This window comes from Mesocricetus auratus, unplaced genomic scaffold (assembly GCF_017639785.1).
Source record: "Mesocricetus auratus isolate SY011 unplaced genomic scaffold, BCM_Maur_2.0 Super-Scaffold_100033, whole genome shotgun sequence".
Taxonomy (NCBI): Eukaryota; Metazoa; Chordata; class Mammalia; order Rodentia; family Cricetidae; genus Mesocricetus; species Mesocricetus auratus.
In genome coordinates, this window is record NW_024429213.1 from 7,433,776 (window position 1) to 7,505,864 (window position 72,089).

The following is a 72,089-nucleotide window of genomic DNA, read 5'->3' on the forward strand; positions in this document are numbered from 1 at the left end:
CTGAATTATTAAGCAGCTGCCTTATATTTGTACCTCAGCTTTATAAAAAAAATTTTAGGCTGGACATGACTGATTCTTACCTTATAAGACAAAATAGTCTCTTGAATTTAAAGACATTTAGTATCTATGGGATTAAAGTGCAATGTCTGGCCATGTGGCATATTTTAGCAATATTTGTACCAGGTGACTTGTAAAATATACTATTTTCTGAAAATATCCTCATAAAATGATACTTATGCATTTATTCAGAAAATGTTCATTTATCAACTAACTTTACAATCATTATGATAAGCACTGAAAATTCAGTGATTGGCAAAATAGGACTAGCCTTTGTTTTAAGGAGCTTACATACTAATAAGAAAGTGGCAATAATTTTACAAATAACCACAATTACAGCCCTGTTCAATAAATTTTATTAAGGAAATGCATAGATGGTGATGAGAGAAAAGAACTTGCCCAGGTTAGAACCAAGTGTAGAGTATCCAGGCACAAGCTCCATAAAAGTCAAAATATACATAATGAGTAAATTCTGTCTACAACGCTCTTCTTCTTCCGTACATTTACCCTTGCCCTCCTATTCCTCATTTTGTCCCTTGCTAACACCATAGCAGCTGTAAAGTAGGAGTGTGATTCTGAGAGTTGAGAAGTCAAAATGACATTCCTGGAGCTTTTAAGGCTGAGTTTTGTGGAATTAACATGTAAAAATAAGAAAGGAAAGGGGGAGCAGTGAAATATAACCTGCAACGAAATGGCAAGGAAAATCTAATGTAATAGAAGCCAAGTAAGTAGAACATAAGCAATAGACTGCACTGAATACTGTTGAGAGGGCAATTAAGATAGTCTTGAAACCTAATATGTCAGTGCTTAGCAACATGAAGGGCAGTGGTGATGTTATCAAAAGCAAATTTGGTAAATAGACAAAATGTCAGAGGACAATAAATTTAAGAGTGAATTAAATAGTATAAGATAAGCATTACTGTTATAGAAACCTATTTAAAACTTTTAGTTGTTTAATATGCAAATTTTTCTTTCTTGTTTGTATAAGATGTAATATGCATACGATACATGACTTTTCTTGAAACAATGCTAACAAATATCTGCTCATCCCGGGCAGGTCGTGAATGACAGACCAAAGAAATTATCTTACCATCAGTACCCATCCCACGTATACACACGGACTTTGGACTCCCATAGAACAATGTGAGGTGCACTCTCACCCTGAACTCTTGGGGAAGGGTCTAGGCCCTGCCCTATATGAAATGACAAACTATGGACACCCCCATGGAGGGCCCCACCCTCCCTGGGGGAATGAGGGGATAACGGGGGGGTGTTGGGGGGCGGGCACGGGAGGAGGGGAGGGAAAGGGAGAGGGACCTGGAACTGACTTGTGAAGCAACCTTGTTTCTTATCTAAATTTAAACTGGAAAATAAAAAAAAAAAGAAATTATCTTACCAACATTTAACTTGGTAAACCAATGAATATACTGTGAGTAAAGAAAAGGTGGTGTGTTACTTACTCCAGCATTGGTGGCCACTCATGGAATCTGCCACACACAACTTGCAAGCATATCCACAAATACTATCTTCTCTGAAAGCCATTGTTTATTGCTTATATAATCTCAGAGGGAGTACCTATGAGTCTTGGAGCTTTCTTTTGAGCTTCATGAGCACTGCATTTCCATCTAAAAAGGAATGCAACCCATAAGAAATAGCTACTCAAGAGCAGGTCAGCAGAGGTCTCAGTTGAGATAGCATTGATTAAATATGGAGACATATTCCAACATTTTAAAGTTGGGCATTGCATCATTATGGGAAAGAAATCATGAAGACTTGGGCTTTACTCTCTGTCTGAATAGTCACATGGTCTTATACCAAAAAGGAACCAGAAAATGATGAATTGCATCTGCTAAAACAGATATTGGTAACTTCCAATAACATCTATGACAAAAGGTTAAATTGATAAGGAAATAGATGGAAAGTACAGACCACCATTTTAGAAAGCATATTCTAGATAGAGAAAGCTCACTGAGTACAGTGACACATGCCTATAATTCTAATACTTGAAAGTTGGAGGTAGGAGTATAGGGAGTTCAAGATCATCCTTGGATATATACCAAGTTTGAGGCTAGCTGGGGCTACATGAAACTTTATCTCAGAAAGACAAATTAACTAATTGATTGATTGGTTAATTAAATTAAGATATATAAGACAAGGAGTAAACCAGCATATACTGGGAAACAGTAGGCAGTTCATGTCTTTATGCGTGTATCATTTATGTCTGCTAAGCACAAAGATACAAAAAATATTTATAATGAAATGAAGCTCCATTAGAATGCAAGAAATATATAACCTATAAGACAGTGGAAAATGGCTTCAAATATAAGGAGAACTATATTGTCCACTAGAGAGGGAGGTAGAATATAAGTCAGAAATCAAGGTAAAGATAAAATTTTGAAAGTCAACAGCCAGAGGATGAGAGAATTCCTTTTCACCAATGTTTAATTTACATATGAAATAAAAAGTTAAGTCATCCACTAAAACTGAAAAGAGAATTATGTGGAGGCCATAATCAGAAATTCGAAGAAAAGTATCATTAAAGTAAGAAAGTGCATGATTTCAAAGTGTAAAATATAACTGAGCAGGTTTCCCGGCAGTGTTCAAAGCCTGGTTGGGTTTCATACTCATAAATGGTCACAGCTATCACTTTGTCATGGGAAATCCTCTAGCAATTTCAAGTTTCACAACTCATCCATATGGGTATGTCAAATCAGTGGATTCACTGAGGAAGTCATTTAGCCAACTATAGTAAGTAAAGGACATGGAAAAAAGGTAATTAATATCTACCAGGGAATGATTGTGAGGTTAGATGCACCTACTCTGTTAGCTAAAAAGAGGATAACAACAGAAGTGTGATTTACATAAAAGGAATAGCAAGGTCTCAATAGAAAAGATAGTGGAGATATCTCAATGGATTGAGAGGTTCATTGGAAATAAGGAACCATGGATAGTGAATGTATTTGTGCAATAAGAAGAAAATGTAGATAGAGTGAGATTTTGAAACGTAACCATGGAGGTGGCATAGTTTTCAATGACAATGTGTTAAGCTGTGGAATTGGATGGCTAAAAGATGATGGGTGAGAAAGTTATGGAAGATGAATCTAAAGGACTAAGCCACTAGAGTGTGTGGAAGATCTCCCATAAGTACAGTTAATTTATTCCCAGAATAATTGCTATGAAAACTGTCATAGGAGCTAAAGCTTTAATAAATGATGAAGCAAATAAATAACTTGGGGGTAGAGACAATGGAGAGGGGTAGCATTCTGCAGGTGACAAATGAACTGAAAGTGTAAATCCTATTCAATCTGTAAATTGTCAAGACTCATATCAACTTTCTCAAAAATCGATTAATGACCAGCATGTGACCTAGAAATGTATGCAATAATCTGAATAAAGTTGATTAACCTAATTTATTTTACTGTTTTGCTATTCACATCCAAGCCTACATTTTTGTAAAGCTCACAATCTATTTCAATCATTGTTGTTTAATGTTTAAAGATCATGAAGCTTCACCAATGTGGAATACTGATCACAGGGGTATCACATTCCTTGCCTGAACTAGCTGCTCAAGTAACATACAATATTACAGTTGTGTTTTGTCTTTTCAAGTTCATACTAAATAAGTTCCAAACTATCTGTACTTTAATATCAGTAACACATTATTTTCTTCTAGCATTACATTTAAGTGCCTTGACCCAGTATGTGAAGATTCAGAGACATAGCTAGACCCTTTAGGCTATTATGAAACTCCTTTTCAAAGTCATGTAAATGGGCTTAAAGGAGAGTGAAGAATAACAGGACACTAAGCTTCCAAGTTGTCCCAGTGCTTCAGAATCAGTCTATGTATACTGTAACCATTTATGATTAGTATTTCTTTGACCTGTAATAAGGCAGATGGTTAATTTTAAAACTAGTCATTGAACATGATTCCTTTTAAGAAACTGAGTATTACATCTTATTTTGTTGTGTTTTTCAAATGTCAATCATTTGAAACATTGCCATTTAATTTCAGTTTCATGAAAAAGGATGCATTGGCTTTAAAATATGAAGCAGAAGTCTTTGGGCAATAACATCTTGCAGCTATTGATATTCTCTCAGTGTTTCCCCCTCCTTTCTTGGTTCCCTTAACCTCACCTCTGCCTCCATAAACTCCCCATTAACAGCTTACAGCTAAATCCCTGAGAATGCTGATTGCTTTCAGCAGAGGCCTAGACTCTGTCCTTACTAAAGAGTTAGAATTGGCCCTGAGGTGGTGGCATTTAATACCAGCACTTTGGAGGTAGAGGCAGGTGTATCTCAGTGAATTCAAGGCCAGCCTGGTCTACAAAGCACGTTTCAGGGCAGCAAGGACCTTTATGCAGTGAAACCCTGTCTGGAAAGGAAAAGAAAAAAAAGAGTTAGAATTGTAGCCAGCTTTCCACACTCATGGATTCCATATCTGTGGATTCAAGTCACCATATATTAAATTAATTCTTCAAAAATAAAATTCCAGAAAGTTTGAAAATGCAAAATCTTACATTTTCTGGATGCAAATGCTATATAAATATACTCTGCTATATAGCTTTTGTCATTTCACAGGTTCTCAATCTCTGTCTAGTGTTTGATGCTTAAGCTTTGCGCATCTTGTGTATCCCTTGTGTAGTAGGTAGGTAAGCCCATGATGTTTGCATCTATAGTAAACATGTATAGACCTTTTCTTGCCATGATTCCATTAATAATATAGTATTGAATCTTTTTACACTTTATTAGGCATCCTAAGTTGTCTTGAGGTATAGAAGAGTATGTACATACTCTTTGCAAAACCATCTATGGGTTTGGGTATCCACAGGATATTCAGGAACTCAACTGCTACAACTGATAAGGAGTGAGTTATGGTCAGTGTTCTCTAATCTCTATTTACCATGGCAGTTAGGTAGCTTGGGAGGTAGTAATGGGAAGTCAAAAATGTGCTCCAAGAAAACATCTGAGCAGCCCTGCTTTGCTAAATTCCACATTAAACTCATGGGAAACTAAGTAGGTGGACCACCAAATATTGGTGATTCCTACTCATTACCCTACACACAATGGACACGGAACAGATGGGACAACTGTTGTAAAAGGCACAGCCAAATGATGGACCCTGTTGGTAAAGTTTGCCTGACAGTTTTTGCAATCTTTCAGACCCAGCAATTCCACTCTTAGTCATATATCCAAAAGAGGCAAATTCATACAACAAGGGCATCTGCTCCACTATGTTCATAGCAGCATTATTTGTAATAGCCAGAACCTGGAAACAACCTAGATGCCCCTCAACTGAAGAGTGGATAGAGAAAATGTGGTACATTTACACAATGGAGCATTACTCAGCAGAAAAAAACAATGGAATCTTGAAATTCACAGGTAAATGGATAGCACTGGAAGAAAGCATCCTGAGTGAGGTAACCCAGTGACAAAAAGACAAACATGGTATGTACTCACTCATATATGGATTTTAGACATGGATCAGGATAGTGCCAGTCTGCACTTCCACTGAAAGAGAGTCTGGGAAACAGGAAAGAACCTAAGAGATATGCATAGTACCCAAGAGAAGAGGAATGAGGCAAGATCCTCTGAACAGATGGGGAACACGGCTAGGGGTGGGGGGGAGTAGGAGCTGGGAAGAAGAGAGGGGGAGAAGAGGAAGAGAGAGTAGGTCATGGGGGAACAGGAAGGTTGACGGGGGGTTAGAATAGGGGGAAGAGGGAATCATAGGTTAGAAGACAGATCAGGCACCAGTGTGACCTCTAGTGATCTAAAGGGATGACACCAATTGGCAAGCTAAGCAATAGTGGAGAGACCACCTCGAATGCCCATTCTTGATAATGAACTTGATGTCTATAACCATCCTGGAGCCTTCATCCAGTGACTGATGGAAGCAGAGGCAAACACCCACAATTAATCACTGAACTGAACCCAAGGAACCCAGTGACAGAGAGAAAGGAGCGGTGAGCAAATTGGCAAAGAATGGGCTGGCAAAACCAGCAGAGACAGCTGATCTGAACAGGGGAGTGCTCTTGGACCCCAGACTGACAGCTGGGAGGCCAGCATGGGACTGATCAAGACCCCCGATTGTGAGAGTCAGTGAGGAGGCCTGGGCAACCTATGGGGCCCTGAGCAGTGGATCAGTGTCTATCCCTGGAATACAAACAGTCATCGTGTGCCCATAGCTCAGCCTGAACTCTTAGGGGAGTGCCTGGACCCTACCCTGAGTGAAATGACAGACTCTAGATATCCCCTATGTGGAAGGAGTTGGCAATAGGATGGGAGGCTAGGAGGGGGATGGGAGGTGCGGGAGGAGGGGAGGGAGAGGGTACTGGGATTGACATGTAAAACGAGCTATTTAAAATTAAAATAATAAAAAATTAAAGAAAAATCAATATATCTTGGTGCATAAAGGTCTTTGCTCTGTGATCTGCCTTACCAAATCTCTTTTGGAAAAGACAAAATACTCCCTTACCACTAACTGGAACTTGTGTCCTGTAAGAAACTGAGGCAACTTGTATTTTTGCCTCTGTTAGTCTGCTGTCTTTGATCTGCTGGAAGTATAGCCTCTGTGCTTACCAGGGAAAACCTTGACTTTTATAAGACTTCTGTGTCAGAATGTTCATTACCAAAGAGCCTTCAACCCAGTCCTTTGGGAGTTATTTGATCAAATGTTAAAGATTATTAGGTAAAAATAGCTAGACTGGTCAAATATAGCTAGAAAACACTCTGTTAAATTAAAATGAACCTTTTTGTATTTAAAAACTTGGGTTTAATATGCATCATGTATCTCCAAGTATAGTATATGATTCGTAGAGTTTCTGAATCTATATGTAACAGAGAAATCTTTTGTTACCTTATGCGAGCTTAGGCAGCACTTTCCTAAGGTTGGAAACATGGGTATTTAGTGTTTTCCAAGAAGTTCACTCTCTTTCAGTTCACTGGCTCTTGCTGAACCAAACACAAGTCACTCTGAACCTGAAGGAATTGTACATCTTATTGAATTTACTCTGCATACTTCATTTAAAATTTGGCATCAGACCCAACTGTCAGAGGTTTTTAATCTGGTACAAAAGGTTACAGAGGAATTTTCCTAGCCATGCAAGGCTTTTTAATTAACTTGAAAAGGTCTGTGAGAGTCCTGTGCATGACAGGAGATAACACACACACACACACACACACACACACACACACACACACACACGAGAGAGAGAGAGAGACAGAGAGACAGAGACAGAGACAGAGAGACAGAGAGAGACAGAGACAGAGAGAGAAGGCACAGAGTAGAAGAATGAGAGAATCTACTGGAGTTCTTCCAAAGCCACTTTCCTGCCACTTGGGGAAGAATGCATTTCTTGTTTTAAAGTAGAAGTTTACAAGTTAGATTTCAACCAGAAAATAAAGCCTTCCAACATGAACTACAGAGTCAGAGGGACCTACTTGTGTTAATGGTAGTTTTTCCTTTTAGATTAAAATTCAGACCAAGCCTTCCACTACTAAGAAAGACCCTCTCTCTACCCTGTAGGAGGAAGCCTGTATGCCACCATTAACCATGTGACTTACTAGAGGCTCATACAGATGAGGTAATAAAAGAGCAGTTTACTACACAGCTAACCACACCCACTCTAGGCATGACTAAAGATGTATACGGACGGACTTAAAGACATATACATACGTAGGCGGTGAACTAAGTCACTAGCCAGGCCCACTTTTGGACATGGCTAGGGGGCGTTACGGGGGAAGGCATAAAAGACAGCACAAAGGAAGTCTTGGTCTATTTTCCCGGATTTCGGCTTCTGGTTCGGCAGCAGAAAACTACTGGGCTCATCTTTGTTACTTGTTTGGTATCTTTTGAGTAATTTCTACAATAAATACCTAGTTTTACTTTCAGTTAGTGTGCCGTTTATCGTTACAGCGTCATTTGGAGCCTCACTACCCAGTCCCCACTTATAGGCTACATAGAGCAAAGATATTCACACGACATAGTATAAATGACAGAGAAACACTATGATCTTAGAACTTGAAATAGTCTCCTTGAGTAAGATCTTGAATGCAGGATTTCAACTTGAGCGAATTCTGATAAACTTTTGGCAATGTAACATGTATATGGCATGGTGACACTAGGCTTTAAAACTTCCACAGTAACCCCAAGTGGAGCCTGGTTCTCCCCATTGCCATAGATGGGCAGGATTAGGTGGTTGTTTCAAGAATGTTTTCTCTGTTTTGTCCATGTATATTCAACGAACCATGTATTACTGAAGGAGGGCTGTTTGAAGAAGATGAATTGTCCCTAAAAGGCAACCTAAATTTATAATCCTTGGGCTTTGGGTTCATCCAGGAAAGCAGGCAAAAATCCTATGAATGGATCTATATATGGGCTATGAAAATTTCAAATTATTTATAGATACTAAGTATTGAGTAAAACTAAAGGTCTAATATATACTGTATTTAAATGATCATATCTTATATATTTTTTCAATCAGTGTGTACAGAAAGATCAATATTCAGGAACAACTTCCCTAAAAGTTTGGATTTTTAAAAAAGGAGTTCTATATGAGAAAAATAAAAATGGCCCCTTTACTCTTCCCAATATTTTCAGTAAATCTACTTTGAAACCACCTGTATGTGTGCCTTCTTAAATATTCCCCCAAAGGAGAATTCCTCATGGCCAAGGAAATGGCATGTCGTTCCATACTGAATTGTTTACTGTCTATTAGATTGAACCAACACCTGGAACTCAGAAGTTGGAGATCTCACAAGAATACATTTTCATAGGTTTCCTGAAAACTTGTCATCAGAGAGCATCACAGTATGCAGAGGTGGGGTGGGGGTTCTGGAATCATTTGGAGAGAACAACCTTGTCCACTATTGCGAGGCAAGATTGCCTTCTAGATAGTTCCTGGTGCTAGATTGAAATGTTGTCCCTAGGCTTGATGAATTGAATAAATCAACTCTGCCAAACTGCTTAGGAAAGAGTGTGCTGAGCCCTGCTACTTGCAAGCAGGGTTGGGTGATGTTTAACCTGAATCAAGACATTTACTGCTGACACACAAAAAGTCCAACCCTGCATATCATAATCAGGTAAAGTTCTCTGGTGGTTATTACCAGTCTGTCTCTCCAGCCCCAGCTGCCCTTTCCTTGATGGAAAGCATTGCTTGATTTATAGTTAGGGTTAAATTATCCCCCCCAAAGACCCTTACTAATTTTCTTACATAACCTAAAGGAAAGTTTTGTCATAATGGTATCCCATTACAACATTTCCAATGGGTTTGCAACATGAAGCTTTCTGAATCTGCACATTTCAAATCACAAAGGACAAAGAAATGTCAAGGAAACACGGGTGGGCTAGCCTCACTCACCATCTGTCATTTCTCCTGTTAGGCTCAGAGCTGACACTAGCACTACTGAACATTATTTCATGGCACCTTCTATAACCAAGTGTTTGTTACCAAAATAAATGAATTTCATCCTTTTTTATACGTTTTTATTTAAATTAGAAACAATCTTATTTTACATACCAATCCCAGTTCCCTCTCCTTCCCATCATCCTGTGCCCCCCACCAACTCCCCATGCCATTCCTCATTCATTCCCCAGGGAGGGTAAAGCCTTCCATGGAGGAACTTCAAAGTCTGTGACATCATTTTGGGGAGGGCCTAGGGCATCCCCAGTGTATCTAGGCTGAGAGAGCATCCCTCCATAGAGAACGGGCTCACAAAGTCCATTCGTGCACTAGAGATAAATACTGGTTCCACTGCCAGAGGCCCCATAGACTGCCCAGGCCTCCCAACTGACACCCACATTCAGGGTTCAGTACCATGCTGGCTCCCCAGCTGTCAGACTGGTATCTGTGAGCGCCCCCTTGTTCAGGTCAGCTGTTTCTGTGGGTTTCCCCAGCATGGTCTTGACCCCTTTGCTCATCACTCCTCCCTCTCTACAACTGAGCAGTTTGGCTCAGTGCTTAGTTGTGAATCTCTGCTTCTGCTTCCATCAGCTACTGGATGAAGGCTCTAGGATGGCATTTAAGGTAGCCATCAATCTCATTATAGGGAAGGACGTTTATAAGGTAGCCTCTCCACTATTGCTTAGATTCTTGGTTCAGGTCATCCTTGTAGATCTCTGGACATTTCCCCAGTGCCCGATTTCTCTTTAAAACTATAATGCCTCCCTCTATTAAGGTATCTCTTTTCTTACTCTCCTCTATTCTTCCCCTGACTCAATCTTTCTGATCCCTCATGTTCTTCTCCCCCCTCCCCTTCTCTCCTCCTCTTTCTCTTAACTCCCCCCCCCCCCAGTGCTCCCAACTTGCTCAGGAGATCTTGTCCCTTTCCCCTTCTCCTAGAGACCCTGTATGTCTCTTTTAGAGCCCTCCTTGTTTCCTAGCTTCTCTGTGGTTGTAGATTGTAGACTGGTACTCCTTTGTTCTATGTCTAAAATCCATATGTGAATGAGTTCATACCATGTTTGTCTTTCTGTGCCTGGGTTACCCCACTCAGGATAGTTTCTTCTAGTTCCATCCATTTGCCTGAGAACTACACTAGAGGAATTCCATCTTCACTCAGGGTTTCTTGCTGTCTTTATACTATGGCCGCCTTTTATTTATACCTAGATATAATAAAATAAATATATCTATTTATACATATATCACTTTATTTATACCTATATGTAAAATAAGTAAGAGAGATTTATAAGCATTTACTACAGAAATAAGTTCATGGATAAGTATAAAGTCATAAACTCATTCAAATAAGATGGACATCAATTAATTTAAATAAACATTTACTTCTGTGTTTAAAAGGATGGCTGTAGTCCCCTATAAAATTTGGGGCATAGTTTAAGTGTGACTCCCAAAGGTTCACGTGCTGGTAACTTAGTCCTCAATGTAATAGCATTGACAGGTTGTAGTACCTTTACGAGTTGAGGACCAATGACAGGTGTGAAGGTCATAAGTGAAATAACCTCAGAAGATATCAATACAACTTTATAGAAATAGACTCTGTTGCAAGATTAGATGGGTCAGGATGGGAGTGGATTGTTATAAAAAGAAGGTCATTCCACTTATTTGGTTTCTTCTGTGTGCCATGAAATATTAAATTTTCAGGTGAATGGATAGACCTGGAAAAGATTGTACTGAGTGAAGTAAACCAGACCAAGAAAGACAGTGCCACATGTTCGTTCTCATTGGTAGTTCCTAGCTCCAGATCTTCAGATGTGAGTGCATAACATGGAGTAACTGCAGAAACAAGGAAAATATAAAGGGATCCTGGATGGTGGGGAGGGCTAGGAGGGTACTAATAGGATACAGGTAGAAACAGAAAAACAGAGCGGGTGCTCCAGCTTTGAAAGGAGGATAGGATTCAATAGAGAAACAGTGATGCGAGAGAAACAACAAAGTTGTTTGATAAAGTTCTAAGGAATGACATTATTTTATGTTTACTTAAAATTATATACGATGCATGTTGTATATCTTACATATATATCTTAAATGAAGTATTTAATTTGTGCTGACAGTGTTTCCCAGGCGAACCAAGGCCCAACAAAAACTCCAGTATCAGACTCAATAAGCCTCCTTTCAAGTGGCTGTTCAGTAATATCACCTATTACTCTTGCCCTTGGATGCCTCTCAGATATTGTAGATAAGTCTCTACTGCTAAAGACATCATATACTAGTCTAAGCAATCTCCTAGAGGGAAGATAGAAAGAATAGTCCATGAGGAAGTATGTAACACTTCTTAAAGAGTTTTATGAGTTTGCTAATTCATTCAAGCAGAAGTCTGAGGAATATGTGTGAGAATGAATTTTAAGAGTGTGGGATAATAGTTGAAGGAACATAAAACTAGATATGGGCCCACTGAGTAGAGATTCTAGATTAAGTATGGAAAGTTACATAGTTAAAAAAAAAGATGCCAAAAGTTTGTTTGATTGATTGGGAAGAATTTGTCAAAAGTCAGTCTACTGAAAAAGAGTTGGGGTTGCCTGATATTCCTTGGCTTAGAGTTGATGAAGGGATTTTTAAGGCTGGGGAAATTGCGATGTTAGAGTGGGTACACTGTGTGAAACGTAATCCCCCACAATGAGAAGGTCCATAGGACTAATCCTATAAGAAGCAAAATAGTGACGGGGCACCAAAACATCCAAAGAGCTTTATTGGTGCCCCTTTTCTTGTGCCAGATCTTAGGATTGAAGACACTGCTGCTCCACTGGATAAATTAGATGCAATGGATGTAAATGGCCCCTGAAGTAGCAGGGCCCATTTAATTGCCAAAGGCAAGGTAATCATGGTTAACATAATGGGCAGCATAGACAAACCAATGTCCATAAAGCCTGATTCATAATAGGCAGCACAGGAAAAGTGACATGTCTCATATGGACCTTTGACATTACATAATCAACCATGAGGTTTCCATGCATGAAATAGATAAGAAATCGACTGCAATTTTGTTTGATCTGTATAAGCAGAAAAAACCTTAGACAAATAAAAGGATACATTGGATCATGACACAAGGGAATCTCAGCCTGATCTGATGACCTAATTACAAGCCATTTTGTAGACCCAGGACCTCTTAAATGAAAGGGTAGCCAGGTACCCTGAGGAAGGACTCTGACAAAACACATAAAAGTGTTACAATTAGCCTTTCTCTGCCCCTTCCCTAGAGGAACTGATGGACTTTTACAAGGGTAACTGTGTACTGGGGAGAAGGAAACAGTTAGGCTTTCTGGGGTCTATAGGATATTGGTTCTGAATAGACACTGATTCTGGGAGACACAAAGAAACATTGTAGTCTTCCATTTAAGGTAGGGGCTTATGGAGATCAGGTGATTAATAGAGATTTGGCTGAAGTCTGACTCACAGTGGGTCCTGTGGGTCTCCTAACTCATTCTGTATTATTTCCCCAGTTCCAGAATGCACAATTGGGATAGATACATGCTTAGAATTTGGCAGAATTCTCATATTGGTTCCATGACCTGTGGAGTGAAGGCTATTATGGTTGGAAAGGCTAAATGGAAGCCATTAGAGTGGCCTCTGCCAGGAAAAACAGTGAATCAAAGCCAGTATGGCATCCCTGGAGGAACTTCAGAAATTAGCTTCACCACCAAGGACTTGAAAGATGCAGGGGTGGAGGTTCCCACAACATCTCCCTTTAACTCTCCTATCTGGCCAGTGCAAGAATACAGGTGGATCACTGACTACAGAAAACTCAAATAGTGACTCCTATTGCAGCTGCTGTGCTAGATGTTGTGCCCTTACTTGAGCAGATTAACACATCTGATACATGGTATACAGCTATTGATCTAGCAATGTCTTTTTCTCAGTGTGTGTCCTTCAGAATCATCAGGAGCAATTTGTTTTCAGTAGGCAAGGCCAGCAGTACACCTTTACACTTTTACCTCAAGGATATATTAATTCTCCTGTCCTGTGTCATAACATAGTTAGAAGGGCCTTTTTTTCTTTCTTTTTTGCTTTATTTATCTTTTTTAATTTAAATTAGAAACAAGCTTCCTTCACATGTCAATCTGAACTCCCTCTCCCTCCCCTTATCCCCTGCCCCCCACTAACCTCCCCAACCCCTCACCCAATTCCCACTCCTGTCCCCAGGGAGGGTGAGGCCCTACATGGAGCATCTCCAGTGTCTATCATTTTTCCAGGGCAGAGCCTAGGTCCTCCCCGATGTGTTCAGGCTGAGAGAGCATCCCTCTATTCAGATGCCAGGAATAAATACTGATCTAGCACCCACGGCCCCAAAGATTACCAAGACCTCCTCACTGACACCCACATTCAGGGGTTCTGGATCAGTTCCATGCTGGCCTCTGAGCCATCAGTCTGGGGTCCATGAGCTCCCCCTTGTTCAGGTCAGCTGTCTCTGTGGGTTTCACCAGCCTGATCTTGACCCCTTTGCTCATCACTCCTCCCTCTCTGTCACTGGATTCCAAAAGTTCAGTTCAGTGTTTAGCTATGGGGAATCAGCCACTGGATGAAGGTTCTAAGATGACATAAAAGTTAGTCGTCAATCTCATTATCAGGGAAGGGCATTTAAGGTAGTCTCTCCCCTATTGCTTAGTTTGTCAGTTGGTGTCATCCTTGTAGATCTCTGGAAATCTCACTAGTGCCAGATCTCTCCTCAAACTTATAGTGACTCAATCTATTATGGTATCTTTTTTCTTGCTCTCCTCTATTCTTCCCCTGAGTCAACCTTCCTGCTCCCCTCACTTTTTACATTCTAATCCCAGTTCCCCACCCCTCCTTTCCTCTCACTCCCTCCATTCCCCCCTCTTCCCATCTGCTCCACAGACAGGGTAAGGTCTCCCATAGAAAGTCTACTAAGTCTGTCCCGTCATCTAGTTGAGGCAGGACCAAGTCACCTCTCCACCCCTATACCCCTATGTCCAGGCTGGACATGGTATCTCTCCATATAGAATGGGCTCCACATTAGTGTTAGATCTTGGACCCACTGTTAGTGGCCTCATATATTGTCCCAGTCACACCACTGTCACCTATATTAAGGGAGTCTAGTTTGGTCTTATGAAGATTCCCCAATTGTCATTGAGTCAGTGATCTCTCACTAGCTTGGGTCAGCTGATTCTGTGGGTTTCCCCATAATGTCTTGACTCCTTTGTCCATATTTTTGCTCCTCTCTCACTTTGATTGTACTCCAGAAGCTAGGCCCATTGGTTACTTGTGGATTTCTGGATCTGCTTCCATCTGTTTCTGGAAGAGGGTTCAAGTTTCTCTAAAGTTATGGATTGTAGGCTGGGCATATTTTGCTTTATTCTGGTATCCACTTATGAATGAGTACATACTACATTTGTGTTTCTGGTTTTAGGTTACCTCACTTAGCATAGTTTTTCCTTGCCTGTAAATTTTAGGATGTCATCGTTTCTTACCTCTGAGTAGTACTCCATTGTGTAAATATACCACATTTTCTTTATCCATTCCTCAGTTGAGGGGCATCTAGGCTGTTTCCAATATTTGACTATGGCAAATAATGTTTCTGTGAACCTAGTTGAGCAAATATCCTTGTGGTGTGAATGTATATCCTTTGGGTATATCCAAAAATGGTATTGCAGGGTCTTGAGGTAGGTTGATCCCTAATTTGTTAGAAGGAATCTTTTTTATTTTTATTTTTTGGTTGTCGAGACAGTGTTTCTCTGTATTGTTTTTAAGGCTGTTCTGGATCACTCTTGTAGACCAGGCTGGCCTCAAACTCTCAGAGATCCACCTGCCTCTGCTTCTCAGTGTGGGGATGAAAGGCGTGTGCCACCAATGCCCAACAGTTACAAGGGATCTTGATTCTTTGTCTCTTCCACAAAATACCACATTGGTTCACTATATTGATTACATTATCTTATTAGACCAAGTGAGCATGACCTCTTTGGACTTGTTGGTAACACATAAGTACATCGGATGTTGAGAAATAAATCCAACCAAAATTCAAGGGCCTTCTACGTCAGTGAAATTCTCTGAAGTTCAGTAATTGGGGCTTGCAGAGATATTCTTTCTAAAGTGAAGGATACATTATTGTACCTGACCCCTCACCAAGAAAGAAGTATAGCATTTAGTTAACCTATGTGGATTCTGAAGACAGCACATTCCTCACTTGGGTGTGTTACTCTGGCCCATATACCAAGTAACTCAAAAAGCTGCTACCTCTGTATGGGGCCTCGAACATAAGAAGGTTCTTCAACAGTCCCAGGCTACTGTGAAGGCTGCTCTACCTGGATCAGATAATCTAGCAGACCCAATGGTATTTGAGGTGTCACCCCTATAAGTGAATCACAGCACAGAAGGGATTTGGGGATTTTGGAGCAAGACTATCTACCATTATTTCAGATAACTATTCTCCCTTTGAGAAACAGCTCTCAGACTGCTTTTGGCCTGCAATGGATTATTGTAGTTGAAGATATCTTCACAAATAAAGACATGGAAATTAATTATTAAGTATGAGTGCTTGGCCTTAGCTTAAGCGTGTCCCTGTTGTGCCCAGACTCTAACCCCCCAAACCACCAAGAGACCAGATCCAAATGCAAAAGCAGTCTTTTTAATTTGCGAGTTAACTCAGATCCCCCAAACGTCCAACACTGCAGATGGTGTAGGATGGACCCCGAGCAACAGTCAGGCAGGGCATATATTGGGGTAGACCAAGCAGAGTGTCTTGGGGTCTTAGCTGCATAGCAACAGTCTCAGGATTGGTGCACCTTCAGGCTTGGGCAACCTGTCCTGATCTGATTGGTCACCTGCCGCTGCAAACGGGTTGCTGTATCTAGAGGCCCTCCCAGAACAGTTTTTCTATGCACTGCATTCCACTATTATCAGTAAAGCACATCCAGAGCCCACCAGCTAACTTCTGATTGGTTCCTTACCACATGGAGTGTATCTGGCTTCCTAGTGATTAGAGCAAGGTCAGATGTAGAGAGCCGCCAGTGTGTTTGTGGCTACGGTGCTACCATACTTTACAATGATCCAAGGCAAGATCCAATGATCTAAGGATGTAAAATGAAGACAAAGACAGCGGCTCATTTTTACAAGGAGAATGCCATTTATTATTACAAGGTTAGAGTCTTAAATACCAAAGGCAGGTATGGTAGAAAATCCCCAAGGTAAGAAACCTATGTTCCCAGGGCTCTCCAGCAAAAGGTGGGCCCAAAACAGGAATTCACATTTAGACAAAGGATGGAAAACAGGAACTTCCAAGCAGACATTACTGAGAGGAGAGGATGAGAAGTGTTTAGCTGAAAGCTCCTAGTACAAGCAGTCAGCAAAACCCCCATAGGGGAAGGGTGCAACAGTCAGGCAAGGTCTGGGGCTCAGCACATATTGCTGAATCAGGGGACTACCATCTTGCTGCAGCATGTCATGGCTGCCAAAGCAGAGGTCTGGATAAGGGTCTGGGCTCTTCAGTCCAACTAGCTCTTATAACCTAATTTAAACTGTTTATATTCATACACATTTTGCCTTAGGGTTTTTTTAACCTTTCTTTCATTCTGTATGTCTTACATTCCTGTTTCCTCCATGTCTGTCTGGCTGGCCCCTGGTATCTCCCTGGTGTCTCTTTTCTTTCTTGTTCTCTCTCTGCCAGCAAGTCCCACCTATATCTCCTGCCTAGCTTTTGGCTGTTCAGCATTTTTATCAAAGAAAACACAACAATATATGTTTACACAGTGTACAAATATCCCACAACAGGCCACCAAGTTACCATGTGACCTGATCTGCTCTTCATAAGCTAGGTGTTATCTAACCTACCAATTCATAGTTTAGGACATGCTCAACAGCAATCTATTATCAAATGGAAGTGGCATATATATGATTGAGCCTGAGCAGGTCCTTAAGGCACAGCAAATTACATGAAGTTTCCCAAATGCTTATGGTTTCTAATCTCATTATAATGCTGTCTGCTGCAAAACATGTATCTATAGTCTCATGATATTTGTAGTATTATGATTGGCTGACTGAGGAAGAGAAGACTAGGGCCTGGCTAATTGATGATTCTGCATGTTATGCAGGCACTACTCAGAAATAGATAAATGAAGCATTATATCCTATTTCTGAAACAACCCCGAACAATGATAGCAGAGGGAATTCTTCACAGTGGGCAGAACTTGGTTAGAACACAGGGCCATACATTTTCTTTGGAAGGAGAAATGGCAAGATGTATAATTGTTCACTGACTCGTGGTCTGGATGGCCAGAGACCTGGAAATAGTATGATTAGAAAATTTAGAAGAAAGATGTCTGGGGAAAAAGTATGTAGATATGTATGTGGATATATCTCTCCAAATGGATGAAGAATATGAAAATACTTGTGTCCCATATAGATACTCATCAAAAGGTGAACTTTGAAGGAGTCCAGTAATCAAATAGATAGAATGACCCATTCTGTGGACAGTCTGACTCTTTCTTCAGTCATTACTGTCATTATCCAATGGGCCCATAAACAAAGTAACCATGGTGGCAGAGATGGAATTTATGTATGGTCTAGACAATATGGACATCTACTCACCAAGGTTGACCTGGCTACAGCTGCTCCTGAGTGCCAGATCTACCAACAGCAAAGATCAACTCTAAGCCCTAGATATGTCACCATTCACTGGATGACATGTGACCACTTCCTCCATGGAAAGGACAATGATTTGTCTTTACAGGAATGGACATCTGTTCTGATTATGGATTTGTTTTTCCTGCATGTAACACTTTTGTCAAAACAAGGATTAAAATTAACATGAGTGTTTCTGTTGTATTTTGTTAAGAACATGTTTAGAAAAATAAATAAGTAAATGGAAGAATGTATATATACTGATATATGCTTTCTTTTCTCAATTTCCTTGTTGTGTAACATAGTATCAATTAAGAAATATAAATGGTTATCATATTTAAATTCGAGATACTAAAAGAATATGCCTCAAGGAACATTGCCACCTATTATAAATTTAAAATGTGTGGTTTTATGAAGGATAGTTATATCATATTATGCATAATTGTGATATAGTTAAATATAAAATATAATTGCAATTATACATGAAATAGTTATATAATATTAGAATAATTATGACCTAGTTATTGTTTCATTTGGAAATAAGCATGACATTAGGAGATACAATTGTGTGTCAAGTTTACAAAGAATGGATTTGTGATTGCAATTCTTGGTTGTTTATGTGACTTCATCTGGAATAGCTGGCATACCTGGAAGGAACTTACTTAATCATTTAAAGTGGAAAGATCTGCTTCTAATCTGGATCTCTGAGGTGGGACGACACACCTCTAATCTCGGTCACACCGTCTGCTGGAAGCCTATAAAAAGGACATGGAAGAAGAAAACTGCTTTCTTTGCCTGCTTGCTTTCGTCCTTAATGGCAAGTCCTTTCCTTCACTGGCATTAGAGCTTACTTCTTTGGGACTATGGGGTATACTGAAGACTAGCTGAGACATTCAGCCTCATGAACTGAACAACTACTGGAGTCTTAGACCTGTTCATAGGCAGTCATTGTTGGATTATCTGGACCACAACCTGTAAATCATTATAATAAATCCTCTTTTAATATATACAAAGAATCAATCTATATGTTATGTTTTTCTAAAGTACCCTCACTAAACTAGGGAGAACTGCACTGGCTACTGTTATGATCAGATCACAGAAACCCCCAAAAGATCACCACAGAGACCAAATCCCATATGTAAATGCAAAGAGCTTGTATTTAAGTTCGAACTTGGACTCTCGATGTGTCCAACACATTGGCACTATCAGAGAGACTCGATCTCAGTTGGGGTGGGGTTTTTATCATAACAGAGGTTGGGGTGAAGGATTTCTAAGATTTAGGACCCCCGATTGACTGACATTTGTCTACAGAAGTTTTGGTGACGGGATGGGTGTGTACTGGCCTAAGGGACATCTATCCTATCTATAATGGTTGGAATATTAGGTATTTCTTTTGGAACACTAGGTACTTTCCCCTTGGATGCTGATTGGTTGATTTGTGGGTAGTACCTGGGTGGTCTCAATTTGTGGTCTTTCCTGGAGTCAGGTGTTGCCTTAGGGTAAACTGAAAGTCAGGCCTACTTTCTGGTTGGTCTCTATTGAGCCTGCCATGACAAGCTCAATGTGTACCAAGCTGCCCTGGGCCCTACACCTTCCACTAGGCCATTTGGAAAATGCCTCTGAAGCAGAATCTATTGAGAAGACATGAAAGACTATATGTCTTGATGGGCATGAAAAATATGAAACTGACCTACACTGGGACTGAACCTAAGATATCAGCCAATCCTACCTAATAGGATTCTCTAGAGTTGACATAACCCCTCAACATTGTCCCAAATCAAGGTTCAGATAGTAAGTAACTATTAGTACTCAATATTCTTATCAGTATGTGTGTTTGTTTGTGTGTGAGAGAGACAGAAAGAGAGACAGAGGGGAAGTGTCTTGACTCTTGACTAAACACTATAGTGATCCTCTGTATCAGTGCCTTGTCACCCATACTTGGAAACTCTTAATGACCCTGCAAGTTCTATCACTTCATTCTGTATCTTGCTGCCAGCTTTCACTTAAAGACAGACATTCTCTGCAGACTTAGTGTTTAAGAGAAAAAAGAGACATATTTGGCATAGGAGTAAATATATTAAAAAACCTAAAATCAGAAGTGTAAAAATTAGCTACAAGGTGCTAAACTTAAGCACTCATATATAATTAAATTCCATCAATGATGCAAAATTATATTCAAAACACCCTTTCTCAGAAGGGTTTCCTTCTATGCTGTGCTGCTGGGAAGTTTAGGGAAGTTTTCTCACTTCGGGTGAGGACAAAAAGTGTCTGTCAAGGCACTTGTTATAAGAGGGCAATTAAAACATCCTGGATCGTGCTCGCTTCGGCAGCACATATACTAAAATTGGAACGATACAGAGAAGATTAGCATGGCCCCTGCGCAAGGATGACACGCAAATTCGTGAAGCGTTCCATATTTTTCTACAGAAAATGCTAGAAGGAAAACCTAGAGCCAAGGAAGATAACTACATTCACAAAGACACAGGCAATATAGAATCATACTTTACAAAGCACTAAAAGAAAAAGGGAGGAGAAACTACACAAAATAACTTCACTAATAATAAATCAAGCGCAAACAAGGATCACCAATCAATGGTCATTAATATCCCTCAATGTCAATGGCCTCAACTTACCTATAAAAAGACACAGACTAGCAGAATGGATACGAAGACAGAACCCTTCCTTCTGCTGCATACAAGAAACACATCTCAACACCAAAGACAGACGTTATCTCAGAGTAAAGGGCTGGGAAAAGATCTTCCAATCAAACGGCCCCAAGAAACAAGCGGGCGTAGCAATCCTAATATCTAACAAATTAGACTTCAAATTAAAATCAATCAAAAGAGATGAAGAAGGGCACTTCATATTCATCAAAGGAAAAATACATCAAGACGAAGTCTCGATTTTAAATATCTACGCCCCAAATACAAAGGCACCTACATTCGTGAAAGAAACATTACTAAAGCTCAAAATGCACATAAAATCTCACACACTAATAGTAGGAGACTTCAACACTCCGCTCTCACCGCTAGATAGGACCTCCAGACAGAAACTTAACAAAGAAACAAAAGAATTAATAGAAGTTATGACCCAACTGGGTTTAACAGACATCTATAGAACATTCCACCCAAATACAAAGGGATATACCTTCTTCTCGGCACCACATGGAACCTTCTCTAAAATTGACCACATAATAGGAAACATAGCAAATCTCCACAGATACAAAAAAATTGGAATAACCCCCTGCATCTTATCAGACCACCATGCATTAACATTAGAATTCAACAATAACACAAATCGCAGAAACCCTACAAACTCATGGAGATTGAACAATGCACAATTGCACCATCCCTGGGTAAAGGAACAAATAAAAAAAGAAATTAAAGACTTCCTCGATTTCAATGAGAATGAAGACACAACATACACAAACTTATGGGACACTTTGAAAGCAGTGCTGAGAGGAAAGTTTATAGCACTAAGTGCCCACATGAAAAAACTGGAGAACAGTCATACTAGAGAATTAATAGCACAGCTGAATGTTCTAGAACAAAAGAAGCAAACTCCCCAGGAGGAGCAGACGCCAGGAAATAATCAAATTGAGGGCTGAAATCAATCAAGTAGAAACCAGGAAAACATTGAGAAGAATCAATGAAACAAAGAGTTGGTTCTTTGAGAAAATCAACAAAATAGACAAACCTCTGTCCAAACTAACCAAAAGACAGAGAGAGAACATGCTAATTAACAAAATCAGGGATGAGAAAGGGGACATAACAACGGACTCTGAGGAAATCAAGAGAATCATCAGGGCATACTTTGAAAATCTGTACTCCACAAAATTTGAAAATTTAAAGGAAATGGACAATTTCCTGGATAGATATCACTTGCCAAAACTAAATCAAGAACAGATAAATAATCTAAACAGACCTATAACCCCTAATGAAATAGAAGCAGTCATCAAAAGTCTCCCAAACAAAAAAAGCCCAGGCCCAGATGGCTTCAGTGCAGAATTCTACCAGAAATTCAAAGAAGAGCTCATTCCAATACTCGTCAAAGTATTCCACACTATAGAAGCAGGAGGCTCACTGCCAAACTCTTTCTACGAGGCTACAATTACCTTGATACCCAAGCCACACAAAGACACAACTAAGAAAGAGAACTATAGACCAATTTCCCTCATGAACATTGATGCAAAAATACTCAATAAAATACTTGCAAACCGGATTCAAGAACACATCAGAAAAATCATCCACCATGATCAAGTAGGCTTCATTCCAGGAATGCAGGGATGGTTCAACATTAGAAAATCTATCAATGTAATCCACCATATTAACAATCTGCGAAAGAAAAACCACATGATCATCTCACTAGATGCTGAAAAAGCCTTTGACAAAATCCAGCACCCCTTCATGATAAAGGTCCTAGAGAGATCAGGGATAACAGGAACGTACCTGAACATAATAAAAGCAATATACAGTAAACCAACAGCTAACATCAAACTAAATGGAGAGAAACTCAAAGCAATTCCTCTAAAATCAGGAACAAGACAAGGCTGTCCACTCTCTCCATATCTCTTCAATATTGTACTTGAAGTTCTAGCTACAGCAATAAGACAACAAAAGGAGATAAAGGGGATACAAATAGGAAAAGAAGAAGTCAAGCTTTCATTATTTGCAGATGATATGATAGTTTACATATGTGACCCAAAAAACTCCGCAAGGTTACTCCTAGAGCTGATAAACAGCTTCAGCAAAGTGGCAGGATACAAGGTAAACTCAAAAAAATCAGTGGCCCTATTATATACAGATGATGAAGTGACTGAGAAAGAAATCAGAGAAACATCACCTTTTACAATAGCCAAAAACAGCATCAAATATCTGGGGATAATGTTAACCAAGGAAGTGAAAGACCTGTATATCAAAAACTTTGTGTCTTTGAAGAAAGAAATCAAAGAAGATACCAGAAAATGGAAAGATCTCCCATGCTCTTGGATTGGTAGGATCAACATAATAAAAATGGCAATCTTGCCAAAAGCAGTCTATAGATTCAATGCAATCCCTATCAAAATTCCATCACAATTCTTCAAGGACCTGGAAAGATCATTAATCAACTTTATATGGAAAAACAAAAGGCCCAGGATAGCCAAAACATCCCTATACAATAAAGGAACTTCAGGAGGCATCACCATACCTGATTTCAAGCTCTATTATAGAGCTATAGTCCTGAAAACAGCTTGGTATTGGCACAAAAATAGGCAGGTAGACCAATGGAACCGAATCGAAAGCCCTAATTTTAACCCACACACCTATGAACACCTGATTTTTGACAAAGAAGCTAAAACTGTACAGTGGAAAAAAGAAAGCATCTTCAACAAATGGTGCTGGCATAACTGGGTAATGGTATGCAGAAGACTGCAGATAGATCCATGTTTATCGCCTTGTACAAAACTTAAGTCCAAATGGATCAAAGATCTCAACATACATCCAGCCACACTGAAACTTTTAGAAGAGAAAGTGGGAGATACTCTTCAACGAGTTGGTACAGGAGACCACTTCCTAAACATAACACCAGTGGCACAGGCACTGAGATCAACAATTAACAAATGGGACCTTCTGAAACTAAAAAGCTTTTGTAAGGCAAAGGACACAATCAAAAAGACAAAAAGGCAGGCCACAGAATGGGAAAAGATATTCACTAACCCTACATCTGACAGAGGGCTAATCTCCAAAATTTACAAAGAACTCAAGAAACAAGTCTCCAAAACACCAAAGGATCCACTTGAAAGGTGGGGTACAGAGCTAAATAGAGAATTCTCAGTAGAGGAGGCTAAAATGGCCAAGAGACACTTAAGAAAGTGCTCAACATCCTTAGCCATCAGGGAAATGCAAATCAAAACAACTCTGAGATACCATCTTACTCCTGTCAGAATGGCTAGAATCAAAAACACCGAAGACAATTTATGCTGGAGAGGATGTGGAGAGAGAGGATCACTCCTCCATTGCTGGTGGGAATGCCGACTCATACAGCCTCTTTGGAAATCAGTATGGAGATTCCTCAGGAAAATGGGAATTAATCTACCACTAGACCCAGCAATTCCACTCTTAGGCATTTATCCAAATGAGGCAGGTTCATACAACAAGGGCATCTGCTCCACTATGTTCATAGCAGCATTGTTTGTAATAGCCAGAACCTGGAAGCAACCTAGATGCCCCTCAACTGAAGAGTGGATAGAGAAAATGTGGTACATTTACACAATGGAGTATTACTCAGCAGAAAAAAACAATGGAATCTTGAAATTCGCAGGGAAATGGATAGCACTGGAAGAAACCATCCTGAGTGAGGTAACCCAGTCGCAAAAAGACAAACATGGTATGTACTCACTCATATATGGATTTTAAATATGGATCAGGATAGTGCCAGTCTGCACTTCCACAGATAGAGAGTCTGGGAAACAGGAAAGAACCTAAAAGATATGCATATATGCATAGTACCCAAGAGAAGAGGATGGAGACAAGATCCTCTGAATGGATGGGGAACAGGGCGAGGGGGGGTAGTGGGACCTGGGAAGAGTAGAGGGGGTAAAGAGGAAGGGAGTTGGTCATGGGGGAACAGGAAGTTGAGGGGGTGGGGGTAAAATAGGGGGAAGAGGGAATCATAGGATCGAAGACAGATCAGGCACCAGAGTGACCTCGAGTGATCTAAAGGTATAACATCAATTGGCAAGCTAAGCAATAGTGGAAGGACCACCTCGAATGCCCATTCCTGATAATGAACTTGATGTCTATAACTATCCGGGAGCCTTCATCCTGGGACTGATGGAAGCAGAGGCAAACACACAACTAAGCACTGAACTGAACCCAAGGAACCCAGTGACAGAGAGAGAGGAGTGATGAGCAAATTGGCAAGGAATGGGCTGGCAAAACCAGCAGAGACGGCTGATCTGAACAGGGGAGTGCTCTTGGACCCCAGACCGACAGTGGGGAGGCCAGAATGGGACTGATCTGGACCCCCCAAATGTGAGTGTCAGTGAGAAGGCCTGGGCAACCTATGGGGCTCTGAGCTGTGGATCAGTGTCTATCCCTGGTATACAATCTGTCTTCATGTGCCTATGGCACAAAGAGAGATGCTCTCTCAGCCTGGACTCTTAGGGGAGTGCCTTGACCCTACCAAGAGTGAAATGATAGACTCTAGACATCCCCTATGTGGAGGGATTTGGCAATAGGGTGGGAGGGAGGGTGGAAGGGGAGTGCGGGAGGAGGGGAGGGAGAGGGAACTGGGATTGACATGTGAAACAAGCTATTTAAAATTAAAATAAAAAATGATTAAAAAAAAAAAAAAAAAAAAAAAAACATCCTGGATCTCTGGATCCGGTATGACTAACAAGAGCCCTAGTGCTCCTGAAAATACTTCACTAATTGCAGTCTCATTTAGTGACAGGCCCAAACAAAAGCGGGCTACCTCAGTTTTTTAAATTTAAATAAAGAACATTCAACAAGTAAGAGCCCAACTTCACAAGCAACAAAATTCTGTCAAGGAATGTCTTCTCTAGGAACCTAGAGCAGCCTGATTCCTTGGAGAACTTCCCCCCTAAGGTAAAAGTATGTTTACACCACAGACTTCCTTCTTCTTTTTGCTATGTCTTCTGTTTCTTACCTTTTCTTTGAAATGGTAAATTCGAATGCAGTTTTTATGCAGTAACCCAGAAGAAACCTGTATATCATTTACCCAGTTCCCATCCATAGAAGCATCTTGTAAAACTATAGCAGAATGTCACAATCACAGTGATGACAATGATACAGTTTACTTATTCTATGCAGACTTTATGTGTGTATGGGTGTGTGGTTTAACACAACTACACAACTGCATCACCCATGTAGGCTCAGGTGTCTACCACCATACACCACAGCTAAGGTACAGGAAAAAATTCCTTCAGAATAGTTCAGAAGGCAAAGCCTTTTCTTCTTGCCCCTTTATAATGCTCACCACTTCCTAGTCTCCTTCCATGCTCTTTTACCCTCACTTTAAGAACCCTGACCATCCATAAGTCCTTGCAGCCATTAACCTGTTCTCTGAAATTGTATTGTAAAATTGTCCGACACATGGAATCCTGTCCATAAAGTTTTGAGGTTTCCTTTCACTCAACATATCTCCCTGGAGACTCATTTAAGCTGCTTGCTGTGTGTATCAAGAGCCCTTTTCTTTTCATTGTTAAGCAGCAGTAAATAGTAAGGATGTACTAGTCTGTTTAACCATTAACTTGTTGAAATACATCCAGTTAGCTTCTTGCTCAAAGTTCTTACTTATTTGTAGACTGGTAAAAATACTCATGTATGTTTTCTTAAGTGAACCTATGTTTTCATTTCTCTGGGATAAATGCCCAAGAGTACAATTTCTGGGTCATATGGTATTTGCATATTTAGTTTTTTACCAAACTGTCAAAGTGCTTTCTAGAGTAGCTGTGTCATTCTTCCATTGCTCCCAGTGTATGAGTGATCCAGTTTTTCTACATCTTAACCAGTAATTATTTTTGCCACTAGCATTTATTTTACTCATTCAAACTGGTGTATAGGGATAGTCTCTACTGTTTTAATTTGAATTTCCCTAGTGACTGATATGAGCATCTTTCATATGCTATTTACCATCTATATATTCCCTCCTATAAAGTATCTTTTCTACTTCTTAGTTAAGATTCTTTTTATTCATTCGCATGCTACCTGAGTGGATAGAAGGGGTTTCCTAAAGCATGGCATGCAGGTGCCTCTGGATAGGATAAAAAGTCTTTGGTCCACAGGGGTGAAGAGGCTTCCTGTAGTTCTCTGTCACTCATGCTGGTGTTTGACTTTCTCTCAAAAGAAAAGAGTAGTCTCTGGCTAGGCAACAAAGCACAGTGTTTTATTTGATCTTTTATCATTTACAATGATACTCATTAATCCCCATGCAGGTGGCTCTATGCTTGTCTAGTACTGTCACAGAGAGTTCATTTTTATGCATGGGTACTGCAGTGGTTTGAATGAAAATCACCCCCCATAAGCTCATGGGGAGTAGCATTATTAGAGGTATGGCCTTGTGAAGCAGGTGTGACCTTGTTGGAAGAAGTGTGTCACTGGGAGTTGGCTTAAAGGTTTCAGATATTCAAGCCAGACCCAGTGTCTCACTCTCTTCCTGATGGTTGCCAATCCACATGTTGAGCTCTCAGCTCCTGGACTTGGTGAAGGCTCTGAAAGCTCAGAGGTACTTCAATAGCCTAAGAAGAAAATCTCAACAACAATTTCCCATGTCTACTTGCCATCATCCGAGTACTGTGTATGATGTCCATACATTGTTCACAAAGGGTTGGACAAAGGCCCTAATTTGAGCTGAGGGCAACAATATGAAGAAGGAATCCCGATTCCTACTTAATATAGACCAGTGGTTCTCAAAATTCCTAATGCTGCAGGCTTTCGATGCAGTTTTTCATGTTGTGGTGACCCCTAACCATAAAATTATTTTCATTGTTACTTCATAACTAATTTTGCTACTGTTATGAATCATAATGTAAATATCTGACATGCAGAATAACTGATAGATAATTTCATGTGAAAGGGTCATTTGATCCTCAAAGGAGTCATGACCTATAAGTTGAGAACCACTGATCTCAACAGCTTAACCAATGCCTTTCCCTATTAGAAATAGGTTAGTTTTGAATAGCTACATGATGGGATTTAGAATTAAATATAAGACAAGCCTCTCGGTGTCTCTGTAAAGTAATTTCCAGAGAGGTATTCCTGGGGTGGGAAGACCCACCATTTTGTGGCCTGGGAAGCCAGACTGAATAAAAAGGAGAAGCAAGTTGAGTACCAGCTTTCATCTTTCTCTGCTTCCTGACTACAGATTCAATGTGCCCCGATACTTCCTGCTCCTTCCATCATAAGTGGAGTGGCTCTCATTACCATAACTTCTGTGCCATGGTGGAGTTTACCCTCAAATGGTGAACCAAAATAAACTCTTCTTATCTAAGCTAGTTTTATCTGGTATTTTGTCACAACAACAAGAAAAGTAACTAACACATAACCCATGTGAACTAAGAGTTCCATAACTGTGAAAACTTCAAGAAAACACTGACTGAGATGAATTCTATTCAGACCATCTCTCTACCTACCAAGTTTCTATTCTGGGACTTAAACAAGCATGGGATAAGCTTTTCTGCTCGTGGCAATTCTCCCAAGCTATTTGCAACTACCATCTAAGTCACCAATGAAGTGTACATGACATATCCCATCCCAAATATCTCAGCCCTCACAGATTTTGTTGCTGAAAGGGCGGATTTTTCTTCACCACTAATTACTCTGCAGCCTCAACTGTGGATGACATTTCATTATGGGTATTTATTGTATCCTTTCCCAGAGAGTCTCAGAAATTTAATTAGTTGGTCAGAAGAACCCTAGAATCATAGAAATTTGTTTCATAGCAGGCATGGAAAAACAGAACAGTGGAAGATAAACTGAAAGCTGACCACTTGATACAATGTTCTAGAGACTGTCTTCTGGAAAAAATAAGAGAATCCTCTATCTCATTCTATCCATTATTTCTCCCACAAAACTGAATCAAAATCAAAGTGCTCATTTTATCCACAAGGATGAGTATTGATCTGTTTGGTCAAATTATAAGATTCTAAATTAAAATCTGACCTTGGTTTTGAGCAAGCAGAGTCAATGGGTATTAACAAGTCACCTGTTTCTGACTCCACTCAGGGGACAAAGCATATCATGACCAAGTCTGCTAGAGGATGGCATAGGAACAGGCAAGCTACCAAGTTTTCTGTCTTGCCTGCAGTAGGTCATTGGGTATAATAAGTATTTCCTTGTGTCATATTTTCTGTAACTCGTTTGCCCTCACTCAAGACCAAGTATAGCACATCTCATCTAATCTTGTGAATACATTCAGAGTAGGTTATAAAGGAAAGACAAAACACCAGGGTGAATTTTCCAAATTCAATTAGATGATGACAGGCTCACACTAGCCTCTAAAGGTCAACACTACTGACTTCTTAATCTAGTTTAATTATTGCTGATCTGGAATTTTATCCTGTTCACCTTTTTCTTTCAGTCAGAAGTCACATAAATCAACACTGGATAACTTCAACTCAAACATTTCAGAATTGAAGCCTCAATAAGCAGTCCTTGAGAAGGGAAAGAAATCCAGTGACTGCAAACAGCTTATTAGAAACTTACAGGAATTACTTTCCACACAGAGATAGCAGAACAAATGGCTCCCAATGGTTCTCCATCCTTAGGTCAATATTATTGAGAGAAATCGTTAAGCAACATACTCTGATTTGTCTATTTTGTGTGGTGTACCCACCCATTGGCCACTGGGACCATATAATGAGGATGAGGTAGATCCAGTTATCAGAAACAGGTTAAGCTCAAGGTGATAGTAAATACCTGCAATCTCAGAAACAAGAAGACTGAAGCAGAATGGCATGGTTGAGGACACCCTTGGGTATATAGTAAAATCCTGCCTGAAAAAAAAGGAAGAAGAAGAAGCAGAAGGAGGAGGAGGAAGAGAAGGAACAGTAACAATAACATAGGTGACCCTCACAAATATCAGAGTCAGAACTGGGCCCCAAGAACCTAGTGTGCTACTTCCCCAATTTTCCCTAGCAGGGTCTAGCACCTGTATCACTCTCAGTTGAGGCTTTGTCTCAACTTCAGGCTTCTCTGTGGAGCATATCCCAACCCTCACCTACCTGGCTCCAGCTCACCTCTAAGTTCTCAAAGAGGCTCCACTGTAAATTCATGCATCCCCAGTTACCACTCGCTCACCATCCTTACTCCATTCCCAATCTAAGTGAGATTCTGGGCTTCTTCCTCACAGCATGTTATTCCCATGACTCACTATCATTTGTGACAAGTATTAGTCATCCTCTGACTGTTAAGGCTCATAAAGGAAAAGGATGTTTCCTTCTTTCTTTTCAATAGTGTGTGATTTAAAGTTGAGGCCTTGCCTAAGATGTCAACAATATAAGAGAATTATTGTTAACAGACAATGCTAAGGTTGTGGTTGATTTGGTTATCTCTGTATCAGATAGCCCTCAGTTTAAATCCCATCTGTCAATTGTGTGACCTAATAGCACTTTACTTACCTTATTTTGATTCCAGTATATTTGAGGGCAAAATAAGCAAGGCACAAATAGGTACATACTGCCCATTCTTATGCCTATGTGGTAGATGAAAAATGACCTAACAGAAATAGAGACTAAAACAGTGATCACCAAAGGCTGGCTATAGTGGAAAATAGAGAGGAAAAAGTTTGAGAGCAGGTACAAAATTATACTTATATGGGACAAGTAAGTTCTAGTGTTCTTTAGGACATCAAAGTTGACACAGGTAACAATTTATATTTCATGAAACAAGAGAGGACTCTGAATAATCCCAACACAAAGAAATAAACGTTTGAGGTAATGAATATGCAGATCAATTTGATTTGAGAAGTACATATTATATGCATAAATAAAAATACCACATTAATACTCCTGTAAATATGTGTAATTATTATATATAAACTAGATTTTTAAACACTAAAGCAATATTTTCAAAAATGAGTTCTTGAACTATCCACATTGGAGTGTATATATTAGAAGACTTAAGACATAAGTCTGGCTCTAGGGAACAATTATAAAATTAAATTCTCACTGCCATCAGCCTATGGTGGCTGCATGGTCTTGTGTGTAGTGGAGTACATGTGTTTAAGGACTTACAGAGATAGGCTGGAAAGTTTTGTGCATTTGTTAGTAGGAGACAGACTTTTTCACTTCAGCGATAATAGAAATGTGAGTATTCAGAGGCCGGTAACTCTCCAATCCCCACACCAATATACTGATAGCCAAGTTCCAGACCTCAGGGCCGTTGTTTCAGGTGTCTACTGTTGTGTTTAAAATAGAACAATGGATAGTCACAGACTGAACAGATAGGAGAATAGCCAAGTTCAGAAGCAGTCTTTCCTAACCACTGGTGATTTCTCACTGGCTAAGAAGAATGTGTGTTTGTAATAACCAATTCATGAAGCACACATTGTGAAGTCATTAAAGTTCACCTTTACTATTATCTTATTGTCTTCCTGTTTTATTAGTTCCTTTAATATTGAAGCTATTATCCCTGCCTCTAAATGAAAAATACCTTTAAAACCCTAAATTTTCTGCTTACTGTGAGATAAAAGACAATTCTGTGCTCACTGTGAACCCTCAAAGAGACTCAATTTAGAAATTAGAATGGCCAGTCTATCACAGAAAGCAGAGCTGTCCACATAATTTAACTTTGTAACATCTCCCTTTCCCAGATATGGTTTCTGATAGAAATCTTGCATAGGCAAGATGTGCAAGGCTGATTTTGTCTACTTTTCCACATTGCATATCACCTGTCTTCCCTCCCAGCTCCTCCTCCAATCTCCAGTAGACTGACTAGTGAAGTGATTACCTACCATTTCATTAAAAATCACTCCAAAACTTGCTGGATTCAAAACAATGATTATAATCCATAAACAATAACCCATAATTCGACAACTTATTTGGGGTCAGCTGGGGAGATCCACTTCCGGTGAAATCAGCTGAGACTGGAACATTCATGATGAGTTCATCCCTCACATGTCTTGCACCTGAGATGGGATACTTGGAACCGCAAGTGGCTGGCCTGCAATGGGTCTCACTTTGTGTGACTTTCCTGTCAGTCTACCTTGGACTTCCAGAAAGTACAGTGGTCTTGGAATACTGCTGCTTCTCACCTGAATGATGGCTTCTAAAAATACGTATGGTTTCTCTTAAAGGTCAAAAGTCAGCAGGGTATAGTGGTACATGCATTATATCCCAGCACTTAGGAGGCATAGGCTGGTATATCCTATGAGTTTGAGGCCAGCCTGGTCTACATACCAAGTCTCAGACCAGACAAGGATATATAATGAGACTCTGCCTCAAAAGAAAAAAGGTCCAGAAGTTATTTCTGTTGCAATCTGTTCATCAAAGCCAATCACAACTCTGGTCTAGAGTCAAGAAAAGAGGAACTATTCTGTCTCCAGGTGGGAGAGGCTGAAAGGAAGATATCTACAGGGATTTAGATAAGTGCATGCCACAACGTTTGTAGACTCTGTGCCATAGAGATGGTAGATGGGGCACAAACATATGACTTAAACAACTGCTTCTCTAGTCCTGACAGATGTTTTAAAATTCATTCTTGGCATCCTCAGATATTCCAATCACCAGGCAATTCTCCCGAAAATGTGCCCTCCTTAAAGTAACTGTGTATCTAAATTTTATGGTTATTGAGATTTGTATTCTTAGTTCTTAAGAATCGCAAGTAACAGAAAAATTAGTTCAGGACTGACCTGGGACAGAATGTTTCTTTAGCTGGGTGCAGTGAACTTCACTGTGGTATGTGACAAAGAAGGGTGTTTACAACACACAGACACACAGACACACACACACACACACACCTCTTTTAAATGGACTAGTATGGAAAGTGTAAAGAGGGAAAATTCTTAGTGTAATGTGAGAACTGAGTTAAAGCAGAGACTGTCTAGTCATTGAGGGCCAATTTCTTTATGTATTCTAGATAGGGCTGGTGGTTCAGAGTCTCTTACTTCTTGAAAGATACATGCATCATAAAGTCCAGCACTCATGTGATGAAGCCAAATTCACTGTTGTTCCTAGAAATGAGCTTGACAAAGTGGTCTTTGAGGGTAATGTCAGCCTAAGCATCAAAGACTGAAGAATGAGTGTCACTATATTAAAGCTGTAGGAGACAACCTGGTACTCAGTGTGGCCCAATACACTTCTTAAAGGAATACCCAATGTTTGTTTTGCAACATTATTAATGTCATAATATTTTACATATTTTCCAAGATTGACACATTGGCCAGCCAAGCAACTTCATTGCTCATTAAATTCTGAAATGGCTTTGTCCACAACTTTGGCAGCACCAATGGGCATAGGCTTCTGTGCTACCTTCTCAGTATTAGTAATGCCAGTGATTGTGGTCACAAATCCCTCCAGGATGCTAAAGTTATGAATAGTCTTAAGCCTGTGCGAGCACTAAATAGTTTGTGGTGAAGAAACCATATTGCTAATAGCCTTGCACATCACAAGCATGAAGGTATTAGCTGAGGAGGCAGAAATGATGACATATTTTGGTTCCACTCTTCAAGTGAGTCCTGGTCTTGTCCATGGTGGTAAAGATACCAGTGGACCTCATACCACATTCAGCACCAGTGTCACCTATTTGATATTACCATTACCTGGATCCTAGAACAAGGAAGTGGCCTTCTGATTGATAACAAACTTCTCATTTTCGTTATTGACTGTGGATGGAATCATATTGTAACATGCAGAGACCATGTAATTTAGGGGAATGCAGGGAGAAATTGACAGCCTAGGTATCCACATTGCCAGAGCTGAAAACAACTCTGATGACCAGGTGCTCAATATAACCAAATCCATGAATTCTAACCTTCACCCATCATGTTGTAGAAAAGCAACTACCATGAGAATATGCAGCTTTTTGTTGAATATGAATGAGCAAAGAGTCTAGGACAGAATTTTATAGACTATAAGTTACAATTCCTTTTCTAACAAAATTATTTCCTCATAAATCTAATAGGATTAATTAATAGCTTCAGGAAACTAATTATTCACCTATTCAGTTGACTGACAACTGCCTATCAGTCAAGGGTTTAGTGGTAGTACACCAGCTAGCTCCTTCAGTTTCTACCAATAACAATCTGTTTTCTTATACAATGTCCCTTGTCTATGAAGGACATCTTCCTTTGCATGGATGATCATTTCTATAGTTTGAAATATGAGGATCATACCTAAATTTAGTGAATTTTCCTGTATTATTAATATCAAAGTTTTTGGCATGAATTTCTCTCTATTAGAAAAAAGAACCTCAAAGCCCTTATGTTAGCTCTCTTCCCAAATAGTCACATCTATCTGATTCCTAAAAACTCATCTCCATGGGCTAGAGAGATGGCTCAGAGGTTAGAGCACTGACTGCTCTTCCAGAAGACCCAGGTTCAATTCCTAGGACCCACATGCCAGCCCACAACTGTCTGTGACTCCAGTTCCAGAGGATCCAACATTTTTACTCAAACATGGATTCAGGCAAAACACCAATGCACAGAAAGTAAAAAGCAACCCATCTCCAAAGGAAAGACACTACATATGTAAAAATGGCAAATTTCTTTTTTGTTGTTTTTATTATTTTTAAGCATAAAATAAAATATAAGATAAATTCAAGTCCATCATATCAAAATTGGACAATTCAAGCCAACAGAAAATTAAAATAGCCCCAAGAGAAGATACAAGAATCAGAAACCTACTTATTTACACATTCAGCAGTCCAATAAGAGTACTAACCAAAAGCTATAATATATATATATATATATATATATATATATATATGCAGAGGACCTCGTGCCCATGTAGGCCCTGTGATTTCTGTTTCAGTCTCTCTGAGTTCATATGAGATTTGCTAAGTTGTTTTAAAAGGCCTTGCTCTCTTGGTGTCTTCCATCCCTCTGTCTCTCCTACTCCTTCTGCCTCCTCTTCTGTGGAGTTCTCTGAACTCTAAAGGATAGGATTTGATGGAGACATCTCATTTAAAGTCATGTGTTCCAAGGCGTCTTTCTGCACAATGTCTAGCTGTGGCTGTCTGTATTTGCTTCTGTCTGTTGCAGGAGAAAGCCTCTCTGATGATGGCTAAATAAGGCATCGATCTGTGAGTATAGCAGAATATCATTAGGAGTCATTTTTATTGTTACTCATATTTTTAGACCAGAAATATTTGGTTTTACCCTAAGTCTCTGGGCTAACAGTCTCTGGTCCTTGGTCCCCCCAACCACTGTCAGGTATGTGTTTTACCTCATGGTATGGGCTTTAGTCAAATCAGACATCAATTGGTTACTCCCACAGGTTTGCCCTAGCATTTTTTTTGCAGGCAGGACAGATTGTGGATCAAAGGCTTTGTGGTTGGGTTGCTATTTATGTTTCTCTTTTGGTAGCCTGCAGAGTACCTTTCCATGTCAAAGACACTAGAACATGGGTGTGAAGGTTCTCTGTAGGTACCAGCTCAACCTATCCATGTTCAATGAGTTGTGTAGGTGTTGTCTTCAGCAAGCGGGCCTTGCTGTTAGTTTGTGGAGAACAGCCTATTGAAAAGGACAAATTTCTACCTCCACATATCACCCCTAACTGCCATACTTGCAACAATTAAGACTTCAAAATACCTTGGACATTATCTTCACTTGATCTCCTCATTCCAAAATTAACATAAGGCATCAGGATGACCAAAGAATATAAGGTGCTGTGTCTATGCCCAAAATCAGCAGGAAAAGAACCTAAGAGAAAGCAAATGATACTCCATAACATGAAAAAGTATCTCTCAACAATCCTTTAGCAGTAATTTTACTATACTTCTCAACTTCCAGTTTCTCCTTGCCCTTCATTCCCTATGAAAGCATGAGATTTGAAGAGACTTCACACACCATGTAGTTTAAACTTCACAAAATTCACCTTCACCACAGTGTCTCTGATCAATGATTTTCTATCTTTCTTAGAAATATTTCAGATTATTTCACTACTTTACAAAGCAATCCATTCATTGTATACATACATTTATATCATTTCTTAAAAGTAGGTAAAAATGTTCTCCAGAGTAGAGACTCTGCTGTGAAGTGTTCTGTGCTGAATAAATTTATGTCAACTTGGCTCAAGCTAAAGTTAATTTGAAAAAGAGAACCTCTGTTGAAAAAAATGATCCCACCAAATTGAACTTTGGGCAAGACTTTGGTGTGTTTTTTGAAGACCCAACTCACTGTGGGTGGTGCCACCCCTGGCAGGTGGTCCTGGGTGCTCTGTGAAGTGAAGCTTACCAAACCACTAATAGCAAGCCAGTAAGCAGTACTCATTCATAGCCTCTGAGTTAGCTCCTGCCTCCAGGTTCTTGCCCTGTTTGAGTTCTTGACCTAACATCCTTTAATGATCGACTGTGATATAGAAATGTAAGCCAAGGGCCGGGCGTTGGCGGCACACGCCTTTAATCCCAGCACTTGGGAGGCAGAGGCAGGCGGATTTCTGTGAGTTCGAGACCAGCCTGGTCTACAGAGTGACAGGACAGTCTCCAAAACAATACAGAGAAACCCTGTCTCGAAAAACCAAAAAAAAAAGAAAGAAAGAAAGAAAGAAATGTAAGCCAAATAAACCATTTCCTCTCCAAGTTGCTTTTAGTCATGGTATTTCATCACAGCAATATAAATTACCTCAGACATGAGATTTGTCCTTCTCTTTAGATCAACATAGGACAAGTCTACTCCTACCTCTCTATGAGAGTACTTCAAATGGTGACAATCAAAATTCTATCTTCTTGGAGATTTATCATGATATATACATATATATATATACACATATATATATTCCAAATCTAAGTGGACCAAGAAACATTTTATTTACCATTATTCTTTTATTATAAATTGAACAGATCATCATGACAACTCACAATTATTCTATATGACTCTATTACACCTGAAGGGTCTATTATATGGAGTCCCTTATGTATCAATAGCCTGAGTTCTTGCTGTCAAGAGGCTACCTGCATTCTGACCTTGTAGTTTCTTTCTGTCTCCACTTAGTTTTCCATTATTCACTTGTCCAGATCTAACTTCATTATATAGGGACAATCTTCCAAAAAGGCAAGAGCAGAAAATTCTAGAACACTTGAAGCCTAAGGGTAGAACATCACATTATAATTTCTATCACATTCTATTGATCAGAATAAGTCAAGAGGTCAGCCAAAATTCAAGCATGGAAAATGGACTTTGTCTCTTGGAAGAAGGAGGAGAAAGCCATATTGCAAAAGGATATGTGGGAAGGAAAGAATTCTCACAGCTGTTTTTGATAGCAGAGTCATCATTCAAGGGTACTTGAATGAAATGGACTAAATTCCTCACCATGCAACTCATTAGCCTCCTGAAACATTCAAGTTTAGGTACCACATCTTATAAAAAGTCATTGGTTGATGGAGGAATATCATTCTGCATATATGTTTCTCTTATTGGTTAATGAATAAACAAACACTGATTGGTCAATAGCCAGGCAGGAACATAGGCAGGGATATCAGTCCAGGAGAGGGCTAGGAAGAGGAAGCCGAAAGTGGTGGCTAAGAGACTCCCTGTAGCCACCAAAGGAGCAACAGGTCCAGACATGCTCTGGTAAGCCAAGACCACATGAAAATATACAGATTAATAGTTATGGGTTAATGATTAAGAAAGAAGCGGGCAGTAAGAAACCTAAGCCATTGACCAAACAGCATATAAATTAATATAAGTCTGTGTTTATTTGGGGCTAATCAGCTATGGGACCAGGCTGGAAAGAAACTTCAGCAACAATTGGTAAACAGAAAATTCAAAACCAACAAATGATAAATACACACAAGAAAGAACGCTCAGTATCAACAGTATTGAAAGGTCAAAGGAAAGGGGCATTTTCATCACACTGGTAAAGGGTTTAAAAACTCTAAGTCTTCTAATATAAAGAATCTATGAGACAAACATTGGAGATTTCAATGAAAACAATTCAGAGGCTAGATTTTACCTGAAATAATTTGAAAGTATGCTGAGCCTCACATTTGAATACCACAAGCTAAAACTGCATAATTGAATCACCAGAACTGAAAATGGAGCCCTAGAGAGTCTCTAAAATATAAGTCTCAATTCAACTTTGCTATTTTCTGCTACTTCTGCACATTGGTCTACTTACAAACTAGCAGGAAGTAAGTCAAATGGCAAGAATAGTTGAATAGTAGATGACTCACACTGTCTTTAAAAATTTGTGCTTTTCAAATTTTTTGCTCCTAAATATTTCACATTTAATACTCAAAAATAGGTGTAATGGTCTTACTGCAATATTTCACCAAGGGCTTCTTTCCTTTTACTTGAATAAGACAAGCGTATTTACATGAGTATCCTTCCGCTGTGGTTCAGTGGAGTGTACCTTCTACCCTCCTCTTCCGATATCCAACTATCTTCTTTACAGCTCTCAATCTTGCCAAAATGTCAACTCCCTGACTGTACTACCTATGATACAGCCAGATTTTTTTCCTCCAGCCAGATTTTTTTTCATAGTTTGTCTATATCTCATATAACTTAGGGTATGTGTGTCTTATCTTGCGAGACCACTCCCTTATAATTTAACTGCAAATGAGTTAAATATAATTGAACAATAAGAAGGTTATATCCTTAGAGCCAAGAGCAGGACATAATAAATGCTCAGAATATGAATAGTTGGGCTTTAAAAGTGGGATTCAGAACAGAGCAGAAAAGTGTGCGGGTGCGTGGTCCTTACTTTTCACATTTCTCTTCATTCAGTATCCATCCACATCAGCTGTCTGAACAGTCACACTAGGAAGCTACTCTTTATTAAATCTTGTCTATGAAACATGCAGACCTTTTACGCAGAAGCTACTCTCATATCCTATCCTCTGACACACTGTGATTCTATATTTATTTTTTATTAAATTTTGAGTTCAAATCCCTGAACTTCTCTGGCAGGTATTAGTCATCCTTCAAGCTAATCAAAAAATCTTTTTTTAAAACTCTTGTCCCAAATGCTTCTCTCATCACTACTGTCTGTAGATTTAATGCATATTTCAAACCTCTTCAGTGAGTTCCCATGGAGAAGATCCTAGTAAACTTCTGAGAAGTATTGAATAAATTGCGGATTGTATCTGTTAATGTATTGATATACACATCTTCTTTTAAGTGGATGCTGCATTCAATTTACAGATACAAAACCAGGGGTTTAGGTAAGTGTGCAACTTATTCAAGGCCTCTCATGTACTTAAGGGGAAATCCAGGATATTTACTTGGTCACTAAAACCCACATACAGCTATGACTTAAAAACATATATGTAGCTACTAGAAACCTTTAAATTACAGATCTGGGGTGCCGGTTCCATCTCAATTGAAGTCATAAGAACTGCACTCAAAAGCAGTGCTTCTAGGTCAGGAGCTAATCCTCGCTGTGCATCAGGATTGCCTGGGAAATTTTAAAATACACACAGAAATGCTACGTTCCCCATCTTCCTCCAGAATTTCTGATTTAATTGTTCGGTATTAAGGTCTTGACAACATATTTATAGAAAATTTCCTGAGTGATTCTAATGCACATCAAAGGCTGAGATACACTGCCTATAAACAGAAGAGAGGGAATGCAAAATTGCCATCATTCAATTATTTATAAATGAGAAACACTACATTTGCAGAATCTGCCAGCTGCTCTTAAAGACCCAGGCATATTTTCATATATGCATCTGGAACACAAACAAAGCTGACTTCTTTTCTTTCCTCTCAACTCTACCACAGGAGGTTTTAAAACCCTCTTGTCTCCCTCCTCTCTGCTCCTACACACCTTTTCCACCCAGGTCGGTCATAAGCATCCACCAGGAAGTGTAATCCTGTGATGGTGAGCCTGAGTCAATTCTCTTCATGTCCATTACATCTTTCTTTAGGTAGAGCCCTTAAACCATTTGGTTATTTCCAAGACATGTATGACACTTTTATATCCAAATTATGCAGAGAAGCCAACTGTTATCCAATTGATATTAGGTAGCCAGACCTAAATTTTCATTGTCCTTGTACTTTTATTTTACTTCTCAGCACAATGATGCTTTATTCATCATATGCATTAATTTTATTTAAAATTTGTATTAGTTCTTTGAAAATTTCATACATTGTATTTTCATCATATTCATCTCCCCCTGTAAATTGTAGCCCAGAACCACTCCCCAGTTTTTACACATCCAACTTTGTATCCTCATTTTAAAAAACCCATCAAGTCTGATTTTTCTGTGTTGCCTGTATATGTTTGGTTGTGTGGCCATTCACAGGAGTGTGGTAATTTTACCAAGGGACACACCATTAAAGAAAACTAACTCTCCCTCTCCCAGAAGTTATCAATTACCAATGGCTCTTTAGTTAGGAGTAAGAATTATTGTCCACCTCCTCCCTCCATGCTGGGATTGGTCTAGCTTGACCTTATACCAGTCTTATCAATGCTATCACAACTACTGTGAGTTCATATATGCAACTAAATGTCTTTCTGTGTCAGAACACTGATTGCTTGTAGTTCTCTACCACTTTTGGTAAAGATTCTTTATAGTCTTTCTGGACAGACTTTCTTCCATGATGATCTCTGGGTTGTGATATAGATGTTCCATTTAGGGATGAGCACACCACAGTATCTTATTCTGTGCCCGTTGGCCAGCACTGGATCTCTATGCTGATCACTATCTAGTTAAGAAAGAAGGCTCTTTAATCTATGGGTGTGAGGATACGTCAATAGAGGTTAGCTTAACACTATGTCCATTTGGTACAGTAATTAATAGAAGTAGGTTCTCCCCTGGGGCCTATGATTCATCTAGTCATAGGTTCTTTTCCAATAACAGTGCCACATATGGGTTCCATCTTTTAGACCCAGCTTTAAATCCAATCAGAAAGTGTTTGGTTAATCCTCTGACATTCATGTTACTATTGCATGCATGGGTATACCCTGCCAGGCCAGCTGTTATCACAGCTGCCAGAGTTCACAGACAGGTAAGACTGATGGCTGCTTTTCTCCACTAGTAGTGTACAGAGTGCATTCTAACCATATGAAAACTAGCCAGTAAGGATGAAGGCTCCAGCTCACAATCAGTTTGATTTCTCTGTATTCTATGACTCTGAAATGTAATTTCAGCAGTATGATCTTATCATCAAGTTCTGGAGGGTAACCAAGAGCAATGTTATATTCAGGGGTCTATTGGACCTCACTGGTCAACAACTCTAATAGAGGTAACCCATTCCTGGACTGGGCTTGGTATTGGTTAGCCTATGGAAAACAGTAGCGGCATTTTTACCCTATTATAAGGTAAACACTATTTAAATTATTTTATATGTATATCTTTATATTTTAAAAAGCTTCTACAGTACTGGATTTTCATATGATGCTTCCAGAAAGCCTTTAGTTTAGTTATCCCTCCCCATATTCTCTCCTCTGTCCTGCCTTTCCATTCCCCACCCCTTTTAACACTTTCTGTTCCATTATTCCCCTTTAAATGTATATGTATGTTTAAATTTTAATGCATCTTTAAAATAAGTACATTGAAGTACAAATGGCTGAGAAAGATTTCAATGAAATTATTTTAAAATGACATTTGAATGTAAATATACTTCTCATTTATCTTTTATTCATTTCCCTGGGTCGCACTGCCTCTCACTCCATTTTACATTATGACTCACAGTCAACAATCCAAAAGAGCAGTGTAGAGTTAAATTTAGGGGAACTCTGTACTGACCCAGCTGTTAAATAATAATGCAAGGCATGATTTACAATTCCATATTACTGAGAATGTATTTCCCAGAGGGGCTTCCATTTGGGATTGTTTTCCTTTTTGTTTTCTTCCCTACTCTTGTGATGAATCAAATCCCCAGCCAGACGATTGTTAAATGGTCAATCTGAACTCACTGCAAACATATTCATGTTTAATGTTAGTGGTCCCCACCTTTGCGGAGTGAGTAAATGAAGGCCTTTAGAGAATACAAAGAAAATACAGTGAACATCAATCAAAATACTCTAAATGGTAGCATGCCTTTAATATGCTTTCCCTCTTGGGGATATCAAACTCTAATACTTTGTAATGTCGAGAAACAGGCATGCATGTTTTGCATCGTGGGGACTGTAAAATGCAAATTGTGCCTTATTTTACTCATCTGTTCAGTACAAAGAAAATTAGCCTAAGTATGGTCTAATGAAGAGGAAAAGTTTAAAGTGTTTTTTCCTTAGGCATTGTCACTGTAAACCCAAAATGAACTTTTCCATTGGTGATCAAGCATAATACTTAATGGGTTTTCTTTTCAAGAATAAGGTTTCTCAGATTACCCTCTTTGTTATATCTCTGTCCACCATTCAAATAAAGTGGCCTTTAGTATACCACTTATTCTCTGAGCCTCAGTGTCTCATTTTGTCCTTTAAAAAAGAGCAGTTGAGAGGATTACATAAGAAATTGTAGTTATAACTCCTAATAAGACACCTATCAAATAGTGAGAGCCATACTACATCAGATGTGATAGTATATCGAATGAACTAACAAGAAGGGGGTTGGATGGAAGAAACTAATCCAATGGTGAAGGGAAAATATCAGCATATTCAATGATTCCATTGATGGGTGAGGTGAAGGGATAGGGATAGAGCTTTGGGATTCAGTGAACCCCACAGCAGTGACACATCCTAACAACAAATCCTAATAGGACTGGTCGCCTTTGTGCCACTTAGGCCTTCTTTTGGGCCTTTGCACATCTTCTATTGTTTTATATTGTCACTAATAGCGTCTCAATAGGACAACCTATGATGAAAGGAACATGATTAATATTAGCACATTAAGAAGAAGACTGATGTGACCTCTTATACCTCAATTAGTCATTACTTCAGATCAAGACAAACATGATAAACATCACAACTAGTTCTTTAGGAAACCCCAAGTCCCTATGTTCTCAATGTAATATTTTCACAACTATTTACATATTTTATAGAATTGTTCACCACAGAGCGCTCTATAAAAAGAAGTGAAAAGGGGAGAGACACATTAAATTGTTATATCTAGAATACTATGTCATTATTTTTAAAATGCATAAAGAAGTGTGAACGTAGAATTGTTTCCAAGACCCCTTCTTATGGGACTGGTATTGAAGATTGAACCCAAGGCTTCACCCATTATAGAGAAATACTCTACCACTGAGACATACCTCTAAACCCCCAAAGACAGATTACAAATAGATCTTAAAAATCAAGGTAAATAATAGTGTAATCCTCATTTTTTTCAAAGAAGAGATTAATTTACATATATATATACACAAAATTCCTTGAATTAAAAAAATTACTAACAGTTATTTTTCAGGTGTAAGGCGGGAGTTAAGGGGGAAAATTCACTACTTCTGTAGTTTTCACTTTGTCATTTTTAATTTAAATTAGAAACAAGGTTGGTTCACATGCCAGTGCCAGGTCCCTATCCCTCTCCCTCTCCTCCTCCCATGCCCTCCCACCAACCCTCCCATCCCACCCCCACCCCCCACCCCCCGCAGCTCCCAATCCACACTCCTTTCCCCAGGGAGGGTGAGGCCCTCCATGGGAGGTATCCATAGTCTGTCATTTCATCCAGGGCAGGGCCTAGGCCCTCCCCCAAGAGTCCAGGGTGAGAGTACATCTCTCATTGTGGGATGGGCACCCAAAGTCCATTTGTATGCCAGGGATAAATACTGACCCAAAGCCCCATAGATTGCCTAGGCCTCCTCCTCACTGACACCCACATTCAGGGTCTAGATCAAAACCATGCTGGATTCCCAGCCATCAGTCTGGGGTTCAAGAGATAACCCTTGTCAGGTCAGCTGTTTCTGTGGGTTAAACAAGCCCAGTGTTGACTCCTATGCTCATCAGTCCTCCCTGTCTGTCATTGGATTCCACGAGTTCATCTCTGTGTTTAGCTGTGGGTGTCTGTCTGCCTCTGCTTCCATCAGTCATTGGTTGAAGGTTCTGTTTCCCAGACTCACTGGCCATGGGATTGTAGGCTGGCACTCCCCTGATCCATGTCTAAAATCCATATATAAGTTAGTACATACCATGTTTGTCTTTTTGTGACTGGGTTACCTCACTCAGGATGGTTTCTTCTAGTGCCATCCATTTGCCTGCAGAAAGTCCTATTCTGCTTTCCCCTCCTCTTCTCCCCCTCTCTTTCTCCCATCTCCCTCTCCCCTCCCCTCCCCTGGCTCCCAATCCAATTAGGCAATCTCCTCCCATAACCCTTCTCCAGGTTACCATGCATATCTCTCTTGGGGTTCAGGTTGAGGCAGGGCAAGAATAGAGGAGAGAAGGATGAGAGATACCATAATAAAGGGAGCCATCATAAGCTGGAGGAGAGACCTGGCACTAGTGAGATCTTCACAGATCTATAAAAATGACACATATTCACATTAAGGCTACCTTGAAAGCCCTCCCTGACGATGAGATTGATGACTATTTTATATGCTATCCTAGAACCCTCATCCAGTGGCTGGCAGAAGCAGAGGCAGACACCCACAGCTAAAAACTGAACTGAACTCCTGGAATCCAATTGCAAAGAGGAGTGATGAGCAAAGGAATCAAGACCAGGCGGGTGAAACCCGCAGAGGCAGCTGACCTAAACAAGGGAGAATGCATGGACTCCAGACTGATGACTGAGAGACTAGCATAGGATTGATCCAGACACCCCTCCCCCCAAACCTGGGTGTCAGAAAAGAGGCCTAGGAAACTTATGGGACCTTGGAGAGTACATCAGTATTTATTCCTGGTATACAAATGGACTCTGGCAGCCCATTCCACATGGAGGGATGCTGTCTCAACATGGACACATGGGGGAGTACCTAGGCCCTGTCCGGGATTATATGACAGACTCTGAAAATCCCTCATGGAAGGCCTTACCCTCCCTGGGGAGCAAAAGGGAGATGGAGTGGGATGGGGGTTGGGAGGAATGAGGGGCTGGGTGAGAAGGGGAGGGAAAGGGAATTGAGAGTAATATGTGTAAAAAGTTAAATTTAAAAAGTCCTATTCTGCTTGAAACATCTACTGTGTAAATGTGTTAGGGTTTTTTTTCTTAAAATGAATTAGCTTTTAAAAAATTTCTATAAGTCTGTTGAGTCCTGCAGGCTGAAAATGATCCTTTAAATCCAACAACTTAAAGAGACAGATGTTACTTTTGCCCAAGTTGATCACCATTCTACTAGATAGTTGTTTCCTTCCAAAGGAACTTAATTGATTGCAATTTAAAGATAAATGAATCATATTCATATCCATATTTGTATTGATAAAAGCACCAGAATTGGATGCTTTTTGAAAAGACAGCCTCAAAGAGCAGATTTCTTTAGTGACATCCGAAGCATATGACAGCGACTACATACCATAACAGTAACAAAGTAACTCACCTTTGAGTGTTCCCAACAAGGTTCTAGATGTTTTGTATGCATTATTTCATTCAATTACCATCACAGCCTTGAAACATGGCTATTATTCATGGCATTTTAAAAAGGAATCCAATGACTACCTTCCTAGCTGAGGAAATCCTCCAACTAACTTTTCAAATGTTCGGATCTACAAGTTCCAAAACACTATTTAGAAATTATACTTAATTTTCATCCTTCCCTTGAGAACTTAACATGTCCCTAAGGCCCCAAGATTATGAAATACCAAAATGTCCATGAGTTCCTTTCTCCAAAAATCCACTTGTAGGACTCTGGAAGTCAAACATGGCATTTATCTGGATCAGTGAAACCTTCTGATCCCATATCCTTTACCTCTAAAACAGGAATAGAGGTACTTCTCTAACCTACTTCAGAAACTGTTAAAATAATCAAATAATTTAATTATGCAAAATCTATAAGTCTGTAAATAAAATGATGCAACAAAGAATACATTTGTCTTCACACATAGTAGATGTATAGTCAATAATATTAAACTTTATATTGAAGTCATATCAGAAAGTCAAATATTTTTGGTACTAAAAAGAATCCTGAAAAGCATATATCAATGACTTTGAAGATGATAGTACTTGAGTGAAAAAAGACAATATATTGTATCCAATACTATACAGATGAGTCAGTCCCCAAACCCAAGTCTTCCAAGACCAAGTTTCAAACACTTTCCACTGTCTTGGCTGTGTTCCCTGGCATGTTTATCCCTACCTTCAAAATCCTTCCTATGCCACATGATATTTTAGCAAGTCAGAAATGAGTCTTTGGACATTGGTTTCTTCATTTACTCCATACACATCAAATAATGAGACCTTGCTGGACTTATCATTGTATGCAGCATATTTGCGTCTCAAATTCAGGGCTCCACCCCTCACTGTTCTTCACCATTCCCAGTATTCATTGTTCCCAGAATAATGTGAATTCTATCCATAAGATAAATAAGTCAGGGAACAATACATGTGGTTATTGAAACTGACTTCCAAAGAAGCATCTCAGTTCGAATAACTCCAGAAACTCCTCTGGTATCCTATAAAAGAGTTATCTATTGTAGATAACGTGTTGGATCTCATGACTCTCAGTCAATATGCAAGTGCCCCTGAAAAGTGCCACAACAATGACCACTTTCAACCAGGAATTTTTAAAAAGAAAAATGGTAAATGTATCTTGGCTTGGAAGTCACATTCCAGCTGCATGGGTTTGGGAAATGCATTGGACAATTGTAAGCTTTAGTTTCCACACTCATGGAATAGGTACAAGTATTCTCAGCAGAGTTGGGGAGGAAAATTAAATTGGGTCAGATATGCATGATAGTTTGGCAAATGGTGTTGTGTTGCCGTTACTATTATCACTGATGTTCTGTTTAAAGTTGTCTTATAACCTCATGGATAAGTATAAAGAAGACCCCTAGGGTAATAATAAATTTGAATAGACTATCAGATATACCACAACAACAGGCACAGATATGACTCAAGATTTTATTGAAAGATAATTTCTCAATAACATATAAGCCTAACTGTCTCACAGATTCAAAATGAACACATGTCAAAGATATTCTTTAACTCACTAAGTCATGAGGGAACCAGTAAGGTGTCAGAAGCTATTCAAAGGAAAATTCAAAATCCTACACTTCCACAGGCAGATAAATAATGCTGAAATGAAATTACAAATAGATTTTTTTTAAAAACTGACTCAAAACTCGATTGCATTCCACAAGACACAATCAATTTACATTTCTATAAGCAAAAATAATTTGCATTATTATCAGTTTCCAGCAACTTACTGCATGGTAAAAAATGTTCGAAGACAATAGATGATGCAGGTAACAGTGTAAGGTATGCAGAAGAAGACAATCAGGGGTTTTGTTGTTGCTGTTGTTTTCTTTGTTTCACCGTCGATTAAAAGCATTTGCAATTTTTCCTTTTCAGTTCTACAAAGTATCCCGTGCCTATAGATGCTCTTGCAGTAAGGGTACTGGGAAAGGAGGGCAGAAGATGGGAAGAGGCATGAAAAGAGACAATGGGGCTTCATTTTTCTTTCTTGTGAAACCTAAGATGAACTGTAATAGAATATACCATCCTTACTGGAAGTTAATTTGTTTGCCCTTAATAAAAGGTAACCAGTGTGTGGCAGGCACAGTTAATTAGCTCTTGATATTTGTTCTCCTCTTCTTTCTTGGTAACATAATCCCCTGGTTTTCACTAGCAGCAGCTTCACATGTACTAGATACTATCATGTGGCTGTCTTCTGACCACTGGGATGCTCACTAAACAGTTCTGAACAACTTCCAACAAAGATCCTTACAGGGAAATAGTACATCCTTTCTGATCCACCCATCTTACTTGTTTATTCATTCATTCATTCGTAAGATAAAAGTGGATGCCATGACTGGCACTTGAGTGAGCATCCTTGAGGAAAGCACCTGTTGAGTGACACTGAGCCTGAGAAACTTGAGGGTTTGCCTCCTACATGAGTGAAACTGACCTTGCCCTCTTGTGGATTTTCTTCTAGTGTCTTTATGCTCTTATGGGGGGGGTGCATTTCTGTTCCATACAGCTAAATGTAATCCTAACCGCAAAGAGAAGCCCTGAAGAAAGTTTGAGTTGTTTTCCTGCAGAGTCTCAATTTCAATTTACAGTTGTTCCTCTGAAGAATACATTTCTATTTATAGCTGACAAGTGAATGTCATTCTCTACTCTCTTTTGCCCACTCAAAGGTACATACTTTCCTGGAGACAGGATTATCTTTGCCTCTTACCCACAGAAGCCATTTGAAGACTTCTCTTGAAATCATAATTATTAACTGGGGTAAGGACTCCTAGTGTAGGTTGGAGGTGTAGACGGTCACATGGTACAAACTTGCACTCAAATCTTATCTCAGGAAGCCTATCTGAGTTTTGCATAGTGAGGTAGTCTGAGGCAAAACCAGTCATGGGAAGGTGATCAAGAGGAAGTTACACATGCTAGGAGGAAAAACTGATATATTTCTAATGATCTGTGTTATTTTAGTCTGAATATTCTAAACCACAGGCAACCTAAAAGCCAGTGGCGTATGGTTTTGGAACTCCTTCATTCTTGCAGCAGCTGCAAGTTTACCTTGGGGGTTATGTTTTCCTGGAGCTAATAATAGAGTTGGTTGGCATTCCTAAACACATGCTCACTAACTTGCAGACAAAGCAAGTTGAAGAAGCCATAGTGGAATTCAAATTTTGTTGCAGATAATAAAAAAGATGAATAATTCACTCAGTGATAAATTGACCAAACTTATAATTTCCAGATTTTGTTAGTCATTCATACACAAACACACACACATGGGGAAGGGAATTCAGTATTGCTACATCAAATTCATATTGCTGGCATCAAATTCATAATCCTCCTGCATCAATGGCCTAAGGGCTGAACCTGGTGCATTCTCTGTGTGTATGCTTGTCTCTGTGTGTGTGTCTCTCTCTCTCTTGCTCTCTCTCTCTCTCTCTCTCTCTCTCTCTCTCTCTCTGTGTGTGTGTGTGTGTATTTTAATGTATATGAAGAGGATAGTCTGGCTATATGCACATGTCACATGTGTGAATATTAGCTACTAGATTCTCCATATGCATCTTTAGTATGATGATCAAAATTTCATCCATTCCTTTAAATGTGTTTTGAAAATTTCATCCATTTTCTTTTCATCTATGGGAAAATTATTATCTATCAAGAACCAGGTCCATTAAAAGTCCAAATTTTGAGAAATATCTTAAGAGATCATTCCCAACTTGAAAGATCATTTTTTTATGGAAAGAAGTTTAGCCCACCTGCAGACAGACACTGCGGCCCAGTAAATCACATTTCTATTTGATGCATGCTGGAAGGCTCAAGTTGCACACTCTTTTCCTCACAGAGAAGAGTGAAACCTCTCATTATTCACAACATTGCTTTCTATTCTTTTCTGCTTTCCTGGAAGCAAAACAGAAAAAAATCATTGTTGTCATCTGAGTGTCGTCTTTATTTTCAGTCTGAAAAACTACATGAAGGGATGAATAGGCAGAGCACAGTGGATTTTGCTGGCAGTAAAGTACTCTGTATGACATAGTGGTGTCTACATGTCATTGTGCATTCGACCAAAGCCATAGGATGTACAATACCAAGAGCAGACTCGAATGTGAACTGTGGACTCTAGGTGAGAATGAAGTGAGGATGTTAATTTTGTGGTTGCAATAAATGTGCCACCATTTGGGGTGGGGGCTGTTGATAATGGAAGAGTTTATGCAGGGGCTGGGGACAGGATAACATTGAAAATCTTAGGATCTCCTTCTACAGTTTGTCAAAAATCTAAAACTGATCTAAAAATAGAAGTCTATAAACAAAAAGCATGAAGCCAATTTTTTAAAAATTTAAATATATAACATTCAGACTTTGTTTTTAATATTTCCAGAATCAATTAGGAGACTAGACAACATGGACCTGATGAGTGGCCCCCTTTCCAGCGGTGGCTGACCCAGGGTTCACAGGCAACCCTTCACTAGATAGATGCAAACTTCTTCTATGTTCTCTGCAGGCCACCGGAGTCAGATATTTGAAATAACAAGCTTCACCTTTTAGCCTTCCCATTGTTGAGTTTCAGATGAGTATTTCCTTAAAGGTTATTTTTTAAATATATTTCTGTCTTTTTTCTTAGGCTGTATCCTTTTGGGTCAGATCTATGGTTTCACTTTCCATAGTTTTGGTTCCATGGTAAGCCACAGCCTAAAAGTATTAATGTCAGAAATAATTTGTTGTTATAAGCAACTTTTGTTACAGCATATTGTTGTATAAGTGTTCTGTTTCATTGTTATATAATCTCCTTCTGTGCCCAATTTGTTTTGCCGTCTTTTTGTTGATGTTATTGTTTTTGACACAGCGTCTCATGATGTTACCCAATGAATCTCGAAGTCAAGGGCAGAATCAATCCTCCAATTCAGCCTCTCAAGTAATTATACAGTATATACATACCAGTTTTCCCAATTCTGGGCCTGCTTCATAGGTATGTATAATAGAAAAACATATATGTTATATTTGAACCATAAGTGACTCCTAAATTCCCTGTGTTGACTTGCCCCACCCCCAGTCCATGTTTTTACTGGAAGGACCTAATGAAAGAAAAGTTAGATCAATGGGACGTGCCTTAAAGTAGGCATTAAGAAACTGGCCTCTCTCCCTCCTAGAAAATATGAGATAATCAATCCTACTCTGCCACGTGTTCCTGCCATAGGGGAACAAGACCAAGTGATCACAAATGCAATATTCTGAAACCATGTGCAAATATGCCTTCCTCCTCACAAATAGGCTTATTTTGTGTATTTGGAACAGAAACAGAAATTTGGCTAATGCTGCTAGTGTTTAGCCTTGTCTGTAATTTCAGATAGATTGGAATATCTTAGAAGGGGATAACTCTGTGGTTTTGTATTTACCAGAATTAAGTTCCTATTGCATTATAGCCTCAAATTAGTTGCCCTCTGGGCATGTGGCAGGAATGCAAATTCCCAGGTTCTAGCCCTGACCTCAATAATCTAGAGGAAAGTGGGGAAATGATAGTAAGCCCTCCAAGTGATTCTGAACAAAGTACACACAAGTCTGGAAACGCTACTGTAAAGCAAAGGTTATTATCGGGATCACTGCAGGACCCATGCCAGTTCCTCAGACTCAGATAGGATTTACCTGGTCTGATGGATAGCCAGATGCATAGCCCTTAAATGTTTTAAGTAGTTTTTAGATATAGTTCTAAACATAAATTGATGTATGATCACCAGATGCAGCTTTAAAGAATGCACCTATACAACTACATATTTCTACCTTATTGTACTTCACGGAAATAATTTGGGGAAGGAGAGTTAGGTGATGAAAGTGCAGAATAAGTGACAAAATCAAAGAGTTTGGCTCTACCACTAGTCATAATGAGCAGTGAATTTTAAGTGCCCATTTTGAATTATCAGAACCAAGAGATGAGGCCATAAATAGCTACAAATCAAGGTCATTTGTGCTCAAACTCTAGTTTCCTCCTCTTCACATATAGCCTTCCCTTAAAACACTTTCTCATGTATATATATTCTTTTTAGAAAATCTAGGAAAGGAGATATTCATAGTCAGGTGTTTTATATTGACTGCCTCATTTAATCATCACAATCGCCATCAAGGAAATATTAATATGCCTTGTCTCAGAAGGAAAAACTCAGATACAAAGTACCTTTTTCTCACACTGGTACCTGTTCTTCTCCATACTGGTTTCCACATGTATTTTGAGGTTCCTCAACTCAGTTCCAAGTAATAATACATTTTCCATACCAAAAAAAACCCTGCCTCTATTTCCAGTTCACAGCAAACTTCACTGTTCAAAATTATTATTATAATAGTTGAAAAGGATAAAAAAACAAAAGGGGAGATGTCAAAGGCACATGAATTAATTGAGCACTGGAAAGAGATTTAAGACACAGTGCTTTTAATAAGAGTTCCTGGAGACTTTGAAGGATAACTCTCGTTTATAAAATGGAAAACAGGCTCAGCAGCTCTCTAACTTCATTGGGGACCAAAAAGGAAGCATGTGTCTGTACATTTCCTGTGACAATCTTAGGGACCAAGATATCTGTGCTACATGCCCTGGGACATTCTGTTGGAGCTGCCTTGTCTGAGGAGGTAGGGACCAAAATTCAAAGAGAAAATGAAAGTATTCTTTAAAAACCTCTGTTTCACATAACACTCAGCATAATATCCAAGACACACTTTCTGTGTTCAGAACATGCATGCTGAATAAATACAGTCATGTTTATGATCAAGTCTTTAAAAGAAAAAGGAGTAATCTAGAATATCTTTGAGAATATAAAGATGGCAAATTAACTGATAGCCGACTCTGCATCCACAATGTCTGGGATAGGCTTTCACAGTGGTAGGACATCAATGCTGACATTACAGCTATGTCCTCCCTGTACCCTGCATTATCTCCTCCCAGTGAGCCCACTGCCAGATCATACTTTTGTGGTCTCTAGAAGTTTATAAAATAATCAACAAAGACAAAAACCTTCAGAAAATTAAACATCACTTAAGAACAGGGATACATGCTAAGAAAGGTGTTAGTGAGTGTTGGAACATCACTGTGTACTTAACACAGATCAGGGTGGCCATGTTGTCACTAAATGATGTGATCTTATGGTGCTGTCATCGCTTTCGTAGTCCATTGTCAATAAAACATCATTATATAGCATGTGACTATGTTTTCAACACAGACTTCATTATTTCCATTTTCATAAACCAATGTTTGTTCTTCGTCCCTGGAAACATTTAAGATTTGAAATAGATCAAGAGAACTCTCAAATTCCTGAACACCTTTCTAATCCAGTCTTTAAGAATTGCTTTCTCATGAAAGTGGTATGTTTGTCTTTTAAAGGGAGCTTTCACAGCACCTCTATTTATACTCCCCTCATTGCCACAGACATCATGATGCAATATCCCCAGGAATACCCCCGAAGGAAATTGTAAAGCCCACAGAATGCATACACTAATTTCAATCGCCTATCCTTGGTAGGTTATTTCCCAAGTGAAGCAGGGAATTACTAACAGATGACCTTTATTTTTCTGGAGCTGGGTAATCTCACCCTGAAAGCTCGGAGAATAAACACAAAACATATGTGTGGCAGATGCTCGCATTCAAAGATCCTGAAAAAGTCATCATGTACATTCTTTGGCCAGTCATAGTCACAGACTCAATACAGATGAATATCAACATTATCTGGGGCCATAACTTCAGCTATCTATATGCTGTCCACAATTTTACTGATAGAAACCTGGGAGCCACATCAATGCTCAGTACCTAGCATCTACATAATAAATGTAGATTCACCCTCAAACTTTCCTATCCAAATTCTTATGAGTAAGGTCTTAAATAACCATTTCTAGCAAGGACCCAGATGATTCTTCCCATGGCACACCAAGGGTGAGAATTGCTGTCAGCAATTCCAGCTGACCAGGGGAGTTCCATCACCATGGCAACATGCTTTACAGCCATTTAGAAGCAACTCACTCTAATGTCACAGTAGATGGGAAGCATGCTACTGCTGGGGGTGATTAAGAAATGGTCTAGTCACGGTATGGGAAGATTCAATCAGCACCAAACTGGTCTGCAGAGAATGAAAGATTTTTTTCAAAGATGAGAACTATACAGAAAACAGGATTTTTATCATTGCCTTTAAATCTGATGGTCAGCTGGACTGTATTTTATACAAAGAATAGGAAACTCAGAACATTAGCTTTCCTTCTAATATCCTGAGAAGAACTCTAAGGGAGAAAAGTGAAACTAAAATTGAAACTACTTTCAAAAGGCTAAATTGTTGCCTTTTTTCCTTCTCCTATGTTTGGAAGCTTTGCCAGAACCCAGTCTATTTTTAAAGATTCTGGAAACCCACTCCTGGTGATTTTTCAGAGGATGTGACCACAAATGGTGCCCGTGTTTTATCAGGTCCCCAATAATATATGTGTGGATCTGGGCAACTGTAAAGGAAACTTTTATCCTAAAAGAGCAAATGAGACTCTGGTGTGTGTGAACTAACAGTTTCAACATTCATATTAGTCCCAGATGTTTTTCCAATGGGACTGAATTTTATATAAAAGCTGAGACACAGTATGGTTTTTATTCCCTCTCATCATACCCATAATGCAGAAAATATGTACCAATTAAGTAACAACACACATGGGTTAACTACTATTTTAAGATGATCTATAATAGGTCAAGTTTCTCTTCAACACGTTTGAGCCTCAGCTGTTTTCAGGAAAAATGCAATGAATGGATGAAAATATAAAATAAAGGTGTTTCACTGATAGGTGCAAAAAAAGATGAAAATGACAAAGTTTGAATTACTGAGCAGCAGCTTTTAACACAAGAATGAGTCTTTGGGTTTTTAAATGGCCCCCAAGCTAAGTAGGCACTAGAAGGAAATATAGCAGTCCATTTTTTATTACTATGAAAAAATACCTGCCATTGGGCAATGCTATAAAGAAAAGAAGTTTGTTTGGGCTCACATTTCTGGCCCATGGTTGAGGGGACGAATTTGATGGTGATCATATTACTGGCAAAATCCCAAGTCAGTGAAGGACATTGCACAGAAAGAGATAAGTAGAATACTTCTATGTGACTCTTCTACTTCCCTAACTTCTTATAAGGTCACTAGAATTCCACCAAGCGGACTCCACCCTGATGATCTTACCTAATTGTCTTTCAAAGGCCCCACCTCTCAGTACCAAAGTCTGATTAAGTTTCTACTCATTATATCTCTCCTAGTTAGGGTTACTACTGCTGTGATGAAACACCATGACCAAGAGCAATTTCCTGAGGAAAGGGTTTATTTGCCCTGTGTCAAAGGAAGTCAAGGGACAGGAACTCAAGCAGGGCAAGATCCTTGATGCAGGAGCAGATGCAGAGGCCATGGAGGGATGCTGCTTACTGGCTAGTTAGGCATGGGTTTCTCAGCCATCTCTCTTATAAAACCCAGGACCACCAGCCCTGGGATGGCACCGCCCACAATGGGCTGGGCCCTTCCTCATCAATCACTAGGAAAATGCCATTCAGGCTTGCATATAACCCTCTTATGGAGTCATTTTCTCAATTGAGGTTCCCTCCTCTCAGATGGCTGTAGCTTCTGTCAAATGGACATATAATTAGCCAGCACAATACCCCAGAATAGAATTAGATTTCAATGCATGAATTACAGAGGAACCACTCACAAACCCTAGCTATACCACAACAGAAAAGTATCAATAACTATTGTCATATACTAGAAGAAACTGTCAGATATCAAGGCTTTTACTAGTATTACTAATTAGAATGTGCTCAAGACTCTAAGAAAACCCATGACTTCATTCCAGCCTTCTTTTTGCTATTTTCCAAATGGCTGACAAACTAACTTCCTCTGAGTCCCACAAACTCATGATGTTCATTGCCACTGGAGAGCCCCCTGGGTTTCTTCCTATAACATTTTCTCTACACCTTATACTTCCAGTGATTCAAGTTTCCCTCTGTATGGGACAGCTTTCTGTCATTGTAACAAAACACTCAAGACAGTTTCTACACAGGACAGGTTTATTTTGGTTCATAGTTTCACATGTTTCAGGCAATAGCCATGAAGTTCTAGAATCTTGGGCATAGTATATGATGGCAGGGCCACATGACAAAAGAGCTACTTATTCCATGGCAGTCAGGAAACAAGAGGAAATACTGTAAATGGCCAGGATTCTAACAACTCCTCTAATGGTATATCACCAAGACCCTTACTTTCTCCAACAAGCCCTATACACCAAAGATTCCAGCACCTTTAAATGCTATAACAAGCTGGTGATGAAGCCTTTTGTTGAAACATTTCAAATCCATCTCTATCACCTTCTGTCTTCCAGCTGCTGAGCTTGCTACTCCCTCTGGCTCTAACACTCCTAGGCAATTACTGTCACTCTCTGGTGTGGGGTATGGGTTGAATTGTGTTTCTTCCCACTCACTTCCAACACACCCACAGACTCATATGTTCAATTCAAACTCTGTTTTAGAAACAGAATGGTTATACATTTGATGAGGTAAGATAAGGTCATCGGTGTTGGCCCTAGTCCAACATTACTGACGTCCTTATAAAGCAACTGTTACATAAAGAACTAGAATCAGACCTAGGGCAAAGAAGATGTGGAGAAATACAAAGAAGATAGCCATTTATAAGCTGCATAGAGATGCCAACAACAGATGCTTTCCTTACAAATCTGGGAAGGGAATAGCCCAGATACCTTTTACCTTAGATTTATAGCTTCAATAACTGGGAGATGATATACCTCGGGCTTATTGTTATTATCATTGTTTTTGTTGTTATTGTTATTTATTTATTTTTATGTCTATGGGTGTTTTGCCTGAATGTTATGTCTGTGTATCACATGTGTGCCTAGAACCCTCAGAAACCAACAGAGGTTGTTGGATCTCATAGAACTGGAGTTACAGACAGTTGTAAGCAGCCACATGGGTGCTAGGAATTGGAGTGGGCCCTATGTAAGAGCAGACAATGCTCTTATCTACAGAGCCATCTATTCAGCCCTATGCCTCTGTTGTCTAAACCATCCAGTTTGTGGTCATTTGTTGCAACAGCACCAGAAAATGAATATGATGATACTAATTTAGGACTTGGCATTTACCGACAGAGCCACATTTTGCTGTCTGTGACCCTCTATACTTTTGCTTTCATGAGGTCCATCCTCTGTACAAATATATGATTTTAAATGTATTTTAGAATTTTATTAAAGCTTCAGGAGGTCAAAGGCCATATATGACCATATAAGACCTACTTGAATTCCCAACCCATAGCATATTTTTTTCAGGAAATAGCTGCCAATTAATTGATCTCATCTAACCTCATCTTTCCAGGAAGTACTTAGACATTTAAAGCATCTAGGTTATTTCATTGTGCTTGCCTCTTCCTTTTAAGTCTTAAGGGATATTGGCTCTGTTTCGACATTTATCAGAGTTTATGTCTGAAATCATTTTCTCAAGCTCACTAACATGCCTTTCAATTCAATATCATCTACAAATAGCCCTAATTATAAATGTCCCCACCCCTGCATAACCTGCCATCTTACTGTGTAACTTCAGACAATCATGTACTTGCTCTAGACCTTGGTTTCCAAATCTGTAAAATGGGATGACAGTTCTGCATACTCACCCAAGAACATTACTAATTAAGTAGTTCAGTGTGGATCAAAACATGGCTCAAAATCCAGTGCTTTTCAGATCAGCAATCATCAAAGACAAAGAAGGTTGGAGCTAAGTAGCTGGCAAGGCCACACAGCCTGATGAAGCAGCAGCATTTTTGGCTTCCTTAGCTTCATAAAATAACGTCTGTTGGTCTTTCCCTTCCGTTTAGAATCTCTATTTGGAAAATGCAAGTACCTAACAAACAAAGTGTTTGCCCCATGGGACCCATGAGGTTAAGTTGTACCAGATACTGCTTGTCACCCCAACAAATGATTCAGTTATCATCACAATATTCTTGCTCTTCCAGCCAGAGTGGGATATATTTATCACCATAATTTTCCAGAAGCATTGAAGATTTGTTTTGACTTTGGTTTTGCCTTTTGTATCAGCATTGGAACAGACAGAATGAAAACTGACTCTTCATAAGAGCTCATTTAGAAAAATGAAATTGTGTTACCAGAGAGATGGATAATGTAGTAAGATACATCCATCCTGTGAAATTCTATGGGTATATTATATACATCCATACTATGAGTTGCTAAAAATATTTATATAAATTGATATGTATCTACTTTAAACACCTATTTTTTCAAATAAGTCAAAGTAACGGTTATTTATATACATACTGTTATATAGACATCTGTTGTTATTCTGTGGGAAATCAGTTCAGAAATGCCTATGGGTACTAAAACCTGTAGATACTCCAGTTTCTTACACAAAATGATATGCTTTCTCTTGTAATGATCCATAGCTCTTTCTGGGCCAAGGATTCCAGCACAAGTATTTTGTTTGGGAAAGGATCCTGGGAAACACTATCTTGGGATAGAAGAAATGAGATGTGATGGAGAAGTCAATCAAAAATATGTTTTAAAATAAGTTACCATTGTGAACAATTGGTACTTAATCTGTCTGGAGACATCTGGAGACATGGAATATCATATTTTAGAGTTGTACTAACTGAAAAGTGAAAGAATCAAGATAATAAACATAAGTACGTGTAATTTACTGGTCAAAGGCTGGTTCAGATGCACCTTAAATCCTTAGCACTGCTACCTTATCATATGCAAACAGAAGGTGTTCCCATCATTGGAGATGGAACATCATGGAAGTATATACAAAACTGATTAAAGCCAGGGACACATTTTCTAGAGTATACCTGCATATGTTCCCTTGCAAGTACATGGCATAGTTGGAAAGTGTATTGTAGAGTATTTACAGAAGTTACTTATTCAGTAATTCTTCAAGACAACTCATGACCACTGTGGTGGTTTGAATGCGAATTGTCCCCATAGGACCATATATTTAAATACTTGGTCCCCCCTATTGGTGTAACTTTTTGGGAAGTATTAGGAGGTGGCCTTGTTGGAGGAGAGAATGTCAGTTGGAGCAGACTTTGAGATTTCAAAAGCTCAAACCATTCTCTTCTCTCTCTCTCTCTCTCTCTCTCTCTCTCTCTCTCTCTCTCTCTCTCTCTCTCCCACCCTCTCTGCCTATCCCCTCCCCCTACCTCTCTCCCTCTCTGCTCTTTGATTATGAATCAAGAGGTAAGCTCTCAGCTACTGCTCCAGTGTCATGTCTGCCATGATGGTTATTGATTCTAAATCTCTGAAACTGTAAGTCCTAATAAACTACTTTTCTGTAAGTTGTCTTAGTCATTGTGTCTCATCACAGCAATAGAAAAGTAATTAAGACAGCCTTCCTTCATGTTATCTTCCTTGACTTCAGACAACAGAACTTCAAAGTTCTTCACAAGAAGGTAAAACTCAGGTTATCTCCTTGAATGCTACCATAGAATGTTCTTCTCTGTATATACATTTCACACTCATGGGTCGCTATAATGATAGTTTTTCAGTAGCCATAAAGGATAACTTGACCAATGAAACAAACCCTTTCTTAGTCTTCTCTAGGAACCTAAATCCAACACAGTACTCACATTCATCTTTTAATCAATAACATTTATGCCAATCAAAAAAAGTAAGATTCCATGCTCCTCTGCGTCAGTCTACACTAACCCTCCAACATCGTCAATCATTTTTTATATCAAGCTTCAAATTTGCCACATTATACCATGCCCATCTGGGTAGCACTAAATCAATCATTGGCATACCAGGAGCCTCTGACTCCTACTCTGCCCTTTGCCCAGGATTTCAGATCAGTCAGTCACATTTCCTAAACCCAAAGCCTTGTAAGGGTGTGCCTTCCATAATACGCCTAATTCACTAGAACACATATTGGGAGTTAGCCTTGTTTTAACCAAACAGGCTGAAAGAAAAATGATCTGAACCTAGCAGTATTCTCTGTACCTGCTTTATAAAAGTCTAAACAGAAAAGATACAAAAGCAAGTTCTCTAGATAAAAGTTTTCTGGCTTTGTTTGAGTATTATTTCATTCATTCATTAATTCAGTCAACCATTTAATAAGTGTTTGCATTGAACCAGGCACTATGCTGAGTATCTTGCTAATGTTCAATACAAAGACATGGGTCAACCTAGGAGGCAATTTTAAAGAAGGCAATTTCTAGACTGACTCTCTGTCACCCTTATCTATTTACAATCCCTCAGACTTGCTGATTTCTCTCTAACTTAACCTGCCCTTGTATATGTCAGACAATACCAAGCTCCTACTTATAACTATATCCTAAAACCCAGATCCTGGAAGGAAGGCGATTCTCTGTCACTGTGGCCCTTTGTCTTGTGCTTGTCACTGCACAAACTTGCATCAAAAGCCAGCTCATTCCAGCTTCACCACTCCTTAACTGTCACTGGTAAGATTGAGTATCTTATGATCACTGCAGCTCCTACCCTGACACTTCCTTATCTCCTAAGATGCAAGTAAAAAAATCTTCTCACAGATGACACAACAGCCGCACACAAGCCAATGGTGGAGCTGCTTCTAAAGTAGACACCCTTCCTTTATGGAGAAACAAGCATGCACAGATTGAAATGTGGGACCCTGAGCTAAAGCATCGTGTGCCCCAATGTGTGATTTATTATAGAACATATACTGAAGATGCTTAACTGAGCCACAAAAGAGTTTATCTTCTTTGGCTTTGCAACAATATGCTTCAAATAATATCCATAAGTGTGAAAAGATCCGTTGATTCAAATAATATCCCTGAGTGTGAAAAGATCCATTAATCTGGACAGCTTGCATATTACTTCTTGTAGTCAAACATGCATTTTGGTTTTAGGACCAAACAAGGCATACAGATAGTTCACCCCAAGGAACAATTTCTTTCAATAAAATTGTTTCCTAAATAAGAGATTGGGAGCAAAGAATCAAATTTTATATTATTTTCCACTCGTTGTAAAGAAACATTTAATTTGACATCTTTTATGCAGTGACAATCTGGAAACTAATGTAGGCTCTTCATTTGCTCCACCGCACCCATGGCTACACTTTGAATTAATCTTCACCTAAGAAAAAGGTTGCAGGTAGATAAGGAAAAAATAATCATCCCAGTTGAAGGCTAACATTAAACTGGAGGCCAACTTTAAGTTACTGTGGCTGTGTATTAAGTAAGCAAAAGTAGGTCACACTCTCCGAGACCCTTCCCTCAATTCTCAACACACTGTTGAACAAAAGGGTGGAGAAAACACCTTTAAGATTCTGTTTCCCCTGTATTATTGTTCCAAAAGAGCCCTAGGTTAAGTTGGTATGAAATGAATAGATTTACAAATGGAAGTGGGCTCTAAAACCCATATTACAAATAAAAGTACATTATTTTCCAAATGAAAATTGCACCTAATTTTGAATCCCTGTATCCATTGGTTTATGAGAAGGATTTCCCTATTCCCAATTCCTGAAAGATGTACAAATTCCCTGGGGATGTGAGATAACACTCAAAGATTAAAAAAGAACATATGGTCATCAATCTATAGTCACTATCTTTGCCTGAGGTGAAGATCATCTTGTATTTGTAACCCATTTCTCTTGCATGTCTCCTAATTCATTCCCACAAAGACTTTTCTCCCCAGCACTGGGAAAGCCAGGACCATATTCCTCCGTTACCCAATAAGCTCAATAGTATCACGACTTTTCCATTCTTGGAGATTCTCCCTTCTTTTCTTCCTGTTCACAGAACATTTGTTTCTGAAAACGTAACTCAGTAGATCAAAGGATGAGTAAATGTGCTAAAGACAAGCACAGTAGAGTATTAGCAATAAATATCTTGGTGAGAAATGAGAATTCATTGTGAGTGACGAGAATTCACTGTAAAACTTTGTCAATTCAGTCATCTGTCTGAACTATTTACTAATAAAATGTAAAGAAAATCGAACTCTCTCACCAACCTGTAACCTCTATGTGGTGGCCTTTGAAACATAAGAATGAAAGGAAGCTGAGCACAGTGGGCTACTTAGCCCTATGACATAAAACTCCCCAAGCAGAGGAAATGAGCTGGCTAGCAAACTTCCTTGGAATCCAAGAGGTAAAAATACCATGAGAACACAGCAAAATTTTACGTCTCATTGGATTTTCCTACCACACATATCAAATGACAGAGAACCAGGTGTGTCCACACCCATTCCTCATTATCACCATATCTGCAGTCTGGTTGCCTAGATACCAGAGCCAACTTGATTTTACTGTAAGCCTTAGAGTCTAAGGTGTTTAGGAATATGGCAACTCTCTTTACTTTGATATCTCATATTCAAAACACAAAGAATGAATTCTTGGTTTCAGGACACATACAGTGAAGGTACACCAAAATGTTGATGGTCAAGAATTCAAAGAAACTATCTTATTTTTTGTTTTTTATTATGTATTATTTTAATTTTAAATAGCTTGTTTACATGTCAATCCCAGTTCCCTCTCCCCTCCTCCCCCACCCCCCAACCATCCCCCCGCAGCCTGCCACCCTATTGCCAATTCCTTCCACATAGGGGATATCTAGAATCTATCATTTCACTCAGGGTAGAGTCCAGGCACTCCCCTAAGAGTCCAGACTGAGAGAGCATCCCTCTTTGTGTTATGGACACACGATGTCTGTTTGTATTCCAGGGATAAACACTGATCCACTGCTCAGGGCCCCATGGGTTACCCAGGCCTCCTCACTGACTCTCACATTCAGGGGGTCTGGATCAGTCCCATGCTGGCCTCCCAGCTGTCAGTCTGGGGTCCAGGAGCTCTCCCCTGATCAGATCAGCTGTCTCTGCTGGTTTTGCCAGCCCATTCTTTGCCAATTTGCTCATCGTTCCTCTCTCTCTGTCACTGGGTTCCTTGGGTTCAGCTCAGTGTTTAACTGTGGGTGTTTGCCTCTGCTTCCATCAGTCACTGGATGAAGGCTCCCGGATGGTTATAGACATCAAGTTCATTATCAGGAATGGGCATTCAAGGTGGTCTCTACACTATTGCTTAGCTTGCCAATTGGTGTCATCCCTTTAGATCACTAAAGGTCCACTGGTGCCTGATCTCTCTTCTAACCTATGATTCCCTCTTCCCCCTATTCTAACCCCCCCACTCAACCTTCCTGTTCCCCCATGACCTACTCTCTCTTCCTCTTCTCCCCCTCTCTGCTTCCCAATTCCCACTCCCGCTGACCCCTCACCGTGTTCCCCATCTGTTCAGAGGATCTTGCCTCATTCCTCTTCTCTTGGGTACCATGCATATCTCTTAGGTTCTTTCCTGTTTCCCAGACTCTCTGTCAGTGGAAGTGCAGACTGGCACTATCCTGATCCATGTCTAAAATCCATGTATGAGTGAGTACATACCATGTTTGTCTTTTTGTCACTGGGTTACCTCACTCAGGATGGTTTCTTCCAGTGCTATCCATTTACCTGCGAATTTCAAGATTCCATTGTTTTTTTTCTGCTGAGTAATACTCTATTGTGTAAATGTACCACATTTTCTCTATCCACTCTTCAGTTGAGGGGCATCTAGGTTGCTTCCAGGTTCTGGCTATTACAAATAATGCTGCTATGAACATAGTGGAGCAGATGCCCTTGTTGTATGAATTTGCCTCTTTTGGATATATGCCTAAGAGTGGAATTGCTGGGTCTTGTGGTAGATTGATTCCCATTTTCCTGAGGAATCTCCATACTGATTTCCAAAGTGGCTGTACGAGTTGGCACTCCCACCAGCAGTGGAGGAGTGTTCCCTCTCTCCACATCCTCTCCAGCATAAATTGTCTTCATTGTTTTTGATTTTAGCCATTCTGCCAGGAGTAAGATGGTATCTCAGAGTTGTTTTGATTTGCATTTCCCTGATGGCTAAGAATTTTGAGCACTTTCTTAAGTGTCTCTTGGCCATTTTAGCCTCCTCTATTGAGAATTCTCTATCTAGATCTGTACCCCACCTTTTAATTGGGTCCTTTGGTGTTTTGGAGACTTGCTTCTTGTGTTCTTTGTAAATTTTGGAGATTAGCCCTCTGTCAGATGTGAGGTTAGTGAATATCTTTTCCCAAACTATCTTAAATTCTCAAAATAATCTGTGCATTAGTGATTAGGGCTGTACTGAAATGGTCTTGCCATTGCTTGAATGTGGAGAAATGTTGAGTGCTAGTGGTCTTCCTTACTTCTGCTTTAATCATCAGTGACAAATGGGAAGCTCCGAATAGTGTCAACATAGGTCAAAGCTAAAAGGCTCTTTACTTACATGAATAAAGTCAAAGTTTTGCCTGACAGTTGCCATATAATGTGGCAATGATTGGATGAGTTTTTACCCATTTTGAAAGATGTTTTTAATTTCCTAATATCTAAGCATTGAGTAGCATGTGGAAAATACATACTAGGTTGCCCACTAGACTCTGCCATGTGCAATAGTTAGTTTATTTTTGGTTATTAATGTTCATTGTGTTATTTCAGTGTCCCCAAGGTTCCATTGTAATCCAAGGCTTGATCAGCATGATAACACAATTGGAAAGTGGTTGGCCCTTAGGTATTAGAAATGTATCATCATCCATAATCATATTCTCTTCCTGTTCTAGTTACTTTTTGCTGGTACACACACTCCTGCCATGGAGTGCCTCCATCCGCTGACCTCAGTGGAACCAAGTTGATACAGGCACCATGCTCTTGAAATCTCAAAACTATGGGCTAAATAAACTTATTCTAAATTGGCCACCTCTCTTCAGGACTGTGAAGCTGATTAAGGTCCAGTGAGAAATGTAGTCTTTGGTGAAGATAAAGCTGAAGTGTGTTAAGATATTCTTCAGACTATCAGAGAGCCAAGAAACACCGGAAAAGATTAATTTTGACTTTGGGTCCTTAATTGAATGGGTGATCTGCAAACCCTGAATTGTGATTAGTGTGTTTCTCCACACACAACTGTAAGAAGATGCTCTGTAATGTTGCAGCAGGGATTAATTCATCTAAAAGTGGCTAGCAATTTTCTTGAGTAATGTTGAAAGGCTGGGTGGTTAATAAGACCATAGAAAACTATGGTTAGAGCAGCAATAATGATATAATTGTAGTGTTCAGAAAATGTATGCAACTTGTACAGATGCTATAGTCATCAAAACCTAGCAGAAAACATAACTACAACTCCAAAAGCATGAATTTGCATGCAAACTCTCATCACAGTTTGGTCCTTCATGAAGACAGACAACATACTTTTCTACCTATCCTTTAATGCCCCTGCTCTCTTCTATACTTCAATGCAGGATAACTTTTCTTCCAGCACTGTTTCTTGGATGAGGCATACTTTTCAAGTCAAAGAAATCAATTTAATTGCATTTCTTTAAAATGAAATTTCAAGAGAATGAGAAGAAATAATAGAGAAAGCTTCTTTGTACAGAATTACCACAGTAAGGTTTTCATTATGATGAAATGAATATTGGAAAGAAATGGAATATTTAAGTTACTCCCATCTGGGAAGGTAGAGAGAGAGTGAAATCACGCAATGCTTATCTATGAAGGCAACCACACAGCTAACAAGTATATAATAAAATGTTTAATATTACTACTTCTCAGAGAAATGCAAACTGAAAACACAATGAGGGGGATCTGGAGAAATGGCTCAATGATTAGGAGTGTGTACTGTTGAGTTCCATGCCCAATGCCTACATGTGACAATTCACAACCACCTGCAACTCTGGCTCCAGAAAGTCTGACACCAGCTTCTGTATTCAGCAGGCATCTGTTGTCATATGTATCTGCAGGAGAGTGTACACACATACACAAACAAGCACACACACACACACACACACACACACACACTGAAAAAAGTAAATCAAATCTTCAAGAACACAATGAGAGGACTAAAAAATGGCTCAGCAATTAAGAGCAATGGCTGCTCTTCCTGAGGAGCTGGGTCTGATTTCCAGCACCCACACCCTGACTCACAACCATCTGCAACTCTGGTTCTAAGGCATCTGATGCACTCTTCTGGCTTCCTCTAGCACCAGGTATGCACAAGGTGCATAGACATATGTGCAAGCAAAACAACCATTCACATAAAATAAAATAAAGATACTTAAATAAAACGGTGAGCTACACCTCACATCTGCAAAAATGACTATCGTTGAAATGGTGAAAGTAGCAAGGGTGTGGAGAAAAAGAAAACCTGCTGTACTGTTTGTGGGAGTATAAATTAGCCCAGATGTTATAGAGAACAGCATGGAGATGTCTCAAACAAATAAAAAACGAACAACCACATGCCTCAGCTGTCCTGCTTCTGAGTATTTCCCTAAATGTAAATGAAATCAGCTGTGTGGGAGAGATGCCTGCACTTCTAGGTTTGTAGCAGCATTATTCACAATAGTCAATTATGTTAACAATCTAAATTCCATCAACAGATGAGTTTTTAAAACTAGCTCATACACAAGGGAATACAACACAAACATAAAAAGAAAGAAATCCAGTAATTTGCAACAACATGGATGAACCAGGAGCACATTATGCTAAGCAAAATAAGCCTATCACAGAGATGACCGCAGTGAGATTCTGTATGAATTTACATAGCAAAATAGAAAACCGAATGGAGGTGACTAGAGGCTAAAACGAAGGAGGATTAACCATTAAGAAATGTTGTTCAAGAGATATAGTGTTTCAATGAGATAGAAAGAATATTTTTTCTCATCCAGTGTATAGAATGATGACCACAGCTATTAATAATGTGCATTTGTAAATTGCTAAAAGCATGCAGTTTCAATGTTCTTCCTACAAAAGTTAAATATGTGAGGTTAATCAGGATGATTCAATCATTCTATAATATATGTCTATACCTGTGTGTATATGAGGTTATATATGCATTTGTGTATATGTATGTGCCACTGCACCCTATAAATATACCCAGCTATCATGTATATGTTAAAATACAATAGAGAAACAATCATAATAAGTATGCATATATAGCAATTTTCTTGAGTAACATTGAGAGGCCAAAGAAGACTACAGATAGAACATAAATAATAACATTATTGTAGTGTACAGAAAATGTTCTCAACTTGTAAAGATGCTATGGCAGGCATCATAATTATTATTGTCATCATCAAATCCTAGCATAAAACATACATATAAATATCCTTTATACATAAGCTTGTGTGAATACAGACCTTGGTTATCAATGTTCCTCTTTCCTAGCTTCCTCCATCCAAACAGGCTTGTTTAGAAGTCCTAGAACTGACACATGAAAGTCTTCGGTTTAAGAGACTTAGGCCAACTCACTTTGCAGTCTTTAAACTGAAAGAAGTTACCATGACATAGTAATTCTATAGATGAAGGTTGAATCATTGTAGAAGAATAGTTACATATGAGCATTGGAATGAAGCAGGCTTGAATCTTATCTGTCTGAAAATTCACAGGAAGACATTATCTTTTTAGAAGCATTCGAGAGTAACTAGAATAGCTTCCAGGTGCAGGAGAAGTGTGTTTTGTACAAAACATCTTGTCTGGTCCTGTATACAGCCTGGAGTCCCCCAGAATCCCAAGATGCACATGGAGACTGCCTTCCTGTCTGATTGCCTTGTGTTTACTCCTATCAGTAGGGAACTCTGTAAGCCAATAAACACAAACCAAAAGATGAAAATTCCTTCAACCAGGTCAGTGAGTATATTAGAAAGAATACTTTGCAATTATACACAAGAATTGTCATTGTAAGAATAATGTTTTAACTAGCAGATCAAACCCAACCACAACAAGAACCATTTGACATCAACTACAAGATTTCACCTTTTCAAGTATGAACTCCCCAATTCCTCATGAAAGAAATATGATATTCTCTAAAAATCAACAGTAATCAAACTGCTTGCCTGTGCTTGAGCTACTGTTAACAAAGTCACTAGGAATCCAGCTTCCTAATTCTTCAGTCTGGGTCAGTATATTCCTGAGAGAATAAACCAGGACTCGTTCAGGTGAAAGCTACATTCCCAGCACCTAGCTAATGATCATTCAAGGAATTGAGTGAATGAGTAAATGAATGAATTAAATGTGCTACACTACCACTGAATGTTTTTATTAAAGAAAAATCCCGAAGTCTGAAGGTGTACAATAGCTTGCCAAAATAAATAAATATCACAGTACAAATTACAACAGCAAAAATCCTTAGGGCCAAACTCAAACCTACAGTCCCAGTTCAGTGCTGGGGTCTACCACATAAGTCATAATCTCCTGGTGCCAATGCCCATGTCTTCCCCAGCACTACTCAACTCTCTAATCAGGACTCAGAGTGAGTGACAAAGCTGGGCCTCTCACTCTCACTCCACATCCGTTGCTGCTTCTGTTATTGGTAAAGCATTGAACAGTTACCCATCCCAGCTGGCACCCCACTGTGGCTCTGCTAATGCCCGAGGCCCTCACTGTGGGAAGCATATCCACCTGGCAGGATTAGAAGAAAGGAATATGCCAGGAGATAAAGAAAAATCCTGTGTAAATATCTAATCTGGCCCGTCCGGCCATAAAGCTGAAGAGCCCCTGCCTGACATCACCACTGTGATTTTACATAAATGACATTCAGGCTGGCTGCAAAACCCCATGTGAGTCTCAACAGTAAAGGGCCTCTGGGTAATTCACCAGCTGGCTAGCTTATTTTAGCACAGTTAGTAAAACACTGCATTAACATTTAGCTTTTGTGTGTAGAACAAGCTGTGCAGTAAATTTTTCTAAATGTTACTGAAATATATTACCTGCAAAGTATGGCCTAAGCTGAGGCAGCAACAGGAAAAGCCTCTGTTCTCAGAAAGCCCAGATTCTAAATCTAACTTAGCACACTCTTGAAGAAGGCACAATGGGAAAAGTTTGTAATATGTGGTGGGCATGCCTGGGATGAAGGAGACGCAAAGTATGCCATGAAGTACACACTCGTTTGGTTCTTTGATCTACATGTGTTGTGTTCTTACTGCCTATAAACCCCTTCATTAGGAGCCAAGTAGTTTGAGGCGCATCAAGCTCTGCTTTTTCTATATTGTGAAATAGAAAAATTGGCATCAAAACCTGCCCTCAGGACTCTGATGCTTTATCTACTGTTATCAGTCCTCAATGCACATCTCTGCTTCCCTGGAGTTCTGGGAACTTCTGTTTACAAAAAGTTGCAACTTGTGCCCAGGGGATTTTAGTGATTCAAACTAAGTGCTTCCTATGAGCCTTGAAAAAGTAGAAGTGTGGTTCACTTAGTATTTCCAGAGGAAATTCTCAACCATTTGGAGACTGGAATTGGGAAGCATTTATTGCTGTACAAGTAAGGACAAAACTAAGGTATGTTCACCTATGGTGTTTCAGAGTTCCACTCATCTATCCTGGTAACTGGCATAGGAATACAGTCCGGTTACACATACCCCTCAACCCAAGATGACATTGTGTTCTGGTTAAGAGGAAAACATAATAAGACAAGAATGCATCCAACACATTTCACCTACCGAGCATTCCAGGTGGTTGTCAGCACAGTGTAGAGTATCTGTTATCCCCTTCACAATGGTCTAGCTGACTGAGAATGACAGTCACTGCCACTGCCCACCACAGTAAGTCAGAATTAGACTACAGAGCACTGACCTAGGAGGTCAAAGATGAAAATTTGAATCGTGGTTCCTATCAAATATCTAACATTCTGCACTATTACTTTTTAAAAAGAGCTGGAGAGTAGCTCAGTGATTAGAATACTTGGTGTTCTTGCAAAGGATTAGAACTCAGCCCCAGCATCCAAATCAAGGGCCTCAACTGCTTGTAACTCCAGCTCTAGGGAATTCAGCTATCATTTTGGTTCTCTGTGGCCACTCACAAACACATGGCATACGTTCACACAAACAGGTAAATAAATAAATATTAATCAATCTTTTATTTAAAAGCTACATGTACATTGAAGTATGGTAAGTAGGACCCCTTTATATTGCCTGCTGTCTCATTGTCCACTCCCTACCATCGCATCTCGGTAGGCCATTTGATCTCCATCTCCACTGTTGACTAAGAGTTAGCTTCCTACCACCCCGGCCTAAAACATATCCCTCTCTTTCTCTTTGCCTGCAACTTTCATCATTGAACACAGACCATTTTGCAATCCCTACTATGTGCCAATTGTCCTGACAATTTTCCTAATTCCCCATTAAACAGTGACTAATTGTTTATGTAATTAATTAAACCGTCTTTCTTGTTTATGTCCATTAAAGCCCCAAATTCATCATGTTGTGTGAAACTGATGTAAAGTGTCAAGAAACAAACAAACAAGACTGAGCCCTTCTTCCAGGAAGCCAACAGCAGTAGAAGGAACACAAGACACTCTACACACATTGCTAGTCCTAAGCTTGATGATGCCTAACTTCTGACCCCAGGGAATTCATACTACAAAGATACATATTCATGTTTGAATGTTCACCAAAATGACCCTGAAATGTATTGCCTTGGTACATTTTCTGTTACTATAACAGAATACCTGAAGTTTAAGAACACAAAACCAGCATCAATGTCACATCTGATGAGCACTTCATTCTGCTTCACTTGTGGCAGAAATCAGGACAAAAACCTGAGACTAGATTTGTTTTATAAGAATCCATTCTTGATTATTCATGATCCAGCCACCCAGGAGCAAGAACTCACAAGCAGAAGGAACCTATTCACTAGTTCTCTACCCTATGACCAAACCCTTTTCTCTAGGCCCCATCTCCCAACACTGCCCCCAAAGAGTCAAAACTTCAACACGATACTTGGTGAAGCCAAGTGGCTTTCAAGCCTGAGCAGTTCTGAAGGCAGAATGTGAGAGGATGCAAAGAACAGAAAGGAACATCACAGCCCTGCAGGTCCCTCCCAGCACTGCTGCTGCAAGCTTACAGAAGATCAAAGAGCTCCTCCTGGAGCAGTGACCATGAAAGAAAATAATGCTACTACTTTGGTCCTATGACCACAAGGAGAAATAGGCAAGGTGGAAATGTTGGGAAATGTCAAGTAAAGCCAAGTAGAGAGTAGAAAGGTAGTCAGAAAATGCAAAGGGACCTTGTTTATCAAGAGACATAGCCTCCAGAGAGGACAGAAATATCTGCACAAATAAACACCAGGAAGAGAAAGCCGGAAACAATTGCCCACTCTTAATTCTGTTCAGGGGCATCTAGCTGGTGAACAGTCAACAGCAAAGTCTCTGTCCTATCCTGATTCCCCTCCCATATCCACTCTATGCCTGGTGAATTTTCCTGAAAACAGGCTGGTAGATATTCAGGGAATGCAAAGTCATTTTAACGTAAACCTGACGAGAGGACAGATATTTGCATGCATGCAAAACCCAGGAGAAATGCTTTCTGATTATTCTCAGTGGATTTAATTATTTAAGTTCAGAGCTCCTTCCATTTACATGGTTACAGTTAGAAAGTAACTATATACAAACAGCCCTGCCAAGAGACATACACTAGAGAGGGAGAATCTATTGTAGTCACAAAAAATAACATACATTTTAAGCATATTCACTAGAAGACATGATGTCCTAAGGTTGGCTTTTGTTTTGTGTTGTTAGGTTTTTTGTCAACCTGAAACAAGTTAGAGATATTGGCGAAGAGGAACTTCGTTGACAAAATGCCTCCTTCACATTGCTGGTAGACAATTCTGTAGCACATTTTCTTGATTAATGATTGATGTGGGAGAGTCCTTTGTGGGTGGTAGGTCCTGAACTTGGGTGCTATTACAAAGCAGGCTGAGCAAACCATGAGGATAAGCAGGACCCCTCCGTGGTCCCTGCTTCAGTTCCTTCCTCCTAGTTCCTGTTTACAGTTCCTGTCCTAAATTCCCTGATGGTGAACTGTTATCCAGAACTGTAAGGTGAAATAAACCCTTTCCTCCCAAGTTGCCTTTGGTCATGGTGTTTATGATAGCAAAAGTAAGCAAACTAAACTGGCTTGTCTGTTTGACCATTCAATAAACACTAAGACCTCGACCATGTACAACAAGAGAACTTCAGTTTAGTAAATACTACTTTTAGTTACTTAAAAACTATTTAGATGTTCTATTAATTCTTTTAAAGCCAACATAAAGGAAGTCTGATGTTATTTAGGAAGGATCTTTATTCAAAACCTAGCTTTGCCACTCACTTTCCACATAATCAAAGATTAGTCTATTGCCATTATTACTCTGAGCCTCAGTTTTAGCATTTTTTAAATGATCAACAGTAATAGGACATGCTACCCAGAGTACTCCTTGCAAGGCTAAGTAAAATAATAGATGGAAAGGCTTAGCACAGTGTCTCTTACCTGATAGGTGCCTTATTAATTTGCAATTGCTTCTATAACAAAAGTACAGTAAGTTTAGTGACTTGAACTGACACATCTATTATCTTATAGTTCAGGAAGTCAAAAGTCCAAAATGTGTTTTACAATTTTAAAACTGGGGTACTAGAAGTGTGCATTCCTTCAGAAGGTTCCAGAGGAGTATTCATTCCTTGCCTCTTCCAGCTTTCAGAAGTCACCTGCAAGTTATTTTTTTAATTATCCTGTCTCCTTTAACTCTGCTCCTCCCCTTCCTTCTCTGTTACTTGGTCTTTGCAATTATCTTGGGTCCTCCCAGATAATCTAGAATATCTGTCTCTTAAGAGTCTTAACTTAATCACACTTCAAAGCCTCTTTTGTCATATAACATAGTCACTGGTTCCAGGAACTGGGGAAGCCTTTGGGAAGTATTATTTATCTTAACATAGTGTTTATTGGCTTTTTATTTTGTTGTGTTGCTAGAAAGCCTACTGGCTTCTTGGAGGATAGATAGATCTGGGCAACATTTCACACAGAGTGTACCTCTTACCTACATGAAGGCAAAACTCCCTTTTAGCTCTAGGTGGAGCGTAATATGTAAATGAGTACTTTAAAATGTCAAACGTCATCATGATCATCCCACTGAACTC

General features: G+C 39.4%; 1 non-coding gene across 1 annotated transcript; it reads left to right on the plus strand.

Moving 5' to 3' along the window:
- The first annotated feature begins 20,397 nt into the window (after positions 1 to 20,397).
- On the plus strand, positions 20,398 to 20,504 carry LOC121135268. Its single transcript, XR_005872461.1, has one exon. It is a non-coding gene; the product is annotated as a U6 spliceosomal RNA (small nuclear RNA).
- The last annotated feature ends 51,585 nt before the right edge of the window (positions 20,505 to 72,089 follow it).